A 72,089-nucleotide genomic window follows, 5' to 3' on the forward strand; every position below is an offset into this window, starting at 1 on the left:
CCCAATTGCCTCACAAAAACAAAAAACAAAACAAAAAAATGAAACACTTGTAACTTACTTAATAGTTAACAAAAGGAGATTGCCTTAGACATAGCAGGAGAAGGATATTGAATAAGGATAGCATTGAGAACCCCCTGAGATGATTTAGCTTAATAAAAACTTCTCAGGGTGATCCACCAGAGCCTTTCCAGCTCCTCATTGTTGTTTTATACACAGATGATGAAGGAATTACATCAACAATCTGACCCCTTTGATCTTCAGAGCCAGCCAAGTCTCTAAGGATATCTCAATACCTTTTAAGCAAAAACGAGCCCAACTTGTGGAAAGGAAGAGAGAAGGATATTGTGTTTAACCTCAGGAGTAGAAAGCTTTGCATTGTACTTTCAATACTGAAATGGATGTATGTTCTCATTGACTAGACATATTCCCGTAGTGATAAAAATTATATCACAATAATGCCTGCCTATACTATGTCACTCTTTTCCATGACCTCCCCAAAAAGTTAACTAAAGGGAGTCCACCAAAATGGTTGGCTGCTTTCCTCACTTTTTCCTAACATTGTGAGGATAACAGTGGAGCAGGATCTAATCTTCTTAATAGACAATTCCTTGATGATATACCTTATTCCTATTTCTCAGAGTTTTTCCTTTAAACTTAGCATGTTCTTTTCCATTGTCTTCTGTGTGATATTCATTTCTAATTCTTTGGATATAATGGTGTCCCATGTTTTGCTATTATATAAACAACAGTAAAATGTTAGTATTGAAAAATAGGCTTTTCCCTTAATGGGAACCTTGAGGTCAATAAAAAGATATTTGAATTATACCAAAGGGAGTCAAACTGGCTCTCCTTGTTTAATTCAGGGTCTAACTTCTTACATAACTGGGAGAGACATTACAGAGTAGTATATTATTAGATAAGCTATACAGAGTGGCCATCCCAATCAATGAATGTTGAAATCTGAAAATTTGATATTTTTCATGCACTAGGTCTTTCATTCCTTGATGGGGAAAATTATTTGCCAATATTTTCTATTTTTCATCGCTTTGTGACATTCCTCCCATTTTCATCCTTCAGATTCAGTAGTATATCTTGCTGAACTTTTTAAAAACTGTTTTGTGCTATTTCATGCCCATTACTTCTTAGTGCTTCATAAAATAATTTTGCTCATAACCTGCCATCATCTTTTTGTAAAAATTTACAAATTTAAATTATAATTTTGTATTGTTTTTGTCAGCCATCCTTCTCATTTTTAAAAAAAAGTTCTTCCTGACAACAAGCCTAAATATGCCTCCCCACAAATTCTAACCAATGATCCTATGTCTGCCCTCTGAGAGCAATCTAAACAAATTTAATCCTTTTTCCAAATGGCATCCCTTTCAATCCTTCTTACTTGTACATTTTGCAGTTGTGAGTATATTAAATATTTTGGTTCCTCTCTGATCCATCCTTTACATTGCAGCTGAAATAATCTTCCAACAGTACAGATCTAGCCATGTCACTCCCTTACTCAAGAACATTTTGTCTCTGATATAAAATACTAGATCTTTATGCTAGTATCAACAGCACTCACTGGGTAGTTTTGATCTACCTTTCCAAACAGATTTCATATTATTCCCTTCTAACATTCTCTGTGACCCAGACAAATTAGATAACTAGATTTTTCACACAACCTTGGCCTCCCATCATTTCCTCAATGCATTCACAAAGATTATCTTCCACGGGTGAAATGGAATTGTTCTTCCTCCTTTTTGAGAACCTTTTTCTTCCTGCAATGCCCACTTCAGGTACCGCTGCCTTCCTGAAGCATTCCTAGTCTTCTCCAGATGGAATGTTAATTTTCTCCACAAATTTTCCTAGAGCATTTTAGCTTTTTTTTTTAATTCTTACATTTTGCATTATGCATAAGAATGTACATGTTCTATACTTACTTGTACCAGCAATAAACTCTATGAAGGTGGTAGTTAGTACTTTGATTTTTCAGCTTTGATTTCTCAGTGCCTGTTAAAGATCCTTGGAAATAATAGGGGCTTATGAAATGTTGGATTGAGGACATAAAGACATTCATTATGAGAGGTAGATGAGGAAATTATGTTTAAAAGCAATGATGATAAAGAGATCACATGCATTTTGAATGTGCTTATGGACAAAATAATAAAAGTTAAATTTATGAGTGAACATAGAACATATTTTTCAGACTTATGTATAGATAAATAATTTACAAATAAACAGGAAATAGAGAGCAAAGCTATGTGTAAAATGGATTTTTGCAATTACATTAAAAAAGGTTTGTACAAATAAAACAGAAGGAAAACAGAAAATGGGGGGGTGGAGTTTTTATAGTCAATTCCTTCAGACAGAGGTCTCATATCTCAAATAAATAGTTTGTAAAATTTATAGAAATATAAGTCATTACCCAATTGATACAGTCAAAGGATATGAACAATTTTCCAAAGAAGAAATCAAAACAATTTATAGTCATAAAAATGTTCTAAATATTGATTAGAGAAATGAAAATTAAAACAACTTGGAAATACCCTTTTAACCCTACCTGACTAGCTAAAATGATTAAGGGGGAAAATGACAATTTTTGGAAGGGATGTAGAAAAATTAGGTCACTAATTTATTGTTAGTGGAACTGGAAACTGATCAAATCATTTTGAAAAGAAATCTGAAATTATGCCCCCCAAATTATTAAACCGCCTATGCCCTTTGACTCAGCAATACCACTACTAGGTCTATTTCCAACGATGTTTAGGGGAAAGGGAAATGAACCTCTATGTTCTACAATATTTATTTCAGCTCTCTTTGTGGTATCAAAAAACTGGAAATTGCTGGAATGCCCATCAATTGGGGAATGGCTAAACAAGTTGTGGTATATCATGGTGATGGTATACTATTGTGCTATAAGATATGATGGGCTCAATGATCTTAGAAAAACATGCACAAAAGTAATGAAAAGTGAAAGAAGCAGAACCAAGAGAACATTATATAGAGTAAGAGCAATACTGTTTTAAGAACAACTTTGAGCAAATAAGTCATTTTGGCTATCATATTTACCCAAATTAACTACAAAGGACATATGAAGGAAGAATCTATTTTCATCCAGAGAAAGAACTCATAAATAGAAGTATGTATAGAATGATTTACATAGATATATACTTATTTGTTTTTAGAGTGTGGGGACATGAGGGGGGAAAGAAATTTGGATAACTTTAAAAATAGGAATTCTACATAAAAGATGTGGTTTCATGTGCAAACTTTTTATTGTACTGTTACAGAAATGCATGTTTATCACATAAATTCAAAATAAAATAAACAAATAAATAAATTTATAAGAGAAGCTCAGTTTTTCAAGAAAAAAATATATTGTGGATTAGTAATAGATCTTGACATTCCATTAGGCAAATATGATAAATCAAACATAAATATAAATAAGAAAAAAGTTACAGTCTTGAACAAATTATATATAATAGGAGCTTAATGGTAAAAGCTAGGCAGATGCATTTTTCTTTTCAAGTACACGAGGCATTCACAAAAAAACAATCATGTTTTTGGTCATAGGAAAATCATGTACATTTAGAAAGGCAAAAGTATATTTGATGGTTTTATGGACTAGAACATAATAAAAATAGGAGTAGATTATAATATGATTAAAGGTTCTTATTTATATGAAAGTTTTAGAAAACACATATCAAAGATAATGGACATCAAATGTCACATCTCAAAATCTATGAGATGTAGCAAAAGAAATGTTTAAAGGCAAATTTAGTCCATTGAATTCTTGAATTAACTATGTATATATAGTTATATATATATATATATATATATATATAGTTATATATACAAGAATGAGAGAGAGAAAGAGAGAAATAAAACCAAAGAAGAAAATAATAAAATGGAAAACAAAAGCAGAATTGAAGTGATAAAACCAATCAATAGCTGTTTTTTTTCTAAATGATGAAAAAAATTGCTAATCCAAGTAAAGTTAAAGAAATTGGAAATGAGGAGGTCACTACAATAACATAAAAGAAATAAAGAAAAAAGATTCAAATGTTCTGTAGATGGTTTATGCCAGTAAATTTTATGACCTCAAGGATACTTATACACATATATGCATACATACATATGAATGAAAATATAGATTAACAAACCAGACAAGGGATAATATGAATAGGCCAATTCCAAAAGGAAAACTCAGAAGTCATTAAAGAGCTACTCATAAAATGTAACTGAGACCAGAAAAATTTGCAAGTTAATTCTTCCAAACATTTAAAGCTGAATAGATATTATATGGCCTGTTTCTAAATCTAAGGAAAGACAGCATGATACCCATCCCTCTTTATCAGGCAGATATGGTTTGTATGCCCAAACTAGGCACAATCAGAGAGAAGAATAATGTCAGTAGTACCTCACACTTTGATTTGCCTATAGTATACATTTACTAAATGAATTAAATTAACTAGTTGTAACATAAAATGTGAAATAAAATATTGTAAATAAGAATATCATAGTGCATAAAATACATGAAAAATTCATTTTAACTAATAGATTTTATATAAGAAATTCAAAGATGGTATAAGGAAAAGAATGAATGTAATGGATTTCATCAGATAGAAAACAAAAATTATATGATTATGTTGGTAAAGACATAAAAATGACTTTTATAAAATATGTCATCCACTCAGGTTAATGATATTAATGGTTATATGAATAGCATTTTTATTTAAGTTTATTTTTTAAAATCCACATAATCAGTAATTAATGTTGTAGGCACCAGAAAATATTAGAATCACTTCCGCTAAAAATAGGTATAAAATAAGTTTATCCACAGTCACTATTTCTGTTAAATATATTTTTCCAAGTGTTAGCTTTCATGTCCTAATAAATGATGAAAAATAAAATAAATATGTAGCTGCAATGAAGAAACTAAAATAGCTTTATTTAAAGATATGCTTATATGCAGTTAATCCTCAACATTTGCATATTTAACTTTCATGACTTCAAGCACTCTCATTATTTTATTAGTAACCTCATTTTCACTTTCATTCTGTCAATACTGCATATTCATGACTCCTCACAGTCGAGGGAAAAAATGAGAGATGCAACACATGAAAGTTTATGGGGAAACTGACAAACAAGGAGTTAGATGCAATGGCTCAAAGTCTCCAGGACAGCAAAAATGATGATGAGGAATAAACTCCCAAGAATGTGCCACTTAGAGTTTCCAAGCTTGAAGTGTGGATTGGCATAGTCAACTGACTAGCTAGAAACATTAAGGCTGCCATTGCCATCATCATCAATGGCAGCCTTAAGGTTAGACATTAACTCACCTCTGCTATGCTCTCATACACAAGAGCCTTATGCATCTCAAATGGAAGATGAAGCACAAGTTGCTGACGGATTATTTCAAACTGGTACATCCTTCATGATCTCCAAGACCATCCACCGGTTGTGAAGGACAATGGTGGAAGTGATGTTGAAACTTCGGCAGGCTGGTATCTTCCAACCGCAGTAACTAAAGTACTAGCAACCTCTCCCTTGGTTTTCTTAGGGTGGCCAACGTAGAGAGTTTTACAGAAGTGTAGTATAGAATACAATGTCTTCACAACATCATCTGACATAGTAGATAAGATTCAGGTTGGAAAAATGTTTGAGTTTTAAGAATTTTATTTGTTGTACAGTATTTCATGTACTGCAGGTTTCATGTGTTATAAAAAGTGAATAGTCTGAAATCAAAAAATTTTATTGAGATGTTAGCATAAAAGGTCACAGAATTCTAAGGAATTACCAGTGAGGAAAAATGTTTTGCATGTTCCCAACTTTATTTTGCATACTGCATTTATGGGTTGTTTCATGTTTCCTGTGTTAGGAAAAGTGCAACAAAAGGAAAAGTGCATATTTTGAGAATTAATGTTTTATTGCAAAGCATTGTGTGCGGAAAGGTATATTTTCAGCAATCTCTTGCGAAAGATTACAGTTTTTGGTGGTAAGGAAAACTTAACTCCCTTTTCCTCAAGATTTACATTTCTTGGGGCAGCTAGATGGCACAGTGGTTAAAGCACCGGCCCTAGATTCAGGAGTACCTGAGTTCAAATCCGGCCTCAGACACTTGACACTTACTAGCTGTGTGACCGTGGGCAAGTCACTTAACCCCCATTGCCTAAAAAATAAAAAAAATTAAAAAAAAAGATTTACATTTCTTTCTTTTGCACCATTTTCTAGGAATGTTACCCTGCAATAGTTGAGGATTGACTGTATTTAGAAAATCAAGTAGACAACAAAAAATGAGCTAATAAATGACAGTGTGCTTTGAGATGAACTGACAAAAATAATGAGAAGCCTATATTTAAGTATTATTTATAATAATGATAAAACATACCAAATATTTGGACATTAATCTACCAAATCATGCACAACACTGATACAAAGATGAATTGAAATCAAATGTGACAGAAATAAAGAATGAGCTGAACAATTTGAGGATTTATTTACTGAAAATTGTTAAGTTCAAGTAACATATGTTAAAATTAGAATTTTCAAATTATTTTATAGGTTCAATGTACTATCAATTAAAATATCAATGAGTTATATTGTAGAATTACATAAAATGATAAAATTTATATTTAAAGATTTCAAACAAAGATGCCATCTCCTGTAGGGGCTATATTTAAATTTCAGCCCTCCTTCACTTAAATCCAATTCACTGCAAGTCATGGCATCACCACAATGTCATGGTCCTCTTTGAGAACAAATGACCATGCCAAGCACCACCACCAACAACAAATATTTAGATCCTGTAGTATGCTCCATAGATGACATTTTAGCAAAATTAAATCCAACACCATGTAGTTTTTTTATTTGTAATAAACAGTTTTATTTATAGTTTGGGGTTCTAATTTTTATCCCTCTTTTCTTCCCTCCTCTCACCCCTCCCTTAGGAGGCAGTCAGATATGGGTTATACATGTATGATTATGTAAAACATTACCATATTTGTACAAGAATTACTAGTTCATACGTTCATGTCTCAAAACTTGATGGTCTGCATCCACCTTTATCAATTATTTTTCCCTTTGGCAGTATAAACAAATTGTTTTTAAATATAAATTTTATCATTTTATACAAATAACTATTCCAATATTTTCATAATTTAAAAACTAGATATAAAAACAAAGTCTTCTGCAGTTGGCAGAAGGTAGGACAAGATAATTCATTATAGGTGAGGATTCTAGCAAAAAAAAAAACTCTACTAGCATTGGTGATGGAATTATAAATAGAAACAACCATCCTTTTGAAGAATCATCTGGAAGTATCGATGTGTTATCAAATAACTCACTCTTTGATCTAGAGAGCCTGCTAATGATGTTATGGCTAGGAGAAAAGGACCTTACTCAAAACCCTTCCAATTTATACCTATCAGAGAATCTGCTGTGGGGATCTGCAGAGCCTTTAAGAATCCATATGTACTTTTTCTGCATCAGACATCAGAGCAGTACCACAGACTTACAGATAGATGGAAGATAGCATTGTTTAATGGAAAGACAGATTGACATGGAGTGTGAAAACCTGCAGTTAAAATATAACTCTACTACTTACTCCCTGTGTGACCCTAAAAAAATGTCACTTAACTTCCTGATACTCTTGACTCATTTGTAAAATGAGGCATTAGACTAAATGGTCTCTATGGGTGTTTCTAGTGCTAAATCTCTGATCTTATGCCTTTTTGCCAAGTATAAACAAGGCAACTTTATTATCATTAGTTTTGATAATCACACATAGCTTTATTGACTATTTTGCTATAATTTCAAATGAATAGAACATTTTCAGTGTTATTTTTCAGTCATTTATAATTGAGAATACCCCCATAGTAACTGGCATAGTAATAGCCCACTACTGATTACTCTGATGGTGCATAATAAGTGATCCAGACATATTTTCACGATCAGGAAAGCTAGGGTGCAGTGCTACTTGAAAAGCTATGTTTGAGGGATAAAGGGTTTTTCAGTGGCATCATAAAATGCTATATGTCCCTTTTCATAGTCAAAAAAAAAACACCCACTGAGTGGACAGGCTTGCTCTTATAAAATCCACAATGTGAATTCCAAAGAAAGAAGTCATTTCCAGATTTGAAGGTCATGAGGGTTCTTACATCCTCAGTTAATAGGGAATATGTCCCCTTTCTGCTGACTGAATCTTCACAGATGCCCAGTGACTACTCTGTCTTATCTCCCCCCATCACTTCCCAATAGTGTTTACCAGAGGAAAAGGTCTGGGCCCCCAATACAGCAATAATAGAGTCAAATCTTTCTTCGTTGTCAGGTATGTCCTGTGGGTCACTTGTATAATTGAAATTCCTCAGGTCTTCAGACAGGATGATATGAGGATTGGCTGTTTCAGGATCCAGAGTTATATCCCTCTGGTAATTCTTGAGCATTAGACTCAAGCCAGTGATGGGACAGGTGCTCCAAGTAGGGATAGCAATCTCTGGTTCTCGAGGTAGCATCTCCTTATTCCTTGACAAGATGTCTTTCATATCCTTGAATAAGATAACAGCCACTGAAAATCTGGAAAGATTGGGGTCTGAGAGACTGGTGGTCACCCTTTTGGATGGTTGCTGGAGCATTTCCAAGATATCTGTTCAAATTCTTCTTTATTTCTAATGTCAATTTTTCCACACACTGGATTTGTTGTGTCAGGTTGGCCTTCATTTCTTCTTGTTTTGCCATCTGGTCTCTGTATTCTTTATCCTGTCTTTGCAGGTTTAGACATTCTTCATCCAATAAGAATTAATGCATTTTCTCATATTCAGATGTAATTGATTTTTTAAGAGTAAGAATATCCTCCTTACAATGTGCCTCTGTTTTGCTCACTTGGTCCAATGAAATTTTACATTGTTCCTCTTTTTTCTGTAAGATATCATGTCCTGAAGTTTTTTCCTTGTAATTATCAATAGCTTTATCCAAGGGAAGGACTTGGTGAAACTTGTGCTCTGGGGATAATGAATAGGACTCACAGAGGGGTCTGTTGTCTTCCTCACAGAAGAGCTTCTCTTTTTCCAGATGTTGGTCACAGCTGTTCAGACCCACCATGTTCTGAAGTAAATAAGGTCTGCTCATTTTCCCATGAGAGAAAGATTTTGCAGGTTCCTGTTGGGCACCAACTTGCTAATTTGGATAACTTCTCCACACTCTGGACAAGTTAATGTGGCATAAACTCCCTCCCTGCACTGGAGAAGACACTGTGTGTAAAAGCTATAGCCATATTTGACAGTCACTGGGTCAGGGAAGGAGTTCAGGCAGATAGAGCAAGTGAGATCTGCTTTGAGGTTGTCTTTGGCATACATGTTCCTAGGCCTGGGAAGAAGCAGAGAAAAATTTGACCAGGTCATTCCTGTGCTATCCAAGGCATCTCAGACCTTTTGTACAAGTGGTTTTGCAGGAATTCAGAGGCAACAGAGGGCCTGCAACAGAAGTAGTGGTCCAATATCTACCACACATCCTGAGGAGATCCATTAGAGAACCCAAGTGTCATGCCTGCAATTGATCCTATGATCTTGCTCTGATATCTTATCAGGGAGGTTAGGTGACCGTGAATTCTAAAAGGCTCTATAGACCTCCAACAGAAAGAGCTCTGGTAGGTCCAAGTTGGAAAGGTTTTGCTTAGGATTTGTAATGATTGGAATGATGCCACCTGCTGGAGACTTACTGTAGGAAAGCTCCACCATGAGGCAAAGGTCTCTGAGGGCAAGACCATGCGTCTTTTCTTTGGCATCAGGAAGTGATGTTTGCTTGTGAGAGGAAGAAGGGGAAGGCTGGCGCTCTGACTTGCTCTCTTTTGTGTGGACTCTGGTGGAAAGGGGAGCTAGGAATGCTCTTTCCCTTTAATAGATAGATGAATCAGGCCTTTCTCCCTTTACCAAATTCTTATTCTCCTTAATAAATGCTTAAAAGTCTAACTCTTGCTGGGGCTTGTAGTTTATTGGTAACCACTCATTAGATATTTTGGACAGTATAGCTAGAATTTTAGCCTTTACAGGTTACAGCCTGAAGAAAGCTGTCTGTTTGAAATCTGAGGACCAGTAGAACTAAGTTCAGAGAGGTTCATTCTAAACAAGTTGGCCATCTATGGAGCTTCTGTTTTAAGATTTTTGACAACAGCAACTCAGGAAATTTACTTAGCTATGCATGGAAAGATTGCAATCTGCATTATTTGTGAGGGAAATCATAGATCATTCCAAGAACTGGTGTGTTGTTCTTATTATCATTATTGTGTTATTTTAATAATAATAATAATAATGTATTAGTTATGTTTCAGAAGGAAAACCAGGCAAAGAAACATTGCTTGGGTCCATTTCCAACTTGAACTGATTTGCTCTCATTGGGCAGCTTTATAGTCTCCTCATCACATTGTTTCCAAACTTAATGAAGACATGTAATTAGCTTTTGGCCTTACCAAAGGTGAGAACTCCTAAACTCAAAAGATTCAGAAGCTTTAGCATTCCCTAGTAGCAAGGATTATGGTCTTATATCACTATACTTAGAAACTTGGCAAGATTTTAGTTAACACTGCAATCTTTCCCCCACCAATTTAAAGAAAGGTGCTTTTTCTGTTTAGAAAAACACAATTTTAGTCCCTTTCATGAACAAAAAAATATATATGATGAAATTTGATTGATGGTTAGTGACGTTTCACCTAGTAAATTCCTCATTTCTCCCTGAGAAAAAGTTTAAACTGCCACAGATGGTTCATCAACAATGAGTTCCTGCTTTTGGGCTTGCCATCTCATGGAGCAAGTTTAGAACTAAGTCATTATCTTGCTTGACATTCATAAAAATCAGTATGAAAGTGACATATACTCTCACCACCAGCTTTTTATGAAAATGGCTTAAAATCTGTAAGATTTTCAGTCATCCACTCTAAAGTGAAAGGAAGAACAGGCTGCCATTATGATATTCAAAAAATCCTTTAAAAATACAATCTTTTAAATAATTTTAAAAAGAAAAATGCTTTTGAGATTAAAGAAGGAATCGTGTAGTGAATTATGTATTTCCCATGCTCTAACCTTGAACTATTTTCCTCTTTTAGCTTCCTAAAGATTGTCAGTGAATTTCAGTTACAGTATAGACAGTAGCTGCTATCATTTATTCTGCTGTATATCTGATAACTTTTCCCACTGAAATAAAATTTGGGGGGGGGCAGTGGGAAAAAGGCTGGTGGTGGTTAAAGAAAAAAAAATAAGTATTCTCCTTAATGATGGTATTTAAAGCTGTTTTTCTATTTACAATGCCTTTCTGAAATCTGAAATTAGCAGAAAGTTAAGGGTTTAACAACACATACCTGGTAGTAATTAATCTACGGTTTCTTTTTTGTTTGTTTTTTTGTTTTTGTTTTTGTTTTGTTTGTTTTTTATTTTTGTTTTGTTTGGTTTTTTTTTGTTTTTGTGGGGCAGTGGGGGTTAAGTGACTTGCCCAGGGTCACACAGCTAGTAAGTATCAAGTGTCTGAGGCCGGATTTGAACTCAGGTACTCCTGAATCCAGGGCCAGTGCTTTATCCACTGCGGCACCTAGCTGCCCCTAATCTACGGTTTCTTAAAGATTGTAAGAAGATAGGAATTTTTTTGTTAATTTAGTTCTACTCTATCCTGTGACTTTCTATACAAGGATAAGTCATTATTTTCATCAAAAAGCTCTGTCAAGTCTCTGCAAACATGACTTCTAGACTCAATCAATGAAAAAAAATGTATTAAGCACCTACTATGTGTGAAGCACTATACTAAACATTGGGGATAGAAAAAAGAAGCAAAAGATGATGTCTGACCAAGGAGCTTACAATCTAATGGAGGATACAACATTCAAACACAAATATGTGTGTATGTGCACATGTATACCTATGCATGCATGCATGAACACATAATTAACAGGATGAAGGCACTGGAATTAAGAATGGTTGGGAAATGTTTCCTATAGAAGGTGAGATTTTAGCTGAGACTTAAAAGAAGCCATGATGGAACACAGGAGGAAGAGCATTCCAGGAATGGAGGACAGCCAAAAAGAATGCCCAGAGCTGAGAGATGGAGTGTCTTGTTCATGGAGCAGAAAGTAGGCCAGTGTTACTAGATCAAATAGTACATGTCTAGCAGTAAAAATTTGAAAGGCAGAGGAGTCATGGTAATGAATTTTGGTGGGGTTTTTTTGGTGGGGCAATGAGGGTTAAGTGATACCCCCAGGGTCATATAGCTAGTAATTGTCAAGTGTCTGAGGCTAGACTTGAACTCAGGTCCTCCTGAATCCAGGGCCTGTGCTCTGTCCACTGAGTTACCTAGCTGCCCACTCATGAATGATGCCAAGCAGAGCATTTTGTATTTGCTCCTGGAAGTAATAAGAAGCCACTGGAGTTTAGCTGCGGTGGGGGGGGAGAGGGTGATAAGATCAGAAAAGTCACTTTAGTGGCTGAATGGAGGATAGATTGGAGTGTGGAGAGACTTGTGGCAGGCAGACTCTTTGGCAGACTATTGCAATAGTCCAGGTGTGAGGTGATGAGGGCCTGTACCAGAGTGGTGGCAGTGTCTTAGGAGAGAAGGGGGCTTGTATGGGAGCTGTTGCAGAGGTGAAATCAACAGGCCTTGGAAACAACTTGCATGTGGGACTCCTAGTTTGTGAGCCCGAGGAATTGGGAAGATGGTGTTGCCCTCTACAGAAATAGGGAATATAGGAGGCGGAAGGGTTTAGGAGGAAAGATAATGAGTTCTGGTTTGGATATATCAAACTCAATATATTTCCCGGACTTAAAGATGTGAGATTGGAAGTCAACAGAAAAATTGGGGCAGGAAAGGTAGATTGGAGAATCATGAGCATAGAGATGGCATTTAAATCCATGGGAGCTTATGAGATGACCAAATGAGAAGAGAACCCAGGACAGAACCATAAGGGACACCTATGGTTAGAAGGCATGATTTGGAAGAGGATCTTACAAAGGGGATAGAGAAGAGTGGTCAGATAGGTATGAGGAAAACCAGGAGAAAGTGATGTCCTAAAAACCTAGAGAGAAGAAAGTATAAAGAAGGAGTGATCGACAGTGTCTAAGGCTCTATAGAGGGGTCAAGCAGAAAGAAGATGGAGAAAAGGCCACTGGCTTTGGCAACTAGGGCCATTTTGGTAGAATGATAAGATCTGAAGCCAGATTGCATGGGGTTAAAAAGAGAGTGAGAGGAGAGAAAGTGGAGGCACCTGTCATACTTGGCCTTTTTAAAGAGTTTAATTACAAAGGGCAGATGAGAAATAGGATGATAATTAGTGGGATCAAGTGAAGGATTTTTTTTAGGAAGAGCAGACAGGGACATGCTTGTAGACAGAAGGGAATGATCCAATAGAGAGGAAAGAGATCAAAAATAATTGAAAAATCGGTGATGACTGAGGAGGTAATCTTTTGGAGAAGATAGGATAGAATGGGATCACTTGAACTAGTGGAGAGTAAGCCTTGGGTTCATTTTATCATGTGAGACAGGGATGGAGGAGGGAGAGGCACAAGGCATCTGAGTTATAGGAGATAAGAGAAAGAGAAGAGGTTCAGGTTGCCTCAGTTTTTTCTGTAAAATATGAAGCAAGGTTCTCAGCTGAGCAAATGGGGAAGGGGAAAACATCAGAAGTTTGAAAAGGGATGAAAAGATTTTAAAGATCATCCGTGGAGAGTGGAATAGTGAGCTGATAAGAGAGGAACAGTAAGATGACCTAGCAACAGTGAGGGCCCAGTTGAGGTTATATAACATAGATTTGTAGTGGACCAAAGTCCACTAGCCAAATAAGACTTCTCCATGGAAGAATACATTAAAAAAAAGATGAAGTTCTTTATAAAGTCAAAGTGATAGTGAATAAACATAGAATCAATTTAGATCTTATCATCAATGATAATAAATTGAAAATTTGTTCCAGAAATGCCTACTTAAAAATTCACTCTTGTAAGTTCTTGCCCAACATTTTACGAGAAGGGAGATGGGAGTTCAATCAATTAATAAGGATTTAGTAAGCATCTTGTATTTTTTCCTCAAAAGAACCCCTGAAGTAAGTTAAAAATAAACAGGTTAGATTACAGCAAGATCATGGAAAGAGACTTGTATTTGTAGTCATTTGAAATGGTTCTCTTGTTCTTGCCACTTATGTGTAAACTTGTTCAGGTTGCTTAACCTGTCTGATTTTCAATTTTTATTTATTATCTATCTATCCATCTATTTATTTAATGACCGATTGCCATAGAAGACAGACTTTATTGGACTCACACCAGCAGCCCATACTTCAGAACTTTTGTGTATTTGTGTATTTTGCCTTCCACATTCTTCTCAGCTTGCTTGCATAGTTTTGTGAGCTTCTTTTTCTTTCTATAATGAATCTTAGCTTTCTTCTCTTCCAACTTAGCAGTCACTGCCTGATACTTCCAGCCAACCTCGTGGGCCAGGCGCCCCAGATAAGCCAACTTTCTCATTGGCTTCAGTCTGACCACTTTGAGAGCAGCTGGGACAACCATGCTTTTCTATTTGTCAGGAATGCCATCAAACACCTTAAAGGGTTCCAAGGCATCCTGACTGCACTTGGTCTTGTGAGGAAGCATCCCTTTAACAGTTCTCCAGAAAATGGGGCTGGGGGTTCTGAAGTGATAAGGGCCTCTTGAAGGGTTTGTGTTCATTCTATTTTGGAGGAAGGCCAGGTATTTCAACTTGTTCCTGGTAGAAGTTTCCAGAGATGTTGATGCCTTCGCAGTGAATCATGAGAACCTTCTGCCCCAGAAGGACTTGCTTGGCCACGATGGCCGCCAAGTGGCTCAAGAGATGGTCCCGCCCGTTGATTACCAGTACCTGCCTGTCTCCATGGCTGCCTGGGAAAAAAAAAGCCTGATTCTCAATTTTTAATCTATAAAATAGGGTTGGAGCTAAATGCCTTCCATGTTTCCTTCTAGTTCCAAAGTCATTTTCCATATATATTTCACTTTGTACAGTCTATAATCAGCCCGAGAGTCAGAGTGTTAAAGGACCAGCCTCAGAGTCAGTTGCAATGGAATTCAAGTCCTGCCTTGGACATCCATTCTGGCCAATGGGACCCTATGAAACTCTCTAAGACTCTATGCTACTTGAGAGTAGGTATTTTTTCATTCTTTATATGCCTGTTGCCTGGCATTTTATGTATTTATGCATATGTGTGTGTATTTATATATATAATTATAAATATATAATATTAATATAGATGGTTAAAGTGCTCTTGCATAAATTCAGAAAATTGGCTCCTTGGTAAATTTCTTCCATATGATTTATCTTGTGAATTCATGCATTCGTTGCTCATTGATAAACACAAAGAGGATTGTTTCTTCATGTCCATTTAAAATAAGGGCCAGAAAAGTAGATGAATGATTCTACGTTGTTCTGAGGTTGAAAGAGATGGGAAGCTTTTAAAATAACATGAACTTATCTCAAAGTCACTTCACATGGTAACCTCAGATGGAAGTACATATTTCTTCTCACTGACCCACTCTAGCCTGTCAAGTTCTTGCCTTCATTTGCTATCTTTCTGAAACTGATACAAAAGCCATTTTTCCTTGAAATTTTCTTTATCCTCTCCTGTCACCCACTTTGCTGGCTTGATCCTGGACTCCTTGCCATTGCTCTATATATCTATCAATGCTTTCTTGGCAAGAGATTTTTTTCCTCTACCATCTCCCAAACTAAAACACAGACTTCTCACACTGTGATGAATGTGCACATTCAACTATTTCTCCAAGGCAGTTTATTATTCCTCTTTCTCTTATGTTGTCTGCCCCTTAATCACATGGTTCAGCATGAAGAAATATGTGTATAGTTAACTTTTCAGACCAGAAGATATTTGTTGATGGCTGAAGATATTTCAATGATTCTAAAATAAAGTTAAATAAAAATACTATTAAATGGAGTATATTGTAGATTTTAAAATGTTAAAACTAGCCTCAGGGATGCAAATGAACATGAAAACATACATATTCAATGCTGCAGAAAAATCATGTAGAAGCTAAATTGTTCCAGTCAGAGCAGACATGAAGAAGTCAGACTGTTAATGTCCTGGAGAAATTAAATAATCATAGTATACATTTATACCTACCTCTTGCTTTTTTTTTACTATCTATTATCTATCCAACTTGATTGCTTGTTTATTCATTCATAGATCTGTTTGTTGGTTGTTTGCTTATTTACTTAGCTATTGGGTTATTTCCTATGTACATATGTGTTGTGTATGTATATGTGAGTACATATAAATATACAGACATATATGCATATGTATATATACACATATATAGATATACATCCATGTGTGTGTGTATATATATATGTGTGTGTGTGTGTATTGTTTATATGAAGGACAGAAAATGTCAGAAAAACTAATGCAAACACTAAGGATGGTGGAAAGGTTTGTGGATGTAAAAAATTCTTAATTTACTTGAAAAGCTAAAATCCCACATGTGTCATCTAAATACTTGAATTAGTATATTTTTTCTATGAATCCTAAGAATTCATCATATAGGGGCAGCTAGGTGGCACAGTGGATAGAGCACCAGCCCTGGAGTCAGGAATACCCGAGTTCAAATCTGGCCTCCGACACTTAACACTTACTAGCTGTGTGACCCTGGGCAAGTCACTTAGCCCCAACTGCCTTACTAAGAAAAAAAAAAGAATTCATCATGTGGAGTGATGGTTTAGATTAGGGATGGCAATAGTTTTTGTACTCCTATCTTTCACCATGCCAATGTAGTACTCAAAATAGCATTCATCTGATATGGCTAAAAATATAGTTTTCTTTTCTTAACCCCATATATCTATGATATCCTTTACTGTTACGACTTAATGGGAATTTTCAATGAGGACTCAACCCTGTGAAAATTCCCAAAGCATTCCATAAGATGATAAATAGTTTATGTCAGCAAGAATGCATGGCACATTTAAATTAATACTGATTTTTTAATGAATGCATGGACCTCTCAGAAACTATTTTATAGATGTCAATGTCCCATTGTATACAGAGGTATATTTCTTTTTAAAAAAAATATTTACTTGAATTATTTTTCCAATTGCATGTGAAAATATTTTTTGGAGTTCAAGATTTTTCTCCCACCCTTCCTTCCACCTCCTGAGAACAGCAAAAAATTTGATATAGGTTATACAATACAATCATATTAAACATATTTCCACATTAGTAATGTTTTACAACAAGAATGAGAACAAAAAGGGGCAGCTAGGTGGTGCAGTGGATAGAGCACCAGCCCTGGAGTCAGGAGGACCTGAGTTCAAATTCGGCCTCAGACACTTAACACTTACTAGCTGTGTGACCCTGGGCAAGTCACTTAACCCCAATTGCCTCATGAAAGAAAGAAAGTGAAAGAGGGAGAGAGAAAGAGAGAGAGGAAGAAAGAGAGAGAGAGAGAGAAAGAAAAGAATCAGAACAAAAGGAAAAATGTAAGAAAGAACAAGAACAATAACAAAAAAGTAAGAACAAAAGTAAAAATAGTATTCTTCAATCTGTACTCAGACTCCATAGTTATTTTTCTGAATGTGGAGAGCACTTTGCACCATAAGTCTTTTGGCATTGTCTTGGATCATAATTGCTAAGAAAAGTTAAGTCTACCACAGTTGATCATCACACAATGTTGTTGGTACTGTGTACAGTGTTCTCTTGATTCTGTTCAATTCACTCAGCATCAATTCATATGTCTTTTCAGGTTTTTTCTGAAATCCATCTGCATTTCATTTCTTATAGCACAATAGTATTCCATTACATTCTATGCCACAACTTGTTTAGCCATTCCCCAATTGATAGGCATCCCCTCAATTTCCAATTCTTTGCTACCAGAGAAAGAGCAGTTATAAATATTTTTGTACATGCTGGTCCTTTCCCCTTTTTGATGAACTCTTTGGGATATAGACCTAGTAGTGGTATTACTGGGTCAAAGGATATACACAGTTTTATAGCCTTTTGGGCATGGTTCCAAATTGGTCTCCAGAATGGTTGTATCAGTTCACAGCTCCACCAGCAGTGCACTAGTGTTCCAATTTTCTCACAACTTCTCCAACATTTATCATTTCCTTTTTTGTCATATTAGCCAATTGGATAGGTATAAGGTGGTAAATCAGAGTAGTTTTAATTTGCATTTCTCTAATCAGTAGTGATTGAAAAGTTTTTTTTTTTCCACATAGCTTGAATTTCATCATCTGAAAATTGCTTGTTCATATCCTTTGACAATTTCTCAATTGGGGAGTGACTTATATTCTTATATATTAGATTCAGTTCTTTATATATTTTAGATATGAAGCCTTTATCAGAAACACTGTGTAAAAAAATGTTTCCAATATTTCTGTTTTCCTACTAATCTAGTTTGCATTGGTTTTGTTTGTGAAAAAAGTTTTTAATTTAATACAGTCAAAATGATCCATGCTGCATTTTGTAATGTACTCTATCTCATCTTTGGTCATAAATAATTTGCTTCTCCATAGATCTGACAAGTACATTATTCCTTTTTTCTAAGCCACAAATGAGCAGAGTATGTGATGAATGTTGAGAATATCTTTTATAAAGCTAGACCAAGGAAAAAAGAAAAATAAAAAATGAGATAGGCCTGAACCTATGGAGTAGATAGAAGGGTCATGATGGATAATGGAGAGAGAATGGGCAGAACTCAAATCTTAAAGATTTTTTTGGTATTTAATCTCCTTATCAAGGAGAATGACCTTAAAATGGGAATATAGGGGCATGGGGAACCTTGTTTAACAGGGAACGGAAACCCAAGTGGTGGAATAGTTAGGAAAGCACGTATCTGAAATCACTGAATTCAGGTCATCAAGCCTAGAAACTTGGGTACTGAAAACAACTTTTTAATATAACTGTGAAACACTTTGAATGGTCTTAGAAAAAAAAAAGTAGAGAAACAAGGTGCTACCAAGTCTTGAGATATCTTAGATCTGGAACTGGAAGGTACCTTAGCCTTTTGGTAGTGTGAGCCCTTCATTTTATCAATGAAATAGCTGAAGTCCAGGGAAAGATAATGATTAAAATATAATGTATTCAAAGCTAGTTCTATGTTCAGTTTCAAAAAGTAATTGTTAATCATTTAAAGACAACATGGTTGGAAATAGTTTGTAAAGTGGCAATGCAATCTGTAATTTGTGTCTGGTCTTGTTCAATTTATAATTTTTATAAATTTTTACAATTTGTAAAATTTAACTTAGATAAAGGGATCTACAATACAATCATCACATTTGTAGATGACTCGAAAAAATTTGAGAGCAAATAAAGTAGCTCACAAAGTTGGGATTCAAAATATAATGGAGGGGCAGCTAAGTTGCACAGTGGATAAAACACTGGCCCTGGATTCAGGAGACCCGAGTTCAAATCTGGCCTCAGACACTTGACACTTACTAGCTGTGTGACCCTGGAAAAGTCACTTAACCCCCATTGCCCCACAAAATAAAACAAAAAACAAAACAAAAAAAATATAATGGAAGGTGGAGCCAAAATGGCAGTTTAACAGGAACTCACTTGAACTCTTTGCAATTCCCCTCCAAAAAATTTTAAAATAATGCCTCAAATAAGATTCTAGCATGGCAGAACCAAAAAAAAAAGGTCAGAATGAAACAATTTTCCAGCCTAAGACAACTTAGGAGGTCAACAGGAAATGTCTACTTCACCAGAGTAGTGGTCAGCCCAGAGTTAAGTGAAGGTATTATAGGCCATGTCTTGGGGGAAGCTGTATCAGTGGGCAGCAGTTTGAGGAGCTCTCAGCGCAATGATAGTATGGAAACAGGGGACAGGTTTTATAAAAGTAGTAAGAAGGAGATTACAGAAGACCTTTTGCTGGCACTGCTTGCAGGATCCTATTGTATTGTCCATACACAGTTCTGGGTCAAGGTCCTAGGGTGAAAAAGAACAGAAGCTTGCAGTCTTAGGGAAGTATGAGTTCTGCTCACAGTTCCAAGGTGGATAGAAGAAAGATCAGGGAAAAAATGAGAAAGAGGCAAGAAAATCATAAAAAAAGAGTCACAGCAACAAGGTAAAAAAAAAAGTCACCAAATATTAAAGAAAAAGATTTTAAAAGAATTGGCTATGTGGTAAAAGAAACACAAAAATCCATTTAAATTAAGAATGCCTCAAAAAGCAAAATTGGCCAACTGAAAAAAAAAAAGAGGTACAAAAAATAACCAACGAAAAGAATGCTTTAAAAAGGAAAATTGCCCAAATGGAAACAGGTGCCAAAACTCACAGGAAAAAAAATCCTTATAAACTATAATTGGACAAGTGGAAGTTAATAACTACATGAGACAATGAAAAAAGTAAAAATAATGGAAAATAGAAGAAAATACAAAATATCTAATAAGAAAAAATTAGCTGAAAAATAGATTGAGACAATTTAAGAATTATTGGACTACCTGAAAGCCACGATCAAAAAGAGAGCCTAGACATCCTATTTCAAGAAGTAATCAAGGAAAACTACCCTGAAATCATAGAACCAGAGGGTAAAATAGAAATAGGGGGGAAAAAACATTGATCACCTCCTGAAAAATGTCTCAAAATGAAAACTCCCTGAGAATATTATAGCCAAATTGCAGAGCTCTCAGATAAAAATAAATAAATAACAAAACACTGCAACCAACTAGAAAAAAATTCAAATATCTTGGAGACATAGTCAAGATAATGCAAGCTCTAGCATCTTCTACAATAAAGGATTGGAGGGGTTAGAATGTAATACTCCATAAGATAAAGGAACTAGGATTACAATGAAAAATTCTACCAAGCAAAACTGAGTATAATCCTTCTGGGAAAAATGGATATGTAATGAAATAGTGGATTTCCAAGTATTGTTAATGAAAAGACCAGAGTTGAGTAGAAAATTTGACTTTTGAATGCAAGACCCAAGAGAAACATAAAAAGGTAATCATGAAAATGAAATTATGATTAATTCAGTATGGTCAAAATGCATGCATTCCTATGTGGCATGATGGTATTTGTAACCATGAAGAACTTTATCATCATTAGGACATTTGAAGGAGTATACATTGTCCCATGTCACAGGTATGAGTTGACTATTATGGGATAATTTAAAAATAAAATTATGGAGTGAGAAAGAGTGATGCAATGGGAGGAATAGGAAGGAATTAGAAGAATGGAGAAAAATATCTCACATAAAAGAGGTATGCAAGGAAGAGCTTTTACAGTTGAGAGGAAGAAGGGGGCACTGCAGTTGGGACAATGCTTGAACCTTAGCATTGTCAGAATTAGATAAAAGAAGGAATAACAAATACACGCAGTTGGATACAGACATCTATTTTTCCCCAACAGGGAAGTAGGAGGGGAAGGGAATAAGAAAATAGGAGAGAGCTGATGGGAGGGAGGGCTGATTAAAGAAAGTAGGGGTCAGAAGCAAAATAGACTTTTAAGGAGGGTCAAGATAAAAAGAGAAATAGAAGAAGAAAAATGAAAAAAAAATCAGATGAAGGGAAATATACAGTTAGTAATCATAATTGTGAGTGTGAATGAAATGAATTCACCCATAAAACAGAAGCAGGTAGTAGAATGGATTAAAAACCAGAATCCAGAAATGTTGTTTACAAGAAACATGCTTAAAACACAGACACACACAAAAGAAAAATAAGGGGCTGGAGAAGAAACTATTATACTTCAGCCAAAAAAAAAAAAAACGAGTTGCAATCATGATTTCAGACTAAGCAAAAGCAAATTTAGAGGGGGGGGAGGTAAATGAATAAATAAACAAACAAACAAATGAATGAATGAATGAATAGATGAAAGGAACAATAGACAGTAAAACAATATCAATAGTAAATGCATATGTACAAAATGGCATAATAACCAAATTCTTAAATGAAAAGTGAAATTAGTTACATGATGAAATAGACAGTAAAACTATGCCAGTGAGGGACATCAATGTTGCCCTCTTAGAATGAGAAATCAAACTTAAAAATAAACAAAAAAGAAGGCAAGAAGATTTAATAGAATTTCAGAAATGTTACATATGGAATGGGAATAGAAAAGGACATACCTTTTTCTCAGTTGTACATGGGCACTTTCAAAAAATTGACCATGTATTAGGGCATAAAAACCTTATCAAATGCAGAAAAGCAGAAACATTAAATTCATTCTTTTCAGGTCATAATGTGATTAAAATGACATTCAATAAAGATTCATGGAGAAAGATTAAAAATTAACTGAAAAATTCAATCCTAAAGAATCAGTGAATCAAGGAATAAAGCATATAAATAATAAAAAATTACATTAGAATTACAAAAATTAAACAACAAACCAAAATTTATGGGATACAGCTCAAGTAGCACTTAAAGCAAAACTTGTATCTTTAGATGCTTTTATCAATAAAATAAGATGAAGAGCAGATCAAAGAATTGGGCATAAACACCTAAATGAAAATCCTAAAATCAAAGGAGAGATTGATAAAATTGAATGTAAGAAAACCATTGAACTAATAAATAAAATGGGGAGCTGGTTTTATGGCAAAAAATAAAATAGATAAATCATTTTTTATTATTTTTAAATTAGCAAGCCAAATTACTAGTATCAAAAATTAAAAGTGTAAATTCAACATCAATGAAGATAAAATTAAAGCATTATTAAGAGCTATTGTTTAATCATATGCCAATAAATCTAACAACCTGAGAAGAATGGATATTTACAAAAATACAAATTGCCAGATTAACAGAAGAGAAAATATAATATTTAAATAATGCTATCTTAGAAAAAAGAACTAAGAAAAACATCCCCAGGACCAGATGGATTCAGAAGTGAATTCTACCAAACATGTAAAAAAAAAAACAAACCCAGTTATTTCCAATATTATCTAAACCAGTTGGAAAAATAAGCAAAGAAGAAATTCTATCAGATTCCTTCCAAAACACAAATATGGTGCTGACACCTAAACCAGGAAGAAGAAAAACAGAAAACTATAGCCTGATGGATATTGATGTAAAAAGGTGAAATCACATACTAGCAAGCAGATTACAGCAGTATATCACAAAGATCATACTCTATGACCAGGTAGGATTTATACCAGGAATGCAGGGCTGGTTCAATATTAGGAAAACTATCAGCATATTTCACCATATGGACAACAAAAACAACAAAATTATTTGTTTCTTTCAATAGATTCAGAAAAAGCTTTTTGATAAAATACAACACTCAATGCTATTTAAAACTCTAGAAAGAATAGGAAAAAAAATGACATTCTCCTTAAAATGATAAGTAATATATATCTGAAACTATAAGCAAGCATTATCTATAATAGGGATGAGCTAGAAGCCTTCCCATTAAGTTCAGATGTGAAGCACTACTATTATTCAATAGTACTAAAAATGCTAACTTTAGGGGCGGCTAGGTGGTGCAGTGGATAAAGCACCAGCCCTGGATTCAGGAGTACCTGAGTTCAAATCTGGCCTCAGACACTTAACACTTACTAGCTGTGTGACCCTGGGCAAGTCACTTAACCCTAATTGCCTCACTTAAAAAAATGCTAACTTTAGCTAAAACAAGATAAATAATTTGAATTATTAGAATAGGTTATGAGAAGGGCAGCTAGGTGGCATAGTGGATAAAGCACCAGCCCTGGATTCAAGAGTACCTGAGTTCAAATCTGGCCTCAGAGACTTAACACTTACTAGCTGTGTGACCCTGGGAAAGTCACTTAACCCCAATTGCCTCACTAAAAAGAAAGAAAGAAACTAAAATAATTAACAACTTAAGAAATTTTCAGGATAAAATATAAACCCATATAAATCATCATCATTTCTGTATATTATCAACAAAGTCCAGCAGGAAGAGAGAAAAAAATCCTTTTACAATAACTGCAGACAATATAAAATACTTGAAAGGCAACCTGTCAAATAAAGAAATGGGGATTTTATGAACCCAATTACAAAACACTTCACACAAATTAAGTCAGATCTGAAAAATTAGAGAAACATTAATTACCCTTGGGTAGGCAGAGCCAATATAATAAAAACAAGAAAATTTCCAAAACAATATATTTTATAGAGCAGGAAAAGTAATAACAAAATTTATCTGGAAGAACAACAGGTCAAAAACATCAAGGGAATCAATGGGGAAAATGTGATGTAATGTGAATTAATTGTACTAGATCTCAAACCATATTACAAAGCAGTCATCATCAAGACACTCTGGTACTGGCTAAGAAATAGAGTGATGTTATCATTGACATAGATTAGGTGCACAATACACAGTAGGAAATGATTGTATTAATCTAATGTTTGACAAACCCAAAGATCCAAGCTTTTGGGAAAGAGAATCACTACTTGACAAAAATTGCTTGGAGAACTGGAAATCCATCAATTGGGGAATGACTGCATGAGTTGTGGTATATGATTGTGATGTAATACTATTGTACTATAAGAAATGATGATCATAATGGTTTAAGAAAATCCTGGGAAGATTTATATGAACTAAAGCAAAGTGAAGTTTGCAGAACCAAGAAATAATTGTACACAGTAACAGCAATGTTGCATGATGACCAATTGTGAATAAGTTAGCTCTTCTCAGCAATACGATAATAGAAGATATTTCCTAAGTACTTAATGATAAAAAATGCAGTCCATCTCCAGAGATAGAACTGATAGTCTGAATGAAGATTGAAGCGTATTTTTAACTTTATTTTTCTGTTTTTTTCTTTTTCCCTTTGGTCTGTGTTCTCCCTTGTATCATGCCTAAATTGGAAATATATTTTGTGTGACCATATGTGTAAAATCTATATCAAAGTACTTGTTTTCTCAAAGAAAGGGAAATTTGGGGGAGGGAGGGAGGAAATTTAGAACTCAAAAATTATAACAATATTAATTTTAAAAATTTCTTTCTCATGTAATTGATAATTTTTTTTGGCGGTGCAATGAGGATTAAGTGACTTGCCAAGGGTCACACAGCTAGTAAGGGTCAAGTGTCTGAGGCCAGATTTAAATTCAGGTCCTCCTGAATCCAGGGCTGATGCTTTATCCACTGCACCACCTAGCTGTCCCAAAATAAATAACATTTAAAAGAATATAACATTTTTCATTTGAGTATAAAAGTCAATTTTACAAGTATAAGATGAAGGAGACCTCCACAAATAGAAGTTCTTCTGAAATATATGAGCTTTTAGTGGACTATAAGCTCAATATGAATCATCAATTTAATATGACAGCTAAAAAACCTAATGTACGATTGTATTACATTAAAAGGCATAGCTCAAAGCTTCTTAAACTGTGGGTCATGACTCCATATAGGTTCATATAACTAAACATAGGGGTAATGAAAAATTTAGCAACAGTAAAAGGTTTTTCAATGCACAACAAGCAAAATCCAATGTGTAATGAATCTGAGGTGTTTCTGGCAGTATTTGCCAGTGCTGAATCTCATGACTTCACTGCAGCCTTGGTTCTGAACACACAACATGAACACTTTGCACTGTGCATACCAACATGGCACCCAACACCAATGAATACTGCCAGAAACACCTCAGTTCAGATTCAAGACTATTGTGTGTTATGAATTGCAGTGTTTTTACCGTACCGGCAAAGTTTTCTGCTCTCTGCTTTATTTGTGAAAAATAAAGACTTTTAATATTTTCCAAACGTCTTTCCTCAGCATGTATCAAATTAGTATGTCTTCGGATTATATTATGTTAGAAGGTTTGATTTTTTAAATTGCTGTTATCTCTTTCTTTTAAAGAAACAAGTTTTTAATTGCAGCAAGTAAAGACAAAAGCCCTTTAATATTTCTACACTATCACCACTGTATGTTTATATAAGTGTGAACATCAATTTTTAAAAAATTTAACACAAACAAATGTGATTTCATAAAATAAAGGTAGTACTTATTTGAGAAGTTAATAACAATGTTTATATCTTAGAACAAAATATTTTTGGTTATGGATAAGTGACTAAATTTAGACATAAGAGGTAAAAATACTGATGACAATATGGCAGAGTCTTCAATAACAAGTTGTAGTATACCTAAATTGACAAGAAAAAGAAAATATGTCAAATCATTTTTGCACTTTGGATTTACTTCTAATAATGACGATGGTGTGGAAAAACCTTTTGCTTAATTTGTCATGAAGTTTTTGTTGCAAAGAGCATGAAACCAGCCAAACTAAAATGACATCTTAATACCAAGCCTGCAGCGTACTGCAATAAACCAAAGGAATATTTTGAATGACTTTTTAAATCTTCCAATAAAGAAAAATAATGTTTTGAGAATTTTGTTATTGTCAACAAAAAGTATTTACTCACATCTTATGAAACTTCTTATTTAATAGCAAAAACTAAAAAGCCCTATGTAATAGAAGATTTCATGTTACCTGCTGCTATTAAAATGTCAGAAATAGTTCATGGAAAAAAGTATGGGGATGAAGTTCATAAAATTTGGTTTTGTTTTCTTTTTTTTTGTTGTTTTAGTGAGGCAATTGGGGTTAAGTGACTTGCCCAGGGTCACACAGCTAGTAAGTGTTAAGTGTCTGAAGCCGGATTTGAACTCAGGTACTCCTGACTCCAGGGCCAGTGCTCTATCCACTGCGCCATCTAGCTTCCCCGAAATTCATAAAATTTGAATGAAACTATTTCCAAAGGAATTTCTGCAATTAGTAATGACCTATTCAAGCAGCTGATTACCAAGCTTAAGGACAGCCCAAAGTTTGCAATTCAGTTAGATGAAATAACTGCTAATTTCTAACGTGGCGCAGTTGTTACTTTATGTAAGATATGTTTATGAAGGAAGCATACATAAGGAACTATTGCTTTGTTGCCCTTTGGAAGGGAAGATAAGAGGGGGAGATATTTATCTTGAAGTCAATGAATTTTTCATGAATAAAGGTTTATTATAGTGATAAAATTGTGTTGGAGACTGTATAGATGGTATTGGAAAAATGATGGCTGAGAATGTTGGATTTGTAGCAAAAGTTAAAGCTGGTGACAATGAAGAGATCACTTTTACTCACTACATGATATATTAGGAGGCATGCATAACCCCCCCAAAAAAATAAAAACAACAAACCACCAGAGTTAGATGTTGTACTTCACAATACTATCAAAATCATTAATTTCATTAAAAGCAAACCTTTGCAAAGACATGGACTTTGATTACAAACGTTTATTATTACATGCAGAGATAAGGCAATGTTTAAACAGACTATTGAAATTGAAAGATGAATTTGTTATATTTTTGGCTAAGCAAAACCCTGATTTTCTTAATTTTTTTCATAATGACTTATGGCTTTGAAAACTGTTATTTGTCACATTTTCAAAAAATCTCAATGATTTAAACATGTTTCAAGGGAAAAATGTAACATTTATGTTAGAAGATAAAACTGCAAGTTTTGCTAAAACAGTTAACATATGTAAGAATAAAGTGAAAAATGGTTCTTTATAAATGCTTACAGCTATAGATGATTTTACAATTGAAAATAACAAAGATTTAATTGTAAGAGTTATAATTGATCATCTGAGGTGCTTGGAGAAACAGTTTCAGAAATACTTCCCTTTAAATTTTGATCCTAAAAAACTACATAGGGTTCATAAACCATACACAATTGAAATCAAATCCTTCCGTCTGACATTAAAAGTTCAAGAAGCTGGGGCAGCTAGGTGGCACAGTGGATAAAGCACCAACCCTGGATTCAGGAGGACCTGGGTTCAAATCCAGCCTTAGACACTTAACACTTACTAGCTGTCTGACCCTGGGCAAGTCACTTAACCCCACTGCCTCACCAAAAAGGAAACAAAGAAACAAAGTTTAAGAAGAATTTGCAAGCAACACAAGTTAAAACTTGAGTTTCATGAAAAAAATTAATCATAATAAAATGAATTTTGATTTAGGATTAGGACAGAATTTCCAACAATTTCTGAAGTGGCCCTAAACATACTTCTGCCATTTTGTACTACATAGTTATGCGAATTGGCATTCTCATCATTGATGATTTTAAAATCAAAGTATCAACAAACTCTTCAAAATGCTGAAGATGCTCTACACATCCTGTAGTATCAAATATTCCATTAAGATTTAATTCTGGGGCAGCTAGGTGGCACAGTGGATAGAGCACGGGCCCTGGAGTCAGGAGTACCTAAGTTCAAATCCAACCTCAGACATTTAACACTTAACTAGCTGTGTGACCCTGGGCAAGTCACTTAACCCCAATTGCCTCAAAAATAAAATTAAAAAAAAGATTTAATTCTGAGGGGCAGCTAGGTAGTGCTGTGGATAAAGCACTGGCCTTGGATTCGGAAGGACCTGAGTTCAAATCCAGCCTCAGACACTTGACACTTAACTAGCTGTGTGACCCTGGGCAAGTCACTTAACCCTCATTGCCCTGCAAAACAAAACAAGATTTAATTCTGGGGCAGCTAGGTGTTGCAGTGGATAAAGCATTGGCCCAGGATTCAGGAGGACCTGAGTTCCAATCTGACCTCAGATACTTGACACTTACTAGCTATGTGAACCTGGGCAAGTCACTTAACCCTCATTGTGCCACAAAAAAAAAAGTCTTTATGTAAAAATAAACATGTACATCATCTCATTAGTATTCAAATTTTCTTTCATCTTTAATAAATGGTAAAATTATATGTATACAAGAGAATTGTTTTAAAATAAATTCCTTCATGATTTATTATAAGTAAATGATTGATTTGTATACCTATTTTATATATCTATATGCCCTGGTGTTGTGTAAAAATTTCTCAGGCAAAAAGGGGTTACAATTGGAAAAAGTTTAAGAAGTCCTGGCATAGCTTACAAGAACAAGAAAGTAATAGATAAATTCTCACTTTACTATACCTTACTAGGTATATGTTCCTTACTAGGATATGTTCCTCAAGATCTCATCTGGATCACCTTGAATTCTGGGTATCATGGTTTAAGATGAACATGAATAAGCTGAAGAGTGTCCTGAGGAGGTTGACCAGGATGGTCAGGGGTCACAATTGCATCCTATATGAAAGACTGGTTGATAAAACTGGAGAGAAGAAGATCTATTGGGCAACTATTTGAAGGGCTGTCAGGATTAGAATTGCTGTGTTTGATTCCAGTAGGCAGAATCATGAAGAAATGGGGGAAGCTACAAAGAGGTAAATTTCTTCTTGAAGCGAGGAAGTTTTTCTTAATGCTTCAAGCTGCCTAAGATTGGAATGGTTGCCTTGAGAAGTGGTGGGTTTCCTCTCTTCAAAGGTCCTTAAATGGTATGCTAAAAGACCACTATACATGTTGTAGTCTAGATTCCTTTCATCAATAGATTGGATAAGAGGAACATTGAGATCCTTTCCAAGTCTCAAATTCTGTGATTCTGTCCAAGGTCACAGAGTTATTAAACACCAGAGTATGGATTTTAACCTTAGTCCTGACTCCAGAGCCATTATACTTTACACAGTGTCAGGCTGCCTCCTTGTCCTTGTTAAGATAAAATGGGTGGTAGAAGGTGTGTTTTTTCTTCTAACTCTCTACCAGTGAGATGACATTTTGATGAAACTCTAGAGAGTTTTGCTAAATGTATAACATAGGCATTTAGAGAAGAAAGCAGTGATCATTATAAATTTTCATCGACTCATCAAACACAAATCCAGCCAGCCCAAACTCATTTTTGACAACTAAGCAAAGGAAGAAGAGTCAAGAGGAAGTCGTTAAAAAACAAAGGTGGTTTTGGTTTTAATGTGTGCATTGTAACTCAAAGGAAATTCAATGTATTTCAGAGAAAAGGAAACTGCTCAACCCAGAAGACTAGAATAGCTTTTGGTGTGAATGGGAAAGTATATTGTCAAGGTCTTGATCAAACTATTCAAAAGACATTACTATGACTGACATTAGGAGTCTAGGAATTTCTCCATAGAATCTACCTTTCTTTCAATATCTTCAAGCTTTTTAGCCAAGATCAAAATTTTATAATCCAAATATTCTAACAATTCAATGTCATGTCATGTCATAACTCCATGTTAAATTTGAATCATAATGCCAGTGATTAACCTCTTAAAGTTGCAATCATCTCTCTAAAACTATAAGTTGCAGACTGATTGGTTATCTACCCTTGTTGAAGGAATTTCCTTCTTAGGATTTCCAATACACCAATGGAATTGCAGGTTTAAACCATCTCCTCTACTAAGTATACATAAATTGTTGGATTGTGGTAATGTAATATGTATTACTGATACTGTTTTGTGCTGTACTAGGTGGCACAGTGCTAGGTCTCAAGTCAGGAAGACCTGTGTTCAAATTCAGCCTCAGATGCTTTCTAGCTACGTGACTCTGGGGAAGTCACTTAACCTCTGTTTGTCCTAGTTTCCTCAAATGTAAAATGGAGGTAATAATAGCACCTACCTTTCACTGTTGCAAAAATCATATGAGATAATTGTAAGTGTAATTGTGCTTCTTGGCATAGTGTCTGGCCTATAGAAAGCACAACAAAAATGTTCTCCATTATTATTGTTGTTGTTGTTGTTGTTGCTACTACGTCATAGCACATTCACATTTTATCAAGACACTTGACAAAGATTTTCATTATATTCTTGAACAAAAAATTTAAGGTGTGGTAATCTCAATGCTAGTAGAGGCATCTGTGTTTAAAATTTGTGGAATGGCCAGATCCCAAGAATGATAGTATATTATTGTTAACCAGGGAACAAGGGGATTCTTAGTGGATTCTGTTCTTAAACCTGTTTCAAGATATAAATAAAGATGTAAAGATTATTGAATTAAAAACATTTGCAGAATATTTACTATGTGCTGGGCACTGTGGTAATCACTAATATGTCCATTAAGTTCATAGAAAGAGAAATTCAAAGATTATTTGACAACAATTTCCTCAATCTAATATAGTTAACTTTATATGAATAAATGCAAAGTACTACATTTGAAATAAACAATTGTGTGACAAAGGTTTTTAATGGACTGCAACCTCAGAATAAGACACTATTATTTGACATACTGTGCTCTGCCTCAGTAAGACCACATCTTACAACATTGTGTTCAATTCTAGCTCTATATTTTTTTTTCTTTGTGGGGCAGTGAGGGTTAAGTGACTTGCCCAGGGTCACACAGCTAGTAAGTATCAAGTGCCTGAGGCCGGATTTGAACTCAGGTACTCCTGAATCCACGGTCGGTGCTTTATCCACTGAGCCACCTAGCCACCCCCTCTAGCTCCACATTTTAAGGAAGACATTGACAAGCTGGAGTATATCCAGAGAATAGTAACAAAAATGATAAGAAGACTCAAAATCATGCCATACAAGGTCTGATTTAAAGGAAGTTAATGGACAAAAGAAAAGTTATGATACATGATATATCTTCAAGTATTCCCTCATATGTGGAAAAGGAATTTAATATGTTTTTTCCTTGGTCACAGAGGACAGATTAACCAATGAGCAGAAACCTCAAGGAGGTAAATATCAGTGTTGTGATTGGGAAAAACATCTCATTGCAGTTGTTTAAAGATAGATCAGGTGCCTCAGAAAACAAGGACTTCTCTCTCACCAGACAGCTTCACATGGAGACTGAAGGAGTACTTCTCAGAGATTAAGTAGCAGGGATTCCTGATTATTAAAGTATAGATTGGAATAGACAGCTTCTGCAGTTCTTCAAGGCTAAGATTCTGTGATTTTCATGTCACGCCTAAAACACAAGAAGTTATCTGTATGCCAATCCCAATTAAGTTATTTGTTTCAAATCTTCATTGCCTGTATTCTCAATGTTTTTTTATACTATATTAAACTTGGGAAACATAATGTATCAAATAATTTGTGAGATTAATTTAGGATTGCCTCCACTTTCGATCTCATGTTTGGAGTTTTAAAAAAAAACTATGTAGATAATCTTTGCAGGTCATTTTCAAAAATTATTCAGCTGCTCAAATTCTATTGGTTTTCATGCTATGCCTTAACCCTAGCCTTAATTATCACTGTCCTCTCTTCCCTTCTTAACTAACTTGCTTTCTTTTTGATGACACACAATAACAAAGTAAAGGTGGGGTGGGGGTTGTCTTTGTGGTGGCAAAGATGGAAACTAAGGAATGCTCATCAATTGGGAAATAACTAAACAATTTGTGGTATGTGAATGGAACAGAATATTATTTTGCTGTAAGAAATGAGAGAATTGATAAATTTAAGGAGTGAGGGAAAGACTGTATGAACCAATGCAGGGTGTAATCACCAGACCCAGGAGAACAATTTATGCTGTAACAACATCAATATGATAAAAGAGTAAATTTGAAGATGTATAAATTTATGAAGAATTAAACAAGTAAAAACATGAGAATAATTTATAAAATGACAATGTAAGGACAAATAAAGAAAAAACTTTGAAAGCTATAAGAACTCTGATATAATAATAATAAATTCATGATTCTCTAACATCCAGAATAATGGAAAATGTGCTATCCATCCTCTAAAAGAGAGGTGATGGATTCAGGGTACAGAATGGCCATGCTCTTTTTAACAAAAAAACATGGTCAGTGAGGGAATTTGTTTTGTTTGACAATGTATAGTTTTTACAAAGAAAAGGTAGGAGAAGGAAGGAAAAGAAAACAGATTTCTGCTAAGAAAAAATTTAAATTAATTTTGAAAGAACAATAAAATTTGGGTCATCAATCCCAATTAAATACATTTAAGTTTCTTTCCTATCATTTCTTATTCCCAAAGAAATCAAATCCAAAGATAATTGAAAGGAGAGGCACGTGTATTTTCTTGTTAATTATCATTCCCATGTTGCAGTTGAGGAAACAGAGGCAAACATTTTAAGGAATTTACCCAGGGTCACATAGCTAGAAATTTCCTGAGGCTAGATTTGACCTCAGGTCTTTTTGTACAGCACTCTATTCACCTTGGCATCTAGCTCTCAAATGAGAAAATAGATGTGGGATATATTATGGAGGTAAAGTTGACAAGATTTGGAAACTTATCAGATGAGTGATGAGGGAGAGGCAAAAATTTCCGATGGTTCCAAGGCTGTGAACTAGGATGACTGGAATGATAGTGGTGCCCTTGACAAGGATAGATAAGTCTGGAAGAAGGGAGGGTTTGTGAGTGAGTGGAAGAAAGACGAGTTCTGTTTGAGACATGTTGAGATTAAAAGGTCTACAGTGCATACAATTCAAAAATGTCTAATAGTGATACAAGACTGGGGTTCAGGAGAGAGATCAGGGCTGGAAATAGCGATCTGGAAATCATTTGTATAGAAATGATCATTGAACACATGGGAACCGATGAAGTGACCAAAAGACAGATTGTGTAGAAAGAGAAGGGAAGAAAGCCCAGATCAGAACCTGGTGAAAAAGGGGTGATACAGAAATGATGATTCAGAAAAGGAGATGCAGAGTAACTAGACATGTAGGGAAAGAAGCCACAGGAGAGTAGTATCAGGAAAACTCAGAGAGGTGAGAAGAGAAGGAGGCAATCAAATGGGTCAAATGTTGCAGAGTTCAAGATGGATAAGAAATGAGAAAAAAACCATCAGTTTGGGCAATTAAAAGAACTTTGGTAACCTTAAATGTCTAAGGATGACATGATTAGAGACTCCAGTGACACTATCAGTGTGTAAATTCAGGCTCTTATCACCTCCCAGCTGGAATCACAGAATCTTAGGCTCAGAAAGGACATCAGAGGTCATCTTGCTCAACCTTCAAGTCAAAGCAGGAATCCTTGCTATGACATCCCTGACAAATGACCATTCAGCCTTTGTCTGAATAATGTCAGTTCAGGTGAGCTTGCTAGAGCATAAGATAGCTGATTCCATTTGGGAAAATTCCAATTTTAAGAGAACCTTTATATTGAGTGAAAACTTACCTTCCTGTAACTTTCTTTCACCTATCATTCTGAAACAATGAAATAAGTCTCCTTCATTCAGCATCCAGTTTAATATGTAAGGAGTTACTATGTCCTTCTTACTTTCTCTCTTTTCTAGTCTAAACATCTCTACCCCTTCAAACATTTTATATGACATGTTTTGTTGTTGTTGTTTTTTCTGGCTTTACAATGATGTTTAACCCCACTAGTTCATCAATAATAGGGATAGAATAGCATTGATCCAATGATTTCATTGGACTTCATGAAACCACAGTTTGTCAATGTCCTCCTTAAACTATAATATTTCCAATAAATTCTAAAACTCCAGATGTTGCCTAAATTAGTACAACAATGGGATGTTTGTCTCCATTAATGTGGATGTCATACTACTATGAATTTTGCTTAACACAGATGATTGTCAGTCAATGGTTGATAAGCCTTTATCACACACTCACTATGTGCCTGATACTGTGCTAAATACTGGGATACAAAGAAAGACCAAAAAAAAGATTCCTTGTTTTCATGGATCTCCCAGTATAATGGCAAAGATAACATGCAAAAGAGCAAGTACAAACAAGATAAATACAGGATAAATTAGAGATAATCAACAAAGGGAAGTACTAGCATTAAGGAGACTCAGAAAAGGCTTTTAATAAAAGGTGGTATTTTACATTAGATTTAAAGGAGTCCAGAGAATCCAAGAGACAGAGATGATTGTTGTTGCTGTTCTTAGTGGTGAAATCATTTGTTAAATATAAATAATTTTGAAAATAAACAGCTAAAAGTAGGTAAGAAACAATTAAGAACTGGCTCCTAAGTGTTTGTTTGCAGAATAATTAGTTGCTTACTTAAATTCAACCAGTCATTTTGCCAAACCATTTTGTGTGTGTGTGTGTGTGTGTGTGTGACAGAGAGAGAGAGAGAAAGAGAGAGAGACAGACAGACAGACACAGCCTCTGTATACTTCCCAAAAACACTTTCTTTACTACTTCCCTAAATATCTGGAAAGAGCAGGGTCTTCTTGGCTTATTGATTAACAAGGAATATGCTGCAAATCCCACAAGATCAAAAAAAATTTAATTGGAAAACTTGAATCATAGAAACATTCATGGGGAGGGAAAATAAAAACACAGGACATTAACAAGTATCTGGGGATTCGTAGTTTTTCCCTTTGGGGTTGTAAAAAATGAAAAATGCAGTGTTGCAGCCAAACTACTTTCATACTAAGCAATTTCAAAGAAAACAAATATTTGGGAAACTCTTTCTACATATAAATATTGATTTCAGCTTTGTTATTTTTCTCTAAGTGAAGCAATAGTATGAGGGGCTATGACCCAATTACCAACTATTAAATTTTTCTCAGTTCAATCCCCCCAGAAATCCCTCAGGTAAAATTTATCTTTCTTTCCTGAAATAGTTAGCAAGAAATGAACATTAACTGAAAAGAGTTTCATCACAGTCCATAGTTTGCTTAAATACACACACACACACACACACACACACACACACACACACACCCCTCTTGCAGCTTAGAAAAATCAGGAATGTAGCTTACACAATGCTGGAACATTTCAAGAAAAGATGATGTTTTGAGATAAAATGTCACTCTGTATGTCACCAAATCTCTTATAAATCAGCTCAGATTAGATGGACAAGTTAAAACAATTTTATTTCAATTTATGGAATCTGTAGATTGCCAGATTTCCTTGAATGCTTTCAAGGTCAGTCTGTCTGTCTCTCTCTGTCTCTCCACCCCCCCCCCCGCCACACACACACACACACACACACACACACACACACACTTAGCCCTGGTTTTCCTGGGGAGTTAGCATCTGTTCTAAGGTGATGCTGAGAAGCTATGAAGACCTCTCTTTCTTTAATCCTTATCTGCTCACTGCTGTTGTTATCCTTATTTCTGCCCATAAAAATCCTAGCTCATTATCAAGAGCTTTGTCTTTTTATCCTAAAAGCTTTTGTTTCCTCAATTCTCTTCTGCGAGGGGCTCTAACCATATGATAGTACCTAAATTCACCCTCAAGCCTTTGATTTGTGCAATTATCCCTAACCTTTGTATGAAAAGGATTTCATCAAATTCAGCAAAAGACATGTCATTGATAAAATATTATGAGAAAAATGGTTTTTATCATGGAATAGTTTTATAAATTCCTCTCTGGAATTTCCTGTACCAAAATCTTAAAATAACAGTAAGCAAGTCGGAATTATTCACATTTGTTGACTGTGACTGTAGCATCTTTTGACCTTCAGGGACCCTCACACCCCAGACTCTGAGCTAACACTTAAGAGGTCAGTTATAATCAAAAACACCCTGATTTTCCAAAGAAAAAATCAGAAATGCACTGATAGGTCTAAAAATGTTTGCCTCCTTTTCCTTACCAACATTTCTCCTTCCCTCTTTGATTAAAAAGCAAAATCCATCCTAGCATCATGGGCCAGGATGAAAAAGATGGATTGATAGGTTTTTCACTTTATGGCTGGCTGGATTGGAGGAAGGTGGAAAATACCATTTAGTACTTCGATTTAGTGATATAGTGGGAATAGTTTCCTGAACTGAGAGTGGGGAAATCTGGGCTCTAATTTCAGCTCTGCCAATTTCTAGGTGTGCAGATTTGGATAAGTCACAGAGACTGAGTTTAGTCATTACAAAGTAAAAATTTGGGGGCAGCTAGGTGGCGCAGTGGATAAAGCATCGTCCCTGGATTCAGGAGGACCTGAATTCAAATCCGGCCTCAGAAACTTGACACTTACTAGCTGTATGACCCTGGAAAAGTCACTTAACAATCATTGCCCCACAAAAATAAAATAAAATAAAATAAAATAAAATAAAATAAAATAAAATAAAATAAAAAATAACAAAGTAAAAATTTGTACTACATGATCCTGAAGTTTCTTACCAGGTATGCTTTGTGCTGTCTCTATAATAATACTAGCTGACATTCTCATAAAACCCTATAAAGCTACGAGCAGGGTTATTACTAGGCCAGTTTTACAGATGATGAAGGTGGGCCTCAAACAGATTAAGTGAATTTTCTAGAGCCACATAGTAAATGGCAGAAGTGATATTCAGACCCATTCCCTGCATTTCTAAGGCCAATACTCCTTCTATTACACAATTTTGCTTTGCTGAAATGAAAGGTCCCTTTCTAGTGGGTGGCTTTTTTATGAGGCTCAATTCTGACTACTCTGGAGAATTATTCAGCTGTTACTAAGGAACTAGGAAAGAATGTAAGGAGTAAAGATCTAGCTATTCCTATGCTTGGATTTTCAGTGACTAGCAATATAGGTTCTGCTGACTTGGAATACACAAGCTTACTTTAAAAAGCCTCATGCTAGAAACTGGGACCATTCTGCTTTGGGGCCTTTTGTGGTCCTACTTCATGTAAAAAAAATAGCATATGTACATAACTGATCCCAATGACCTTATATTAAAAAGAATTAGTCTCCCAGTTCTAAGTATTTACTACAAACAGCCTTAAAAACTTATGTTAGGTAGGTTTGTTGGAATGTTTTGAAAATCTACATTAGATTTTGTTCAACAAACATTTAAGGCCCTACTCTGTCAAAGGCCTCCTGTTACAAACTGTGGCTACAAAGACAAAAAAAGAAAACAATCTCTACCCTCAAGGGGATGTCTATTTTACTCAGGATTTGAGGCCAGCACAGGTAAAAAAAATAATACATGAACAGAGAATTAAATATAAAGTAATCTTAAGAGAAAGAATCATGACATCTGAGGGGGTAAGGAAGGTCTTCCCTAGTAGGGGAACAGAGGAAGGTAGCAGAGTGAAAGCATTGTTTCTCCAAGCTTTCCTGGTATATACAAACTAAATAACCCATCAAACTGAAATCTGGGCCAAAAAAAAAATACAATAAAAAGTCATAGTGAATCATTTTTCCAGCTCAGAGCAGTTTAGGAAGACAGAAATTGAGGTATACAAATACTGAGGTGGGGGAAGGGGCTGGTCAGGAACACAGCCACAAGGCACAAGGTGGTGGCAACAACTGGCTGTGGCAACAACTGGCTGTGGCAGTCAAGGAAATATTAGAGAGCAGCCCAATGCATAGGACTGGTAACGGGATTGAACATTTGGTCAAGAAATTGCCTGGGATCCCTGTACTCGTCCTGGGAGAAGGATTGGGTGCCATTTAACAGATGTCTCCCCCATTGCCCAGTTCCAGATCATAGTTGCAGGTTGAAGAGGAGACCAGTCTTAAAGGAACAGGGGCCCTTCCTAGGTAAGAATAAGAGCACAGAACAGGAGGGCAGTGACCAGACCTCATCCAGATCCCAGATTTTTTTTTTGAAGCTTTGTTAATAGATGTTTTGACTTCATTGTCTTTGAGTTTGTGTCTTCCTTCATCTTCCCTATTACCATAATCACTTTTTATGGTCATGTTTTTTTTCTTATTTGCTCATTTTCTCACCCTATTTCTGGGTTTTGAACTTTATGTTAAGGTTGACCTCTGTTCTCAGCATTGGGTGTAGAAGGAAGGGCCCTGTCCCAAGCTTCAGGTTTTCTTTGAACTGCAATTTTCAGAACTAGTTTTGGGGGTTTGAAAGTTTTCAGTGCTTCCAGTGCCATGATTTGGGGAGAGATGTGGTCACTACTTTCTCAATTCCTACTCTGCTCCTTAGCTAGGAAGGGCTCTTAATTCCTTTGGATCACAACTGATACTATTCTTCAGGGTCTTTGATCCCTTGGGATCAGAAGTGATACTGTTCTTCAGTATCCCTGATTTTTTGTGCCGCTCAGGACTTTTTCTCCCTCTTAACTGAAAGTGCCCTTGAACTATGACCCAGAAGTGGGTAAAGACAACTGAGTTGCTAAACAGCATCTGGTCTTGCATCAAGTGCTAGCACAGGAGTTCCTTGTAATCTCCTGCTGAGTAGTTACTAAGTCCCCTTACCACCTCTGACTTGAAAGCTCCAAAAGCCATTGTTGCTTCTGTCATTCCCACCCACCCCCACCACTGGTGTTTCCTACACATGGGCTTCAGGTCAGCCTCCAACCCCATGTCAATTATCTCTCTTTCCAACCTCTTATGTTATCTTGGGCCAGAAGAATGTCTTACCCTGACCTTTTGTTGGTTCTCCCACTCTAGCTGTCAATTTGAAGTGTTATTTTAAAGTCATTTGTAAGGGAATGTTGGGAGAGCTCATCCAAGTTTTGTCTCTACTCCACCATCTTGGCTCCATCCTCAGAAGTCTGGAAATATGTTTTGCATGGTTTCTCCTGTATAATGGATATCATATTGCTTTCCTTCTTAATGGTTGGGGGAAGGGTAGGAGGGAGGGAGAGAATTTGGAACTCAAGATTTATAAACATAGATGTTAGAAAAATTTACATGTAATTGGTAAATATTTAATGAATAATTTAAAAATACATATATTTAAAACAAAGCAATTTGGAATTATGCAAATGAAATTACGAAAATTTCTATGCCCTCTAACCCAGAGATTCCATATGAGCCTATTTTCCAGGGAAGTCATTGATAAGAATAAAGTGCCCACATACAACAAATATTTTTAGCAACACTTTTTGTGATGGCAGTGAATTAGAAACAGAGTAGATCCTCATCGATTAGGAAATGGCTGAACAAATTGTGACACATGAATGTAATTGAATATTACTATGTTGTAAAAATATTGAATATAATAAATACAGAGAAGCATGAAAAGACCCACATGAACTGATAATGAATATTGAAGTAAGCAGAGCCAAGAAGACAATATACACGATGACTACAAAAATATAAATGGAAAGAACAACCACACACACACAAAATCAAAAGTGAATTAGCAAAATCATAAAGATCAATCATAGCTTAAAGGAAGAAATATGAGTGGACACTCCTTTGTGGAGGTGATAAGTCCACAGGTGTTGTACATCATTCACATTTTCAACTTTTTCCATGTCTTCATGGATTGTGCTCATTTTTCCTCCTTTTATCTTTTTGTCTTTAAAAAATACCATGCTATATGAGATGACTGTCTGAGAGGAAGGGAAGAGTAAAGATATTTGGGGAAACTATGATGATGTAAAAAACAAAAGACATCAATAAAAGCTTATTTTTTAAAAATGCATGGGAACTGTAGCACATGGCTCAGGATTCAGTTGGAATAATCTGATCTCAGATATGAAATGAAGTTTGTGACATTGATTGCAGGAAAAATGCAAAGCTCCTATAGATTTCCAGTTCAAATAAAATAATTGGAAATGCATCCAACTGTGAGCATATCTTTCAAATATTGCATGTAACATCCAACTGAACTTACTTAAGAACAGGTTGGTTTTGCTTTCATTTACATGGAAACCTGGCATGATTAGCTGTTTCCTTTCTTGATAAAAAGAAGCTATATTTTTGTAAATTGTAGAGCTGGTTTTTGCTGTTAGTTTGCTTTTAAATAAAGAAAAAATAAAGATTCAGAGAAGATTTGTGGTGTCTCAGGAAGCTAGAAGATTCTCAAGACAGAAAAAAAAAGAGAAATAATTATTAGGATGACATTAAGGTGATTTAGTGGTATCTACTGAATTCAACCTTGTGAAACAAAGTGTTGGCAATTTGGGAGGAAAAAGTCTGGGTCTGAATCCTGGCTCTATACTTACTACCTATGGGACCTCAGACAAGCTACATCAGCTCTCTGGGTCTCAGTTTCCACATCTGTAAAAAGAGGGCATTGAGACTAGATGGACTCTATGGCCCTTTCCAGTTCTGGAGCCATGACCCTATTATTGTAAGGGTAGGGTTGACTGAATAAACCAAATAAGTCATCCTCACTGAAAGCAAGTGATAAAGTGCAGTGACCTTGCGTCCTAACCAGGTGATGTGTCTAGAATGAATCAAATGAATGAAAGACTTAAGTATAAAAAAAAAAAAACTTTGATCAATTTAGATGTCTCTTATGAGCTACTGGGTAAACTGGAAATGATGTAACACAGGATGAATAATTGGATTCATTAAGGAAATTTGGACATGGAGTTGGCCAGAGAGGAACAGAGAGTTGGACAAGCATCTAGGTGGCAGAGAAGAAAGAAATTCACTTCTGAGAAAGAATCATTTGGGGAAGTGTTCAGCCTCCACCCTCCATCTTTGCCATAGGAGGACTATGTGAACTTCAGATGCCCAAAGGACTTTCCATCTGTGTCTTACTAGCTTTTCAGCCAGTAGCTACATTGTAAAGCAATAATAAATTGGACTTGAGTTCACTACTTCACAAAGAGCCCAGCAGAAAACCACGCCATAATAAAGAGGAGGGCCATAAGGAATTCTGCAAAGGGACTTCTAGTTTCCATGAGTTTCCCCTTTGCCTCATGGACTCTCAAAGCTTGAGTCCACATTTCCCTGAATGCTATATGTACTTGAGGGAGATTGTATCATAGACTTTTAGGGAATTTTTTTTTACATCACTTTAGGAAAGACTTCTTTCTAAACACTAATTGTTCCTAATTATTTGATAGAAACTGACCTTCATGGTATGAAGTTCACCATTTGGGGTTTGTAACTATATAGAATTAGAATGACAACCTCCAATGCTTTAGGGGGATTCTTAAAGCCCTTAAGGGATTGAGTAGATATGCTCTGATGTACTGATTCATGCACTGACTCATCAGTGGGAATGAGAGTTGAGCTCATAGCTCCAGAGCATGAGACACTGTGATTGAACTTGACACAGTCTTAAGGATAAGGATTGAGCTCTTTTAATTATCTAGAATCACATTGATTAAGTTATAGAATTGAAGGAGATGTTAAAGATTATATGATGTGACCATTTTGTTTTATAGTTGAAGAAACTGAAGACTGTAGAAGCTAGGCTATACAACTACTAGTATGGATATCTTAAAAAGAATCAGCTTCCATTTCATTTCACAACCCCAAAAGGATCGCAATTCTTTTTGGCCAAGGAAATCACAAGAAAAGACAAGTCTAATAGTTTGAAAGCTCTTTGTCAACTCTGATCCTCCCTGAACCTTGAATAACGGCACTGACTTTCCACTTCCTGAAAAGATGAAGTCATATTAAAGACAAATTACTGTTTTGTTGCTGATGTTAGTAAAATGATATATTCCATCATTCTCCTTCCTTTGTTCTACTAGAACTTCAATTCTATCATTTCTTTATTTACTTTGCTCTTTTCTACTTCCTTAACATCTTTCAGATGCTGGAAAGTTATGCCTTGGGCCAAATCATGAGATCTTTTAAGGTCTCAGTTTCTTCATCTGTCAACTAAAGTATTTGGACTAGATGAGCACTAAGGTCCCTTTCAAATTCAACAATACATATTTTTAAGTGTGAAAAGCATTGTGCCAGGCACTGGAGGGAGATATTGAAGAGTAAATAAGATTTAGTCCTTTCCTTCAGTGATCTTACAAGAGATAATAGCAAACAATGAAAAAGAAAGGTGAAAATTAAGTACTAAGATGGAGAAAGCTTAGAGGTGAGTACTGGGATCTGGAAATGCTTACTGAAGAGGTGAAATTGGAGCTGGATTGTAAAGATGGCTAAAGTAGGATTTCTGCAGGCAGAGATAATGGAGAATAAGGAAAGATATTCTAAGCATAAGGAGTAGCATGAACAAAGCAATGGAGGTTGGAGAGACAGCATGGGATATATCCAGAAACACATGCACACACACACGAAATTACCACAAAAAAATACTAGTGTTGTAATTTAACGTAGATGAAACTCAAGCAGATTTATTCTTCTATTTTAGTGAGAAGGTGAATGATTATGGGTTGATTATTTAGATTTGAGCTTCAGGGAATTTTTTCATACCATCTGATAGCCTTCTCTCCTATCTATTTCCTTTTACAAATCATTCTCCAGCTTCATTGAAGCTTTAAAATGTGGTGAATCTTTGAAAGGAAGATGGAATATGGAGAAACAAGGTATGGTTCTGAAGGCATAGAGTTTAAAACAACCTTATGTACCTAACCCAATCCACTAATTAAAAAGTGATAGTTGGGTTGTGGTTTTTTTTCCAAAAACTTTTATTGATATATTCACCTCATCTTTGCTTCCTTAATTAACTCTCTCTTGTAACACAAGAAGAAAACAATTAAGCAAAAGTACTAGAGGCCATGACCACATATGACAACATATATAATAACATTCTGCCCCCTGCCGCTCTTCTGTGATAAGGGAGACATATGTCATTACCTGTTCTCAGGTGTCATTATTCACCCCAGTTGCTCAGAGTTTTGCATGTTCTGATTTTACTGATATCATCTTAGTAATATATTTTTCTTCTGGCTTTGCTCATTTCACTCTGTCTCAGCTCCAATGTTCTTTATTTTTCTGTCCTCACTGATGTTATTCATGTAAAAGCTTTTAAATGTTAGTAATCAAAACTCCTTATTTTGTCTTTTATGCTAACTTCTCCTTCTTGATTCATTTAAGGATCCTTGCCCTAGCCACAGCTGTGAAAGGCACCTCTTCTTGATTTCTTCTTATTTTCAACTTATGATATGGGTTTTTATAATTCAGGCCAACTGCCCATTTTTGAGCTTATTTTGATATGCACTTGAAAATGTTGGCCTAAACTTAATTTCTGAACATCTGCTTTCCAGTTTTTCCCCTATTAGTTTATGCTGTTAGCCAAACTATCAGTTTTGGTGATGAGGAAAAATGTGTCCCAAAGTTTTAACTATGGCTTCCCTATGATCATAATAATTAGTAGTAAAGACTAACCTCCAATTTCTCCTATTATACTATCTACCCGGATAGCCTTATATATTCAGCATTATTGTTCATTGTTAACATTTCAAGTCTGGCGTAAGTACACCTTTTGAGGTTTATTACATTCTACCTTTCACTTATCCCTATAATTCTCTTGCACGGTTAGCAGATGTAGTAGTATTTCCAAAAGAAATTATTTTGTGATCATGAAGACAGGGGGTTATTTTTAAATTTTTTTTTCCTTGGGGCATCTAGGTGGTGCAGTGAATAGAGCACCAGCTCTGAAGTCAGGAGTACCTGAGTTCAAATCTGGCCTCAGACACTTAACACTTACTAGCTGTGTGACCGTGGGCAAGTCACTTAACCCCAATTGCCTCACTAAAAAAAAAAAAAAAATTCCTCAATTACAAGTAAACAAACATTTAACTCTTATTTTGTTGTGTGTTTTCTTTAATTTTGAGTTCCAAATTTTCTCCCTCCATTCACCTTCCTCCTCTTTGAGGAAGCAATCAATTTAATATTTATTGTGTACATGTAGTCATGGAAAGCGTTTCCACATTAGTCATGTAATGATTGGAATGATGCCACCTGCTGGAGACTTACTGTAGGAAAGCTTCAACATGAGGAGAGGGTCTCTGAGGGCAGGACCATGCGTCTTTCCTTTGGCGTCAGGAAGTGACGTTTGCTTGTGGGAGGAAGGGGGAGGCTGGTACACTGGCTCACTCTCTTTTCCTGAGGACTCTGGTGGAGAAGGGAACTAGAAATGTGCTCTCCCTTTAATAGATAGAAGAATCTAGGCTTTTCTCTCTCTCTTTACCAAATTCTTATTCTCCTTAATAAATGCCTAAAAGTCTAACTCTTGCTAAAGCTTATAATTTATTGGCGACCACTCATTAGATTTTAGTCAGACTAGCTAGAATTTTAGCCCTTGCAGTCAAATTACAAAAGAAAACACAGACAAAAACACACCCAAGAATAATAAAGGGGAGGATGCTTCTATCTGCATTCAGACTATCAATTATTTTTCTTTGGAAGTGAATAGCATTTTTCATCATGTCATTCAGAATTATCTTTTATCATCATATTGCTGAAAATACTCTAAGTCATTCATAGTGGATCATCATAAAATATTGGTCTTACTGTGTACAATATTCTGGTTCTGCTTATTTCACTCATCATCAATTCATGTAATCTTTCCAGGTTTTTCTGAAATCCACTTGCTCATCATTTCTTTTTTTTTTTTTTAAGTGAGGCAATTGGGGTTAAGTGACTTGCCAAGGGTCACACAGGTAGTAAGTGTTAAGTGTCTGAGGCCGCATTTGAACTCAGGTACTCCTGACTCCAGGGCCGTTGCTCTATCCACTGCACCACCTAGCTGCCCCCATGCTCATCATTTCATATAGCACAATAGTATTCCATTACATTCATATACTACACCTTGTTAAGCCATTTTTCAATTGATAAGATAAGCAAGAGGATCAACTTTTAATAAATGCTAACTAAAACTTTTACTGACATGTGAAGAGATTGCAGTCTGCATCATTGGGACTGCAAGGTGGTACAGTGGATAGACAGAGCACTGGGCCTGGAGTCAGAAGTTCGAATCCAGCCTCAAACACATACCAATTCCTTGATTCTGGGCAAGTCACTTGGCCCTGTATGCCTTGGTTTCCTTATCTGACCTGGAGAAGGAAATGGCAAATCACTCCTATATCTTTGCCAAGAAAACCCCAAAAGGGGTCACAAAGGGTCAGATAGGACTGAAAAAAAAAATACTGAAGGAACATAGGGATGAAATCATGAATTTTTGAAGTACATATATAAAAAATTGAGACTAGATATATGGTTTCACTAGCCTAGAGAACTCCAAATGAGGAAATTCCCTAAGAGAATTAGTAGCCTAGAACACAGAAAGGTAACTTGCTCAGGGTCACAATGTCAGTATATGGCAGAGATAGGATTTGAACCCAGGTCACCATGCCATCATTTACAAACAAGCACACACACACACACACACACACACACACACACACACCAATACTCTATGTATATGTATGAGCAACAGTATAATAGTGAAGAGAAGACTGGCTTTAGAGACAGAAAAAACAGAATTAAATATGCCCCAGCTGTATAATCAAAGTCATTTCAATTTTTACCACTACACCCAGGCAACTTTAAGACGTTTTTAAACTAGATCTCCCCATTTAGCCTGGAAGTGCAGCAACAGCTCATGGGTGCGGTCACACCATGATCAGCACAGAAGCTTTGACTTGCTCCATTTCCAACCCATGCAGGTTTGTCCCCTCCTTAAGTAGCCTAGTAGGCCCCAGCTCCTTGGGAGGTTCAGCCCAATAGTATTGAGCTTAGTGTGGACACCTAGCCTTATTATAGCTCAGGTCTCCCAAGTTCAAGTGATCCACGGATCCCTGCCGTCTCAGGAGCAGGGATTACAAGCCTGTGCCTTCAAACCCAGCAGTGGGTGGAAAGATGGGGAGGCAGTGTAAGTAGGCCACAGCTTATTAACAATGCTAACTGGCCTCCGAGAAATAGTAACAGAGGGTCATGGTTTGAGCCTATTTCAGGGTCTCAAGAACTCTGTCCCATAGTTAAACCCTTTTACATCTCATACTATCCCTGGGGGATACAGACAGTGGAAATTATTAGTCAAGCCTCATACAGATGCATTACCAATCTGAGGATGGCATTTCTATTTGGGTTATTCCTACAAAACTGGACATTTAGGTCTAGACTTCACACATACAATGTATCTATATACACAAGTGAATATATGTAGACACACAAATAGCGTGTTCCATATAGCACTTGGATGAGAGCTTCAAACTCAGTTCCAAAATTGCAGAGCACTGTTAAGTGAGGAGACATGCATAGTTCCAAGACCAACAAAACCTTCTCCTTTACCTGATGGAGGTTGTGATCTAGTAGGCATGAGTCAAAGTAACATAAACAATGATCAAGTGTCACAGTTTCAGACATGCAAGTTTAGACGTGCAAGAGATTACTAGGAAGAGGGAGCACCTGGCAACCGTGGCCTCTTGTTTGAACAACTCTCTCATACATCATAAACAAATTATTTTTTTTCTGATTATTTAATATTTGCTACCCAGTCTGTCATGGTGACTCATGCCTGTAATCCTTGCTACTGGGGGAGTCCGAAGATGCTGAATCAACTGAACTCAGGAGTTTGGATTTACAGTGGGGCTAAATCTGATCAGATATCCATACTGAGTTTTCCAGTCCCTAGAAGCTAGAGGCTACCAGGCTGCCTAAAGAGAGATAAAGGTCAGAGATGGAGCAAGTCAAGGGTCTTGCTCTGATCAGGGTGTGACTGGACCATGAGTGGTCACTGTACTTCCAAGAAAGAGCCAGATAGGGACACTCAGTCTCAAAAAATAAAATTAAAAAAAAAATTACTGCCAGAAGGAAAATGAATGGCTTAAGATTTGTAAATATGAGATCTGTATCATCAGAGAGAATACCCACAGAAGGGAGATCACAAATCCATCAAAACATTACAGGATTATTCTAATTAATGAACACATGTATGTAAATATGTCTATATAGTTAAACTCAATGCCACAGTATTTTTGTGATTTCAGAGAACAGTCTTGGACAATGATTCACACTGCCCTCTTGTGAATAGAATATGTAATCACGTATGCCTGTTCAAGTTTTATTTTATCAACTGAGATGAGTGATTCTTTTTTTTTTTAATAAATGCTCCTACTTTCTATTTTATGCCAAAAGGTAATGGAAAGATGGGGTGGGGGGGCAGTGTAAGTAGGCTACAGCATATTAACAATGCTGATTTGCATCAAAGAAGTAGTAACAAAGGGGCATCATTTGAGCCTATTTCTGTATCTCAAGATCTCCGTCCCATAGTTATAGACTTTTACATCTCATACTATCCCTGAGGTATACAGACAGTGGTAATTATTAGTCAATAAACATCTATTAGGCACCAACTATTTTATTCAACAGGGGCATTCAGTTTTAAAAGGAATTTATCACAGGAAATCCTGTCAGTAAAGTGTTTATAATGTCAATTGAGGTACAGGTATCACCACAGAAAAACAGCTATTTGGGGAAATTTATTGTTTCTTTTTTAAATTTTCCTGTGCTACATGAAGAGACAGCTGGAGCACAAGGTTCTGGGTCCATTTGACTTATCTAATCTTGGATATGAAATGACATTTAGGACAATGAATGAAAAATGCAATACTCTGATAGATTTCCAGTTTGAATGATACAACTGGAAATCTAAACAACTGAGTGTTTCTTGCAAATGTAACATATAAAGTCCTATTGATTGAGTTAGAGAACAGGGGGGTTTTACTTCTGTAATTAATATAAGCCCAAACTAGGGTTTAGAAAGACCAAGGTTCACATTCACAAGGTTCAAATTCACATTTGACACATATCAACTGTGTGACAATGGGCAACTCACTTAAACTCTCAAGATATAGATTACTATCTGAGAGTATAAATTACAGATAAGTTGTCAATCTATAGCAGTGGAGGTATTTTTTACATCAGGAGGGCACACAAATTCTATTTCAAGTCTGGATGCTCTATCCCCACTTTCCTCCCCCACCCCCATACCCCCACAAAAAAAGTTCTATGGAAGAAGATAGACCTTGTGTTTATCCTTGTACAATATTAACTTTTCAGTTGTTTTCCTAAATTTCTGTAAAGCTGTCCTTAAAGTTTTCTCATGGACTCATAACCTACATAGTGTAGTATATAGGGTGTTGTTCAGTGATTTTAGTTGTATCCAACTATTACTGACCCCATTTGAGGTTTTCTTGGCAAAGATACCAGAGTGATTCCTTCTCCATCTTATTTTATAGATAAGGAAACTGAGGCAAACTGGGTTAAGTGACTTGCCCAAAGTTCCACAGCTAGTAAGTGTTTGAGGCTGAATTTGAACTCAAGAAGATGAGTCTTCCTGACTCCAGGCCCATCCTTCTATCCACTGAACCACTTAGGTTACCCTATACGGGGTATAGGTACTGCCTATGGAAGCTTTGTACTGGGTTGCTAAATTACTTTACTGAAATACTTGAAAATGCATTCTTCCAAATAAGTTTCTTTTAGGTATTAGACTTTGGAGTGTGAACATCTCTGAACTGTACCATAACCAGCAGGAACATGCTATACCAACCCTAGTGAAATTTTTTTGAGTGGGGGGGGACAAAGCTTCAGTATGATGAATTATGGATTTATAACATAGACAACACCTAGAACTCCACATTGGAAACACCTCCCACCCCTTTAGTCTTTCCCTCTGATTGAGAGGTTCCTCCCAAGACCTCCATTTAAAGGAGGAACCCAGGTCAGGCATTTCTCATTCCTCAACAAGTTGCACTCCACTTCCCTTATTTCCTAGCACCAGATTTCCCTCCTCCCAGCATCCTTTCATTTGTTGTTTTCTCCCATCAGAATGTAAAGGATTTTTTAATTTATATTTGCATTTCCACATAATGATTGACACAAAATAAGTGCTTAATGGATACTAGTTGGCTGACTCAGTGATAAAGATTAAATTTACCCCAAACTTCACTCAAATTTCCCTTTCATGACCTTTAAGTCACACTGATCACACTTGCTTAGGTAAATAGCTTCATGATCTTGATCTTCTACTACTAACAAGCTAGATAAATAGATTCATGATAGATTCTACTACTAACTACTACTACTACTAATGAACTAGATAAATAGATCATGACTTCTACTACTAACAAACTAACTACATGATTCTTGATCTACTACTAACAAAGAACTTAATTTCTTTAGTTCTTTGGATATGGTTTAGAAAGAATTCCTTTTTTTTCTTCTTTTTAGATTGGAATTGTACTAAACGGCTATTGAGATCCTTTCCAAGTTTGACATACTGTGGCTCTTTTGCTATGTAATTCTTGTCTGTGACTTTCAATACTATACTAGATATCTTGCTCATTTTGTTTGTTTCTTGTTTTTTACTACTCAAGATACTTTTTAGGCTGTTTCTCTGATGTATCCTCTCACTCTTGGTATATGACTGGCTCACCTTCATCGTCAGTGACAATTTTTTAGATGATACATTAAATGCCACTTTTTTAAAAGTATAATTCATCCTTAGTAACATTATGTAACCTATTTACATTCACCATACATCATTCTATTGCTTAGTTGTATGTTGGGTTCTTCTGAAATTGTTGTGTCCAGTGATTTTCAGTCATATAGTATAATGAAAACTATTGAAGTTTAAAGAGATGGGCTTTTTGCCATTATAAATAGTTTTGGATCATTGAAAGCACAGTGTAATTTCCCAAATACCATCCAACCCAATCTTCTTCTTTTATTACTCAATTCTCAATAGACCTTATTGTCCATCTGCAACATCTATCCAAGATATTTATGTGTACAAAAACCAGAGAGAGAACAGACTGAGTTTATTGCCAGGAGGAACTCAGGCAGATGTCACCAGTCAATTTCAGTCTTCTCTAAACAGTCAAACCTTTATAATTTAATTTTCATAGAATGAAAGAATGTGATAGTAATTAATTTTTTCCCTCAAAACAGTTCCACCTTGGTCTTTTTTTTTTAATTTGAGGAAATAGAATATTGAGTATGTTTGCCTTAGTCAGAGGGAGTATGACAAAAGTAAAGAACTAAAATGGATTTTGATGACATCTGTATTAAGAGACTCAGAAGAGATGATATAAGATATAGTAGTTAAAAAGAGAAGACGTATTCTTAACCTAGACATGTATTATTTTCTGTGATTATCCTGGCTATGGAACAGAGAGAGAATGACCAAGAGAATTCACTAAGGAGAGCTATGGCCTTCCTCTCCAGGGGAGAGGCTTACTAACCACAGCACCCCTACTTATCCCAACCCCATCAGTGAAGTGAGGATAGAAATGCTGGCAGTTTCACAGTTTTCGAGGGTTATGTTACCCCTCAATTTGAAATTTGTGACTACAGGAGTTCCTATTTTTATATGACCAAAGTTTGATCCTTATATGTGTTCACTCTTTCCACTGAGAAGGAATATATTTGTGGAACAGTGAGCTCCTGGTTTATGGGGAGAATGTTCTGTTGTTACTTTTATTATTATTCTATTTCATTAAATGTCTTTGCTTTGAACTGTGTGTCATCTGACTAGTAAAATTAAACAAACCAGAGGAGGCTCATTACTATAGTTTAGAAAATGTTCTAACTCACAAAAATACCTAAAACCTGAGGAAGCTTTCTGAAGGCTCAGTGATAAGAAAACCCACAGAATCTATATATGGTTTCTGTCTCTTAAGTGTTACCATTATATATGTTTATGTGTATATATACATATAATACATACATGCTTATATATGCATGTGTATATTGATAAAGTAACTTAATAGGATACCTGTCATAAGTTATAAAAAGGTATAATTGTGGGATTTATATTCAAGCAAGTAGATTTTTTGAATATTTGAAGAATTCAGAAACTGACATTACTACTTCTGTACCTGCACCTAAGGCACAAGCAATGGAGGCATCTAGGCTGAGACGTTTTAATGTTCTAAAAGAACCAGACATTTTTACTTCCACATGACTAAATATTGCTTTAGAATGGCATGTTAAAATTTGGATGGCTCCATTAACTCCTCAATAAGTATACCCCCTGAGGCGATGCAGATCATAACCTACCCAATTCCTTCTTATTGATATTATTCTTGTCTACTACTTCTCATATATCATCTATAGAACTCCCCAGAACACTGAAGGCCATTCCCCCAGATCTTTCAACATTTCATGGGGACCAGTTCACTGGTCCTCATGTGTTCAGGCTGTTTCTTATCCTTCCTATTTTCTTTATAACTGACCCACCTCCTTTTACTTTATCACCATATCTTATGAAAGTTATATGTGACACCATATCTACTTACATATCTATTTACAACCACCATATTTCTTTCCATCATATTCTGTTCCACAATATGTATATATTAATAGACTATATACATTTTGATTTTTCAGGGGTCTTGGTTCTCCATTCTTCACAAAAAATATAATATCACTGAGAAATATATAACATATGATTTGTCAAGTTATTTTTATAAAGTTAACATATCTGAAACAAAAAGTTTGCTTTTTAAAGTATTTTATAACTACAGTAGAAAATAGAGGATTCACCTTATATCCACCAAACTGTCAAAGATATCATAGCAATATATTTTTGGTAACAAAAAATAGAAACAAAGTATGATGCCATTGAGTATATAATGGTTAGACAAATTGTAGTATTTGATAGAACAGTATTGCACCATGAGAAATGCAAAATATGAGAAATTCAGGGAAGAACTGTATGAATTGATATACACAGGAGGGGGTAAAATGGTCAAATCTTCACTTTTAGGAATATCACCTTGGAAGCTGAAAGGTGAGGATGGTTTGGAGTAGGGTCTCTACCTGAGGCTACTTCAGCAGCCTAGGCAAAAGGTGGTAATGAACTTAAACTAGGATTGTGACAGTTGTGTGGCACAGTGGATAGAGCACTTAGCCCAGGAGCAGGGTGATCTAAGTTCAAATCCAGACTCAGACACTTAGTAGCTGTGTGAACCTGGGCAAGTCAATTAAACTGTTTGCCTCAGTTTCCTCAACTATAAAATGGTGATAACAGTAACACCTAGTTATGAGGGTTATGATTAGATTTTTTAATGCAAATTATAATAATACATGTAAAGCATTTAGCATATTGCCTGACAAATAATAGGTGCTCAATAAATGCTTATTCAATTACCTCCCCCACATGAGTAAAAAGAAAGCGACTTACACAAGGTGAGGTTTGTCAAGCTAGAAACTTTCATCTATGCAATGTCACTGATGAGTCTCTGTGTAATGGGTGGAAAAATAATTAGATACACCTCAGCAAAGTTCTGCTCTTTCCTATAAATCATCCGGCACTATTCGGCATATGGAAGTAACAAAGTCAGTTGTAAGAATTTGGCGTAAGAATAGACCCAGTCTTGAGAGTAACTTCTTTCTAGGCCAGCAATGGAGAACAATATGAACTCTGTTCTCAATATGAATTCTGTTCTCAAATCTCAGCACCTCTAACATATGTGTTGATCTCATGGTGTTATTTTTTATTTTAATGACATACCTGATTTTTCTTTCATGACCAGCTTCATCTTTTACATCATTAATCGTTCTCTTCTCAGTCCTGTCCTTCATTTAAGCATGTTCAAATTCTCTAACCAATGCCTCCTTGTTTCTATTTGCTACTACTTAATAATCTTAATTTTTTTTTCTTCATACATAAGCTTTTGGTACATTCTATACATATCTACTACATTTGCCTTCCATTTAACTCTTTTTTTACCATTTGAGCAATGATTTTCTCTTTTTTGTTCCTTAAAACCAAGCTCATAAACATTTACAATAAACTCTTCTCAGTCAAGACGGAAGAAGTATATCTTTGTCACCTTTGAAATATTATAGGGAATTGCCCATCCCCCAAGAGTTTTCACATTAAATCAAGATCAAAACTGAAGTAGAGTGACATATAAACCATCTCCTGGCTATGGTCCAAGACATAGTCCTGCCAAGCCAGGCCATGTTACCTTTCTATTAAGCAAATAAAACTACAACCATGGTGAATGCTATGCCTCAGCAAGCTGGGATTACCTGTGAAGGAATTTGGATCCTAAGTTTGAGGCTGTGAAAGGGTCACCATTTACCATGTCCTAGGGCAGATGGATATTTTAGTGGTAAGTACTGTTACAGTGAGATCATAGATTGTCATAGGTTGTCAATAGAATTATAAAAGCAATTGAGGGGCAGCTAGGTGGCACAGTGGATACAGCATTGGCCATGGATTCAGGAGTACCCAAGTCCAAATCTGACTTCAGACACTTGAAACTTACTAGCTTTGTGACCCTGGGCAAGTCACTTAACCCTCATTGCCCTGCAAAAAAAAAGCAATTGAGGCAGATTTAGTTCAGTTGAGTGGACAAGAAGTGGGAGTGTGAGAGTGAGAACAATCCTAAAGCATGATTACTCCCTGTGTGAGTTGAGGTATAATGGACCCAGAGGTCATGGGAGACACAGAGGTTTATGAATCAGGAGGCTGAGATCTTCAAAGGGAACAAATATTAGGGTAGAGAAGACTAAGGGAGAAACCACACTGACTGGAGAGTAAGAAGAATCATAGATGATAGCTATGGTAGGAACAATAGGATGGCACCATGGAAAAGGAGGAGAGAGAACAGAGCTGGAGGAAAGTTAGGGATGAGGGCAGCAGGGGACTGCAAGAGAAAGAGTTCTTGAAGGTGGAGGGCTAATTGGTGTTCTTGGGAGAGACACTATGACTGAGGTGTACTAATTAGAGAAAAGTCCCCTCTCCCAACATCTTCTGAAAACAACCTTACTTCCTTATTCTTGATTAAAGCCCATACATGACTCCCAATGCCCCCTAGAAAAATGAACCAGGAGAGGACCTAAAGCATGGATTTCTGAACAAAGTAAGAAATAATCAGTCGGCACTTTTGAAAAGCAAAGCTCTGGTTGTAAACATTATTCCTTAACCTTTGTACCATCATAACCTGAAAGAGTAAATTAATCTTCCAAAGTTATTTTATTTAGTGCTTAACAGTAACTTATGCACAAGAAGTTATCTTGACAAATGGAATAGCTTAATAACTTTTCAATGCCTATCCTAAACTCCATGTCCATTCAGGGTCTCCGGAAAAATCCAATATTTGTGAAATGCATTTATTTTAAGGTTTTTTATCTTTACTCTAATTTTTAATTTATCCACATATCAAATTATTTTTGCCTAAAATAGTGAACACTGAATAGCAATTCCATTTAAAATACTGAACTGAATGACAGTTATGGGATTTCACTGGGCAATGAATTTCAAAATAATAAGCTGCTTGAGATGTACAATCTGGTGCAACTTGTTCAAGGACAGCATTGTTTCCATGTAATATCAATCCCCCCCCCAAAAAAAGATTGGTTTTTTATTTTTGTTTTTGTTTTTTTTTTTTAGGGCAATGAAGGTTAAGTGACTTTCCCAGGGTCACACAGCTAGTAAGTGTTAAGTATCTGAGGCCAGATTTGAACTCAGGTACTCCTGAATCCAGGCCCAGTGCTTTATCCACTACGCCACCTAGCTGCCCCCAAAAAGATTGTTTTAATGGACTTACTGAGTGAAAAATTATTGAATAAAACATATTAAGCACTTACTAGTTATAAAGCATTGTGCTAAGCCCTGGATATATAAATAGAAAAGTAAGACAGTCCCTGCCCAGAAAGATATCATATTCTAAAGGATGAAATAAAAGATATGGGAATTTTCAGCCTCAAAAATAAGAGAAGACCCCATGAACCCCAAAATACAATGGCAAAGCAGGTGGTACTTCACATCCACTGAAAAATGCCCTTGATTTCTAATTGGAGAATGTCAAAGACTATTGTTTTAAGTGTTTTAACAAAGATTATATTTAATTCTATTTTTTTTAATTAAAAACTACAAACATCTCAAAAATTATGCTAATGAAAATGTGAATTTATGTATTTAGATAAGGCACCTTAAATGGATTAAAGACATTTAGTCAGCAACTTATGTAGAAATCTTTTAAAGTTAATATTAGGTAAGCTTTAACACATGACTTACATGTAAATTTCCTTAGTTCCATACTCATACATAATGAGAACAATATGACTCTTCACCAGTGCATATTTTCAATGAACAAATCATTCCAGATTCTTCCTTTCCTAAACAAGAATCAATCCTTAAATAAACACTGTCCCACCAGTGAAAATGGGTCTCTTCTACTCATTTTTTTGCAGTCAATATGTTTTTATGAAAGAATCAGAAAGTTTTAATAACCTCAAACATTTGACAAGATACGGAGGTTGGGCCATTGCACAAATGAGTAAATCAGAAGAGATATAAATGCTCCAAACTTGCAGTAAAGTCAGTTACTCCTAACTTATACCACCTATTATGGTCTCCTGCACCCTTAATCTATTAAAGGCTATTAATCCCAGGAGCTTTAGCCCTTAGACATCGAATCCTAGAAGTTGAATCCATTAAAGTAATACAAAATTTTGCATTAGTGAGAAATTTAATCTGCATATGAAATATAGGAACAATCTCTGAACTCAATAAAAACTTGTAAACCCTTTGGAACAATAATTAAGTCAGGAAAGATCATGCAAATCTATAAAAAAATTACTCTTATATAATGAAAATTGGAGAAGGAAATGGCCAACACTCTAGTATCTTTGCCAAGAAAATCCCCACAAAGTCCTTGGGGGTCACATAAAGTTGGACAAGACTGAATGACTAAATAACAAGAACAAATATAACAAAAATAGAATCTTTAATGATAACACTAAATATATATGGCATAAAATCACTTCTGGGTAGGAAACTAAAAGATATTGAGTTCTTAACCTTCTTTGTGACATGAACCCTTTTGGAAAGCTGATGAAACGTATAGATTTGTCTCAGGATGATATTTTTAAATAATTGAAGAAAATGATAAATTTCTGTTAGAGGTTAGTGAAAATAAAGGGGTCATTTTGTTTCTTCACCAAAGTTCATACAACCCCTGAAATCTATCAACAAATATCTTAGGGTTCAGTGGATCCTAGGCTAAGAATAAATGAAATAGATTATAGTTAACTCTTATCTTAATGATGCCTGACTGTACATGAGGCCATGGTCAGGGAGAGTGAGAGAGCACAGCCTCCAACCCTCTATTCTCTATTCAACCACAGGGAAATAAGATGAGAGGGAAAGGATGGGAAGAACCAAAGAACCTCTTCAGTACAGAACATGCAATGGTTGTTTCTACCTCACAGTTGACAAAAAAGAAAAGAAAAAAGTCAGAGAAATGCCAGGAGACTGTTCTCTTGCTATCCAGAAGGAAAGATTGAAGTCCCAAAATCTTGAAAACTTGATCTTCTGTTATGTCTGTTGCAGGAATAAGAAAGAAAGGGACTGTGAAAATATTGTGTTGTGTGTGGATGCCTAAGATAAGAAAGAACATGGAACAAGGAAAGGTACTACACTGTATAGCAGAGGCATAACAATGTGTCCAATGTCATGGCACTGTCAGCTACAGATGCTGAAGAGCATCTGAAATCTCAGATCATAGTCCAGGTAGCCTGCTGCTTTTCTGAAAAATACCCCCAAATCAAAGGGCACAGAGCCATGGAGCTCAGGGTACTGTTTCCACTTAGTCCTCTTGACATTGGAGGGACTATCAGCAGCAGGAATTTATTCTAATCTGATCCAGTGGGCCTGATGATATCTCTGATCATCCTGATGCATTCTAGAAGTGCTAGAGAAAAGAACCTCATACCCCTTCTCCCTTTTCACCCCCACTCATACCCAATATCCCCACTGGTGCCAACTCTGTTTCTCATTTTCCTACACAGCTGTTTCCAGGCTACCTTAGAACCTCGTCATGCTTGAAAATAACAAAATTCTGTGGGCAGCTAGGTGGCGCAGTGGATATAGCACCAGCCCTGAAATCAGGAAGACCTGAGTTCAAATCAGGTCTCAGACACATGACACTTACTAGCTGTATGACCCTGGGCAAGTCACTTAACCCTCATCGCCCTGAAAAAAAAAAAAACACAATATAATTAACAACTGACATATTTGAGCTGTGATGTTTAAAATCTAATGCGGGTCCTAACCTGCCCCTCCCCCAGTTTTGGGGGGAAACTAGCTAAGATTGCTGATAAATTCAGCAAGAGTTTTAGGCTTTTAAGTATTTATTAAAGTGTATGAGAATTTAGTGAAGAGAGAGAGGTTGAGAACATATCCCTTATAGCATGGAAAGCCCTAGCTTAGATCTATTCAGTATAGCCAGAGAGAAAACCCTCCCTTCCTAGCAATCCACGTGAAGTTTCTGCCACCACAACAAAATCCCAGATGAAAAAAGGCTGCATCTCAGCAGCTTCTCCCAGAAGCCCTCTGTGAAACAGGAAGCAAGGCCATCCACACACACATTTCCAAGTTAATTGGCTGGTAGCTTTGATTGACATGACTTCATGCGGTTCTATAGACATAACTTCCAGATGCCAAGTCACATGCAGATGCCAAGTCACATGCTTTTCCTCAGGGTAGAACGCTGGTTCTCACAGAACTATTTGAATGGGAAGGAGCATCTCTTCTTCAATTCACTGTGCCAGAATTAGTCAAATATCCTGAATGCACTATCATCAGGTTTCTTTTTGAATATACTCTGAAACCAAGTTTAGTGATTATGTCAACTCCTTGGAGTGTTGAAGTGAGCAATGAATTTGATTCATAACATTTGAGGTGAATCTTGGCTCTTCCATCTACTATCTGTGCAACCTTGGGTAAGTGTCTTAATCTCTATGCTCCTCAGTTTCATCACTTGTAAAAATGAGGTAGTTGGTTTAGATGGCCTCTGAGGCTCCTTTCAAGTCTAAATCAACACTCCCGTATTTAAGATTCCAGGGGACCCATTTGTGATGACTTCTTGCAACGAGCAAAAGAACATGCCTCCATTGACTTTTTTTTTTGCAGGCAATGGGGGTTAAGTGACTTGCCCAGGGTTACACAGCTAGTAAGTGTCAAGTGACTGAGGCTGGATTTGAACTCAAGTCCTCCTGAATCCAGGGCCAGTGCTTTAACCACTGCGCCATCTAGCTGCCCCCATTGACTTTTTTTTAAAACAGCATTGTTTTTAATCCTAACTGGTCAAGAAATCCTTGTTCTCTTCTCCAGGGCTGCTTTCAGCTTTCCTCAGAAAGGCAAACCTAAAGCTAAGTCTCTTGTGATTTGTCCCGAAGTACAGTAGTGTTCCAGTTGTGGGAAAAAATTAGCTTAATATGCAATAAAATTCTCTCATATGAATGAATTAGGAACATTTGAGGAGAGACCATGAACCATGATGTTAATAGGATCCTGAATAGCCTTTCTTAACCAATGGTCATTTCTTTCTTTTAATACATAGAGGTTAAACCAAAATTCTTGTCACTGATTCTGGCATTCTTTTAAAATTTGATGTTTTAAAAACCAATTTAAATTATTGAAAATCTTGACACAGAAAAACAAAATTTCAGCAACTATATTCCCTCCACAGAATTCATCTTTAATAGGGCACAGGAGTTAGGGACAAGGTCTACCCTAGGGCAAAATCATTGTGGAGTCAGATTTGTCTAGATTTCCTGCTTCTCAATCAACAAAGGTAGCTATAAGTGGTGCAGTGGATAGAAGACTGGCCCTGGAATCAAGACGATCTGAGTTCAAATATCACCTCAAATGCTTACTAACTATACCCTGGGCAAGTCACTTAACCCCAATTACCTTAAACATCCAGGGCCATCTCCAACGGACAAAAGACAAGAAAAACCTCAATCAGTGAGCCTTCATTAAGCACACTTACTATGAGCCAAGCTCTAGTGAAACAGAAAAATTAAAAGGCTCCCGGATATATATTCTCATAGAAGAAATGAAATTAACACCAATGGGCACAAACAAGATAAATGCTGAAGAGATGGTCTTGAATCTTAAAAGAGAAGACCAGCAACTGTAAGGACCAGGAACAGCCTCTCATAAAAGGTGGCATTTGACCTGAATCTTGAAGGAAGCCAGAGATCCTAAGAGGTGGATGGGGAGGCTGGAGGTGGGGAGAGAAAATTATAGGCATGAAGGACAGATAGATGAGGCAAAAGTACAGAAAGGGGAGAGAGAGCTTCTCATATAAGGAACAACCAGGCTGGGCTGCCGGGTGCATTCCTTCCACCTTGGATTCCATTCTAGCAGGACATCTGCAACAATGTTTACAAATCCTAGAACCTAATGATCAGGATCTGGCAAAGCCCATTTTTCCTGGTCAGCAAAACTTTTACTGTCCAAGGACCTTACTTCTTTTTTTAAAAAACACATTTTAATACAGGTGAAACATTGAATGATTCCTTCACTTCAGCAACTTCACAGCCAAACCAGGAGGCAAGGACTATTTAAGTTTCTCTGCCTTCTCTTTGTCTGTGATGACCAAGGTATACAGGTATCTGCTGCAGCTAACCTTAAGCTTCACATTGTCCTTGTTTTTCTTGATCTTGACAGATTTGGCATCCTTTCACCTGGCTGTGAGTCTTTCATTTCCTCGATCTTTTGGGGCATGGTGGTAGTGGTGGCGGGATGAGGGAGCAACGCAGGGCCCAAGAGACTGAGCAACTGCCAAAGGACTGAGAAAGATGGAAAAACCAAGCTCCTTACTTTTTAACAGGTAAGTAGGCAAACAACAAGCATTTGTTAAGCAGTAAATAAGGGCAAGGGACAAAAATTCAAACAAAACCAAAGGCTGTGCCTGCCCTTAAGGAGCTCACATTCTCTCTCTCTTTTTTTCTTTTCTTTTTTTCTTTCTTTCTTTCTTTTCTTTTCTTTTCTTTTCTTTTTTTTTTTTTTGTGCAAGGCAATGGGGGTTAAGTGACTTGCCCAGGGTCACACAGCTAGTAAGTGTCAGATAACTGAGGTCTAATTTGAACTTAGGTCCTCCTGAATCCAGGGCCAGTGCTCTATCCACTGTGCCACCTAGCTGCCTGAAGAAGCTCACATTCTAATGGGGAAAGTCAACACATAAAAAGAGCTAAAGAGGAAGGGCAGATTTAGCAACACAGTCCAGAAGGGAATGAAGTGTGGTTGACCTAAGTTCCTGCCCAAAAATGGAGGCCAGAAAAGGAACTCACTAATGGAAGAAAGGAGCCACAGAGACATGCACCTGGGTGAGAAGGCCCCAGGTACTGAGGGAAGCTGCAGGGCAATGAGGCCAATGAGTCTTTTTTTTCTCCTTTTCTTTCTTTTTTTTTTTTGGGGGGGGGGAAACAGGTTTGTTTTGTTTTTTTGTTTGTTTTTGCAGGGTATGAGGGTTAAGTGACTTGCCCAGCGTCACACAGCTAGTGTCAAGTGTCTGAGGCCAGATTTGAACTCAGGTCCTCCTGAATCCAGGGTCAGTGCTTTATCCACTGTACCACCTAGCTGCCCCCTTGTTTCTCCTTTTCAGGCTTCTCCCCCTCCCCCAGGCTTCCCCCCCCCTCACTTCTCTCACTTCTTCTCCCACAGTTCCCTTTCCTCGAGATTCTAAGAGCACACATCTGAGGTGAACAGGTCAATTTTTTATAAAGTATGTAGACATTGAACTTTCCTTAGTATGTCTCATATAGAGACACATTTATCATATTATAGGACAAATTAACTGCCACTTGCAGAGATGAGTCACATCTCCAGAGTGAGCCACTATATCTGCCCCCAGGGTTACAGGGCTATCTGTGCTGGGCGAGTGTTGTTTTTGTTTTTCTTTTTCTTTTTTTTTTTTTTTTTTTTTTTTTTTTGGTGTGAGGCAATTGGGGTTAAGTGACTTGCCCAGGGTCACACAGCCAGTAAGTGTTAAGTGTCTGAGGCCGGATTTGAACTCAGGTACTCCTGACTCCAGGGCTGGTGCTCTATCCACTGTGCTACCTAGCTGCCCTGAGTGTTGCTTTTCTAATGCTATAGCTTCCATAGGCTCCCACTGCCATGCTTCCTCCCCAGGATAACCACCACAAGGATATCAATTAGTCACTCAGATTTGATTTGTTTTTTAGAGTTATTTACTAAGATTATATAGTTCAAATCTGTGAGTGTTTCTCTGTCTCTCCCTCCCTCTCATACCAAGGGAAAGTGTGCTCTAGCATAAAAGACACACGTCAGACAGATAACTTATAGCTCCTTGAAGTCCTCTTGCTGGGATCCTCAAGATGGTCCCTCTAAGTATGGTATAGCCCTTTCTGGTCTATATATATGTATGTATGTATGTATAATATTATATATTTATATATTCATCTATGTGTGTATATGTATAATATATTTATATATTTTATATATTTATGTGTGTGCACATACATACACACATTGGTATGTATGTGTGTACATACATGTCTATATACACACATACATATATCATACAGATATGTATATATACTCATACACACGTGTGTATATATGTGTATGTGTGTGTATATTATGTCAAAAGGCCCTTCAGAGGTCATGAAGTACAACCCTTATTCATTTCATAGACCTGGGGAAACTCAGGTCAAGTGCTTCATCCATTGTCATAAAGTAGTAAGTGCCTGAAACAGGACTCTACTGTTCTTTCCTCTGCACTATTAGTTGCACTAATGGCAGCATGACATAGCCAGCATAGCGGATATGGTTTAAGACTTGAAGTTAGAAAAACCTGGATTAAAATCCTGCCTTAGGCATTTATTAGCTGTATGCTCCCCCTGACCCCGCCCAAAATTCTTCTGCCTTCCTAGGAAAGATTCTCGAAGAATAAAAAGGTATTTCAAATTCCCAGGTCCAGGTAGTATAGGTAGAAAGCAACATGGGGCTGGGAAGGGCGGGAGAGAACCTTTCTGGGTGAGTTCACATTATTCAGGCAACCGCCAACTTCACCCATTCAAAAAACTAAGCCTGGCTGGACCTACCCAGAAAGTTATTCTCTGACCAAAAGGTTGAAGAATCAAGTAATAAATTTTGGCATGGAATTATACTAGATTTTATATCCCTAGAAGAGAGATAAGCTTGAGGAACTTCTGATCCCCTTAAATTTATCAGAATCCTTAAACACCTGAAGGGAATGGAAAGGCTTCTTTCACCAATATCACTGCAGTGCCAGGGTTTCAAAGTACATAATGGACAGTTCATAATTTCACACTTAATTAATATACAATAATAGGCTGGTCCCTCCATAATTAAATAACAGCATGTGCTAAGAACTGAGCCTCTTTAACATGCTGTGGGCCATAAGTCTGAATTGCCTTGATTTGATTAGTGGAAGGAAGACCCTTCAAAGCCATTTTAGCATAGTTTTGGGTGGTTTAGCAGAGTACATAAATGTCAGGAAATTCCTTTGGCTGTGAACAATGAGCCATAAAATGGTTATGGATATCACGGGTTATTTATTGTAGCTCTAGGACATTTTGGAACTATAATCATTAACCTAATATGGTTGTGAATCTTTTAGGTCCTCAGTGTCTGCAGAATTGAATGGGAAAAGGCCATCCAAGTGCTTATTCAGTCTCATGCTTGACTAGGTAGAAGAATCCTGTATGATGTAAATCTAGTTTTTATAGCATGGTTTTAGAGATGGGTTATTATTTCATAGAGATTCCAGGTCTCCAAGATTATAAAGGGTGAAGGGAGGAGTAAAAGAAGCCACATCTGCACAACCACATTAAACACACACACACACACACACACACACACACACACACACACACACACACCCCTTCTTTTGTAGCATGGTATAATGGAATGAGCAAAGGACTTTAAAGTAAGAATCTGAAACTTGGGTACTTGGTATTTGTATGACCACAAATAAATCGTTTCATCTCTTAGTTTCTTCATCTACACATTCTCATTTTTGAACACAAAAATGTAGAAACACAAATAAACTAAGCTATTTAAAAATCTTCCAAATGTAGAGTTTTGGTAGGTTTTGGATCCTTTTGTTAAAAATACAAACATGCAACATCTTCTGATTAACTGGCAGGATCGACTGATTGTTATTGTTAATGAACCATTCAGTTGTATTGCTGTCACTGAATTATTAATATTTTAGTGAGAGTAAGAATGTTTTCTTCCATTAGCAATGTATTATTTCCAAAACACTATTTCATTTTTATCTTTTTTTAAAAAATTGTCCGTATTTTAAGTTCTATGATGCACATGATTATTTGTATCATAATATATACATATAATTTCTAAATAAGGAAATATACATTATTTTCCTGGAATAATTGAGGAGTATGCTCAAAACAAAAGGGCAGCTAGGTGCTGCAGTGGATAGAGTGCTAGACCTGGAGTCAGGAAGACATGAGTTCAAATCCAGACTCCAATACTAACTAGCTGTGTGATCCTGGGCAAGCCACTTTATCCTAGTTACCTCAGTTCCTTCTACAAAATGAGCTGAAGGAAATGACAAACTATTCCAGTATCTTTGCCAAGAAAACTCCAAATGGGGTCACAGAGAGTCAAACATGACTGAAACGACTGAACAACAACAAATGCACCAAAACTTATTTATTGATGGGGTGCAGAATCAAAAAAAATTGGAGATCACTGACATGGTGGATTAAAAGCTGGTCACAGAGTCATAAAGGTTTGGATTCAAGTCCTACCTTTGACATATACTCATTATGTGATGCTGAACAAGTGATTTAACTTCTCAGTGTCCCAGGCAACTCTATAAGAAAACAGTTTCCTGAGAAGGTAGGGGTGTACATGGTGTATATTGTCTCTCTCCTTCCTGATTTCATGGGGTTTTTTTTCCCTTCATGCCTCATCCATCCAACAATAAATCATAACTAAGCTTTTGGCAATTTGGAAGCAACTGCAAGGACAAAGAAAATCAGTTCATTTATACAGCCTCTGACATGAGGCCATTCATGAAGTGGTATCATAATCTTCTTTTCTGCAATGTGGGGCAGATGTTGAGGCAGCATTGCTCACAATGTGATCCTGAGATCAGTGTGTGCTGTAAAAGGAAATTTTGAATGTAAACCAAGCAAGGGGAGTGAATTGAACTGAACCATGTTTCAAAGAAAAATGCGTTACCCAGAAGTGCCCCCTTGCCATTTCCTTGAGCACAGACTGGTTGTGGTAACTCTCATATTCTTGGGGAGAAAGTTGTGCATGCTGATTCATCGCAGCTATGTTGTTTAGACAGCTTCCAAGTTTACATTCCAAATAAACAATGGGACTCCTCGCCTTGATCTTATTCCCTCTCATCTTCACAGAGCCAACCTTCCAACCCTTGTCACCTCTGTCACAACACTCTAATCCATCACTCTCCTTCTTCAGATGTCCTTCTTACTGACCTCACATTCTCAAAATGACCCCTTCTCAAAAACCCATTTTGTCTCTTTTGCAAGCTACTATCTGACATTCTTTTTGTAGGAAAATATTGGGGAAGGGTCACATTCACTTCCCAATATCTTTGTGCATCCCCAGATAATTGTTCTAACTTCTCAAGTGCACAGAAAAAGGAGGGAAATCCCACAAAAGTATATTTAAGTTCTGGGAAGGATGGCTAAAAGTTTTCAAAGTTTTGCTTCATTTGCAATGCTAATGTTCTGTATCATCCAAATGATCAGATCGTGTCAGAGATGAGAATCTTAAAGGGATATACCATGAAACTGTCAATAATATGCAGGCAGAAATACACCACAGATCTAGGACAACTAGAGCTTTCAGATTTTATCAAGGACCAATTAATTCACAATTTACAGTTGAATTAAAAAAGAAAGAGAATGTTGAAAATTTGCATTTATCATAGAGATGCAAAATCAATTGCTTTTGAAGCTTTGTAAAAATGTGTTATTAAGGACATGTGATATGGGGCAGGTAGGTGGCACAGTGAATAAAGCACCAGCCCTAGATTCAGGAGGACCTGAGTTTGAATCTAGCCTCAGACACTTGACACTTACAAACTGCATGATGCTGGGCAAGTCACTTAACCCTCATAGCCCAACCAAAAAAAAAAAAAAAGACATAATGAGAAGAGATGAGCCAGCACTGTGTTGATGACAGAGAGACAGGTAATTCATGCATTGGCTATCTCAAGTTATTAAAGGTATGAGGGAATCTTGCAAAGATCTACTAAGGATGATTTTGAGGAAGAGAGACAAGCACACAGAAAGCATAGAAGAGTCGTGATCTGCAATGGTGAAAAGGCACACATATTGGCGACACTATGCTTGTACCAAAGTATTGTTGTTTGACAAAAGTGCACATTGATATTCCTTATGGAAGGCCTATTTGCCACCAGACATATGATTCCTCCTTGCTACTTTTCATCTTCTATCCATTGCTACTGACTTATACCCTATAAATTTAAAACAAAACAAAACAAAAAAACCAAATATCCTACTCTGTTTCCCACCTGACAAGTCCTTCTAATACTTGTAGGTACCCATGACCCACACAAATATTCTCTTCTCCGGGCTAAGCATCCCCATTTCCTATAACTGATCCTTAGGATTTTTCATTATACTGGATGCCTTCCCCTTAACACTTTCCAGCTCCTGGTTGTCATATCACAATGTTGACTAAGTTTTTGTTATTGTTGTAGTTCAGTTGTTTCAGCAGCCTTTGACTCTTTGTGAAAACATTTGGGGTTTTCTTGAAAAAGATACTGAAATGGTTTTCCATTTCCTTCTCCAGCTCATTCTGCAGATGATTCAACTGAGACAAACAGGGTGAAGTGACTTGCCCACAGTGAGGTAGCTAGTAAGTGCCTGAGGGTGGATTTTAACTTAGGTATCCTGGCTTCAGATCTAGTACCCTACCCATTGCCCTAAATAGTGAGCTTGCAGTCCACCAAAACATTTTTTCTATGTCCTTTTCAGACAAATTGCTCTTTAATCATACCTTCCCTGCCTTGCGCATGTGAAGATGAAAGACATTCTACTTTTTCCTATTTTATTTTGTGGGGCAATGGGGGTTAAGTGACTTGCCCAGGGTCACACAGCTAGTAAGTGTCAAGTGTGTAAGGCCAGATTTGAACTCAGGTACTCCTGAATCCAGGGCCAGTGCTCTATCCACTGCACCACCTAGCTGCCTCCTATTTTGTCCTATTAATTTGCATCTTCATCATTGTAGTTCAGGGTGGTCAGCTGCCAAGATCTTTCTGGATCATTGTCATTGAGTATTTATTCTCCTCAGCCTTGTGCCGTCATCAGATTTCATAAGATTGTCACCTCATAGGACTTTATCCAAGGCATTACAAAAATAGTGATGAATGAAACAGGGCCAAGTATAGATGTATGGGACATTCTACTGGATACCCTGTTAAGTTTGCATTAAACCTTTAATGACTATTCTTCAATTTAATTGTGTTGTCATCCACACAGAGGTATCAAACACGAGGCCTACCTGCCAGATTAATATGTGATTGGGAAATAGTTAACGAGATAAATAAAAATACAATACAACGTACAAAATTTTAACATATGTTTTTCTAAGTCGATATGTAGCCCTCAGGTTTCTTTATGTACAGTTAGTTGCCCCAGTTTTTATTTGAGTCAGACACAACTGATCTAGCCTATCTTTTCCATATATGTGATATATGTGTGTATACGGATATATACGTACATGCAGACCCATATATGTATATGAATATGTATGTGTGTATACATGAATATATATATATATATATACACACATAAATGTAACTATTCCAACAAGACTTTATTCATCTGGAGACCATTTGATCTGATTAAAGAGGGTTTTAAATGGACAGGACATGGAAAAAGAAATATCTACCCAGATTTAGCTGCTAAACTAAGCTAGCTACTTGGTGTCTTATATGCAGAATATAAATTTGAAGACTCAGTTTTTCCATTTCCCATCCAAATGTTTTGACATCATGATAACTTTGGGAATAAATTTTTTGAAGGGCTAGCTGGCTACAGCCTAATGTAAATGCCAACTTCTACCAAGTAATGGCCACAGTTCATCAGTGCTGCATTGAGAAACATTTTTTTTCTGTTCTAGCTTCTATATTCCAAGCATAAATGCCAGATTAGTCTCCTTTAGGCAAAGAGCAAACTTGAAGTATATCAAATTGAGTGTTGTTGGGGGGAGGGTTTTTTTTTTCTGACAACAATGTGCTTCCTTCACTCTTTGTCCCTTCACAGTTATTTTAAAGAGGAAATCTTGGGAGAAACATTTAAAAGTTTTATGTATGATCTTATTTTAGGATTGCTAAAGATTTCTTTTTTAATTCTTGAAAACGTTAACCTCTTCTTTCTTTCATTAACTCGTTCTTCTCTCTTAGATATCTTTCTCTCCTTCCCTCCATTTTGTAAAGTGGATAGAGTGGGAAGGAGGGAAGATGGAAAGGAAAAGGGAGGGGCATATTATGGCCCACTGGCATTTACTGTTATTTACTGTTATTTGGCAATCATGTCTCCCAGCCTTATGCTTCTTATGGTACTGATAACATATGTCTGTGTGAATTGATGAAAACCATTTATGGATTTTCAACTTCATCAGTGAGTATAGTAACTCATCCTGATAAACTCTCATAGCTTTAAAGTGTTACAGTACAACCAGTGAATGAATGAAAAAGCATTTATTTGATGTTTACAACCTATAACATACCATGTTAAATGCTGGGTGTACAATGAAAAGTAAGAAAATCCTTGCTCTCAAGAAGCTTACATTCTAATGGGGGGATATAAGACATAAGGGACTTTTGCTCTACCCCTCCCTCCAGCAGCTCTCTCACCCTGGGGGTATCTGCCAGGCAAGCCTCTCCAATGATTGGTCAGTCCTTTACCCAGGCCAGCATTTCAGGAGAGGTCCAGAACATGTTCAATTCACTCTTAGATATACTCCTCACCTCTCTAAACACACACACCACCAGGAATTTAAACTATTGGAGGGCAAGAATTTTGTGGGGTTTTTTCTTTGTATTTGTATCCCCAGTTCTTAACATAGTGCCTGACATGCAGCAAGTTCTAAATAAATGCTCTATATCTGTCTGTCTGTCTTGGTCAAGTCGTCTTTCAGAGATAGTGGCAAGATATATTGCTGTTGATTAATTTGACAGAGTGATGGACTTCAGTGGAGTATTTTCTGGTTCTTCTGTAGTTGCAACTTCAGCACATGAAGAGACAGTGGCCAAGTCTCCTCTCCTCAAAAGTTATCCCTTTCTATACCTCTTGAGCTGAGTTAGAAATAAGGTCTAACCTTAGAGGGAACACTGCCATTCCTTGGGCTTTGGGGCTCATGTAATTGGACTGTCTCCACCTATTTATTGTTAAGGATAGTGGTAAAGGCATCTCTACCCCACATATATAATTTTAGCTTACTATCACTACTAATGGGACAGCCAAGTAGCACCATGGATTGTGCCATTCCTGGAGTCAGGAACATTCACCTTTCTGAGTCCAAATCTGACCTCAGACACTACCCGTGTGATCCTAGGTAAGTCACTTAACCCTCTTTGCCTCAGTTTCCTCATCTATAAAAAGAACTGGAGAAGGAATTAGCAAACCATTCCAGTACCTTTGCCAGGAAAACCCCAAATGGGGTCACAAAGAGTCAGATATGAAGGAAACAACTGAAGAACAACTACCTGATTGACATTTTTAGAGTAGCAACCAGTTTTCCTTTCTCTATTTTGTAGCTGAGAAGAGGGGAGGGTTAGAAAGGATAGAGAAGGGGCAGCTAGGTAGCGCAGTGGATAGAGTACCGGTCCTGGAGTCAGGAGTACCTGAGTTCAAATCCAGCCTCAGACACTTAACACTTACTAGCTGTGTGACCCTGGGCAAGTCACTTAACCCCAATTGCCTCACTTAAAAAAAAAAGAAAAAGAAAGGATAGAGAAGCAGAAGAAGAAAGAGAGAAAAATGCTAGAGTGAAAAAATGGATTGAGATGAAGTTGTGGGCCAAAAAGACCCCAAACTCCCCCAGAGTTTTCTAAGGGTTGTCACATTATCAATGTACTGTTGTGTCTGATTTCATATTAGATGTTTCCCTTAACCCTGGGCCTCCTGTACTCATAGCCCTTGTATTGCTGGGGGTTCTCATATTACAACATTCTAGGCAGAAAAGAGATTGCTATGTAGGGGAGGACCTTTTTCTGGTATTCAGGAATATAGGCCTTTGGACCTCATAATCTTAACCTTTTATATATTTCACATAGCAATTTACTTGCCAAGTGTTAAATCTTTTTGGTGCCCTATTCTACATTTCAGGTGGGAGCCAATCAATCAATAGCATCAATTCAAAAATAGATAAGAGACCCTCTATCCATTATAGCCAAGAAATGAGCACCAAGCAACAAGAAAAAATATTTTCATAAGTGTCAAGGAATATGAAGAATTAGAAATTCTTGAAGAATAAAAGGAAATAATGTCAAGGGAGTTGATGATTACTTTCAGGGGAAAGGGAAATATTGTTGACATAATATCACACTGTTAGAACTGGAATGGATTGCAGAGATCACCTATTCCAATTCCCCCACTTTACAGTGAAGAAGCTAAGTCCCATAGAGCTTCAGTGATTTCCCCAGAGTCATCCAATTTGTTGTTTGTCATTTATTCTTTTTTTTAATCATGAAAGTATTTTATTATTTTCCAGTTACATGTAGAGATAGTTTTCAACATTTGTTTTTAAAAGATTTCTAGTTTCAGTTTTTTTCCCTCCCTCCCCCCCACCCACCTTACCAAGACAGCAAGTAATCTGATATAGGTTATACATGAACATATTTATATATATGAAACATATATTATTTATATATGAAACATATTTCTGCATTTGTCATGTTATAAGAGAAGAATCAGAGCAAAAAGGAAAAACCTCAAAAAAGAAAAACAACAGCACTCAAAACCAGATAAATAGTATGGTTCAATCTGCACCCATATTCCACAGTTCTCTTTTACTTTTTTTTTTCTGGATTTGGAGAGCCTTTTTTTTTTTAATTTGCATTTCTCTAATCAACAGTGATTTAGAGCAGTTTTTCATATGGCAATAGATAGCTTTGATATCTTCATCAGAAAACTTCCTGTTCATATCCTTTGACCATTTCTCAATTGGGGAATGACTTTGATTCTTATAAATTTGATTTAGTTCCCAATATATTTTAGAAATGAGGCCTTTTTCAGAAGTACTGGCTATAAAAACTGTTTCCCAGCTTTCTGCCTTCCTTCTAATTTTGGATGCATTACTTCTATTTGTATAAAAACTTTTTAATTTAATCAAAATCATCCATTTTGCATTTCATAATATTCTCTATCTCTTGTTTGGTCATAAACTGTTTTCCTTTACAAAGACCTGAAAGGTAAACTATTCCTTTCTCTACTAATTTACCTATGGTATCTTCTTTTATTTCTAAATCGTGTACCCATTTTGACTTTATTTTTTTTTTGGTTTTTGGGTGAGGCAATTGGAGGTAAGTAACTTTCCCAGGGTCACACAGCTAGTGTCTGAGGCCAGATTTGAAGTCAGGTCCTCCTGATTCCAGGGCCGGTGCTCTAGCCACTATACCACCTAGCTGCCCCTTGACCTTATTTTAGTATAAGGTGTAAGATGTTGGTCTATGCCTAATTTCTGCCATACTATCTTCCAGTTTTCCCAGAAGTTTTGTCAAATACTGAGTTCCTATCCCAGAAGCTAGAGTCTTTTGGTTTATCAAACAGTACATTATTAAAGTCATTTACTATCGTGTCTCCTGTGCCTAGCCTATTCCATTGATCCTCCACTCTATTTCTTAGCCAGTAACAGATAGTTTTAATGACTGCTGCTCTATAGTAAAAGCTTCAGATTTGGTACAGCTAGCCCACCTTCCTGGGCATTTTTTTTCATTATTTCCCTTGATGTTCTTGACCTTTTGTTCTTCCAGATGAATTTTGTTATTATTTTTTCTAGCTCTATAAAATAATTTTTAGGTAGCCTGATTGGTATGGCACTGAATAAGCAAATTACTTTAGCTGGAATTGTCATTTTTGTTCTATTAGCTTGGACTATCCATGAGCAATTGATATTTTTCCAGTTATTTAGATCTGAATTGTGTTCATAGAGGTTCTTGGGTTTGTCTTGGCAAGTAGAATCCCAAGTATTTTGTTTTGTCTACCATTACTTTAAATGGAATTTCTCTATCTCTTGCTGCTGGACTTTGCTTGACATGTATAAAAATGCTGATGATTTATGTGGATTTATTTCATATCCTGCTACTTTGCTAAAGTTATTATTTCAAGTAATTTTTGAGTTGATTCTCTAGGATTCTCTAAGTATACCACTATATCATATGCAAAGAGTGATCATTTTGTTTCTTCCTTGCCTATTCTAATTCCTTTAATTCCTTTTTCTTCTCCGATTGCTAAAGCTAACATTTCTAGTACAATATTAAATAATAGGGGCGATAATGGACATCCCTGTTTCACACCTGATCTAACTCGGAGGGCCTTTAACTTGTCTCCATTACATACAATGTTTGCTGATGGTTTTAGGTAGATATTGTTTATTATTTTAAGGAAAGCTCTACCTATTCCTAAGCTCTCTATTGTTGTTATTAGGAATGGGTGCTGTATTTTGTCAAAAGCTTTCTCTGCATCTATTGTGATAATCATATGATTTCAGTTAGTTTTCTTATTGATATGGTTGATTATGTTCATAGTTTTCCTAATGTTAAACCAGCCCTGCATTCCTGGTATAAATCCTACCTGGTCATAGTGTATTATCCTGGTGATCACTTGCTGTAATCTCCTTGCTAATATCTTATTTAAGATTTTCGCATCAATATTCATTTGGAAAATTGGTCTATAATATTCTGTTTTTGCTTTGCCTGGTTTTGATATCAACACCATACTTGTGTCATAAAAGGAATTTTGGAGAACTCTTCTTCACCTATTTTTCCAAATAATTTGTATAATAGTGAAATTAATTGTTCTTTAAATGTTTGGTAGAATTCAGTTGAAAACCTATCTGGCCCTGGAGATTTTCTTAGCGAATTCATTAATGGCATGTTCAATTT

At 36.3% G+C, this 72,089-nt stretch overlaps 1 pseudogene; it reads right to left on the reverse strand.

The window, feature by feature from the left end:
* Positions 1–14,270: 14,270 nt before the first annotated feature.
* Positions 14,271–52,743, reverse strand: LOC122732197 (annotated as a pseudogene).
* Positions 52,744–72,089: the final 19,346 nt, after the last annotated feature.

This window comes from Dromiciops gliroides, chromosome 6 (genome assembly GCF_019393635.1).
Source record: "Dromiciops gliroides isolate mDroGli1 chromosome 6, mDroGli1.pri, whole genome shotgun sequence".
Lineage (NCBI taxonomy): Eukaryota > Metazoa > Chordata > Mammalia > Microbiotheria > Microbiotheriidae > Dromiciops > Dromiciops gliroides.